The sequence below is a fragment of the Castanea sativa genome, chromosome 9 (assembly GCF_040712315.1).
Source record: "Castanea sativa cultivar Marrone di Chiusa Pesio chromosome 9, ASM4071231v1".
Taxonomy (NCBI): domain Eukaryota; kingdom Viridiplantae; phylum Streptophyta; class Magnoliopsida; order Fagales; family Fagaceae; genus Castanea; species Castanea sativa.
Window position 1 is genome coordinate 11,548,217 of NC_134021.1, and position 72,089 is coordinate 11,620,305.

Sequence of the window (72,089 nt, forward strand, 5' to 3'; positions counted from 1 at the left end):
GACTCATAAAAGTCATCCTATTGCACCCCTCATTAGTCAACTCTTTGGCAAAGAGGAAACCCATTCAATGGATAGAAAGACTATAATGGGTACTGATTATGCTAGATTAAGTCTTAAGACCCAGTCTTTGCTAAGAAGTGTTGTTGCCAACTTGCCTCCAGAAATACAGTCTTGTATTTTTGAAAGTAAGGCTATGACCAAAGATCTCAATCTTTGGCTCAAATATTTCAGAACTCTTATTTTAATCACTCCTAATCTTGTTGAACATGATGGTCCCAATAGTGCTCCACTAAAGAAGATATGGGGAAAATCTTTTGGGAGTAGTCTTAGAGTCCATGAAAAAGATCATCCCTTCCCCGAATTATTGTTCAATTATGAAGATGGTTCAGATAATGACCCTTTCTGGCTATCCCAAATGTTTGAATTTGGTTTTATCAGACCCATAAAATTGACAAGTCATGCCCAGATCAACCAATTCCCTGATATTATTCGAAAGGCTATTACAAATATTGAAAGTCCTTATGTTTCCATCCGATGTTGGAGTACTTTACCCAAATGGGAAAGGAATAATTGGATGAATGTTCAACCCTCCAAGCACCTTATTCTAGTTAATGGTTACTCTCACCAGGGACAGTGGTATGAAGGAAATACTTATGTTTCTCATAAATATCCTCATGCCCTTGCTGATTGCTGGAGAAATTATTTCAACAATCAAATTCTAGATGTCACCGAAGAACTATAGAAAGATTATCATTTCTTTGGTTGCACAGATAGAATTTCTGTTTTCATAAATAAACCATATGCTTCTGCTATCCGCCATCTGCAATGGACAAGCCATGAGGACCCAAGAATATTCCTCACGAGAGACCCTGTTTATGAACCACTGCTATACTGTGGATTTTGTAATCAATATTCAACTTACCATGAACACGAATGCAATGATGATCCTCCATGGGATCCTTGTCCCTCATTGGGTTACCCTTCTGATGCAACTTCTACCTAGAAGCATAATGATCCCCTGATTCCCATATTTGTCTAGCCTGCACAACGGCTATTGATGTTTCAATATTCACTCAAGGGTAAAAATATTTACTGTTGCTTTTCATTATGGTAATAATTCCTTTGTTGACCACTTTTGGCACTACCAGCCAAGCTACTTTCAACCCAAAAGCCGACCTGATTCCTTCTGAATATTGCGCGCCTAATGCCCCTCACGGGACCTGATATGAATAGTAAAAGTCACTATTCACTTTGTTCTATTCACTGCTTTATTTACCTATATAAGGGGGGTTGTCCCTTATTGTAAAAATCAGAATTCTTTTCTAGGTTTTCCTTTAGTACTCTCTCTGGGACTTCCCTTAGTTTTGAATATCTTATTGATTTCACAAAGCTTGTAACTAGAACCAGGACTAGTCTTCAAGCCTTGTACTACTATCCCTGTTGATCTACTATTCCCCTTGATCTTGTAATCTTGTGGCTACTACTACTACTGTAAGTGTTTTGAAGTACATTCAATAAATACTTTTGTTTTCAATACTTTGAATTTTTTTGTTATATCTGCTTGGCTAGTTCTACCGCCTTACTTTCAATTATCATTTACTTTGAATTATTCTATAGATATGTTATCTTTTGTGCTTCCCCCTTCCGCGCTGACGTCCTTCCCCCTTTATGGTATCAGAGCCATTCTTTCCTTGGGCGATAGTGTTGTTGTGTCTTTCATATTATGTCCATGTCTGCCTGACCTTGTGATACTTCGTTGTTGTGTTGATCTTACCGTCATTGGGCCACCGTAGTTGTAAAGTAAATTCCCAAGTTCGAACAGTAAGGCCTGTGAAGCTAGGAGAGCGTGAGGGCATGAGAGGAAAAGGGTTGGTTATGGTATGTGTTACGAAATGCAACGGTTGTGAGAAAAACAAGATAATTGAGTGTTATAACTAAGATAGCCATTGATAGGATGTGGAGATCTGACTGCTCTGTTAGCTCTAGGACTGGTTGTCCTCCTGATATTGTGAATGAAGAAGACCTCACTGTTGGAGAAAGTGAGTACCCAGATTTTAGAAAATGGAATATTCCTAAGATTTCTACTAAAAATGTTTATGATCTAAATTGGACTGAAAATACTATTTTTTCTGAATACAAAGCTAGAACTGTTGAACAAACCTTTTCTATTTCTAAAACTCATGAAAAATGTTGTTTATTTTCCAAGAAAAATATTAATGATTTTTTGATTAAGAAACATCTTAAATATTTACACATTGGTTTGGTCTAAGTTGCTATTAAACCTTTAAGAAGAAAAGGAATTGATGCTTCTGTGCTTATGTGTTTACGTGATGCTAGATTTAAGGAATTTAATGATAGCATTCTTGGCATGATTACTGCTTCTTTGTATGATGGCCCTGTTTATTTTGATTGTTATCCTGATCTTGCTCTTGCTTTAGATGATCCCAATATTATTAAAGCTTTGACTTTGAATATATTGACATCTGGATATGATATGGATGATAGTAGTAGACCTTTTACTCTTATTTACCGTATATTTTATAGACTGCTTGATTCCCAGCTAACTCCTCTGTCTAGAGGACGTGATCCTGCTGGAAAAACAATGTTGATTCAATGTTCCACCCCTGATGCTAAGATCCAAGTCTCTAAAATGATTCAATGGCAAGATATTTCTCTTCCCAAAGAATGGACTTTGGAACAAGTTGCACCACCTGTTAAACCTGTTTTTGATGAACTTGATGTTACTAAAATTGCAGAATATGCTCATGGAACTGTTAAACTATTTTTTGATGATACCAAATGTTTTAATCATAACAAACCTTTGAGAATCAACGAAGGAAGAAATTCCTTTGCTGGACCTGAAAGTTTTGCTAAACGTGATTATGATGTTAACAAGTTTTTGGAAAAGAATTTTGAAAAACCTGATTTGAAGCTAAAAGGAGTTGCTAGCAACAATTCCCAAGTTAGCAATACTGATTATTCAACAAAAACTGATCTTCCTTCTGGTACTAATGAGGATGAGGATGATGCAAAATCTGATACTCCTTCTGGATCTAATTTTCCACCTATTGAAACCCTTGTTCATGAAAAATATTTACGTGTTATTAATCTAATGGATATGCATTTTGAAATACCTGATTTTCAAATTGATATGGCTGCTTTAAGTAATGAATTCTTTTCTAAAGCAAACCGTGAAAAAAGAAAGTATTACCAAAGTACTTTTGCTCAGTCTGAAAAAGACAGAATCAAAAGGAAATGGAGAGAAAAAATGAATTTGTTAAAACAACATATTCTGTTTTTTGATTATCTGGAAAATTATTATGTTTCAAGAAATGAAGTTCATACTAATTACTTGAACGTAATAAAAAAAATCCAATTTTGTTAAACAAGACAAGACTATTGTTTGGTCTAGTCATCCACCCCTTGAACCTATTTTAATTACTTGCAAAAATGATAAAGGAAACACTGAGGTGAAAGCCTCCCCTTTCAAAATTGCTGATGATAAAACCCTTGTTTTTGCCATTATTGAACAAAACAATTTTGCTAATGAATCCTTGCATATTATTGGTCAACAACTTGACCGTATTGAAGAACAAATTGTTGAAAAAACTGCTGTTGAAAAAACTTGAGAAACCGTTGATTGATTTACCTAGTCAAAGAAAAAATATTGATTTTAAAACTTCACAGAGTAAGACCTTTGATTTAGTAACTTCTAAAGGATCAACTGTTGAAAAGATTGAAAAAATGCTTGCTGATTTAAAAGTTAAAACCGAGCAAACTTCTACTTCTAGAAGCGCTGCTTGTGCTATTTCACGAAATAAGAAAGAAATTGTTTCTGATGAAGATACAAATTCTAACGCATTATCTTCTGATTCTTTAAAAAATGCTTTTGATGATGGTTTAAGTTTACCCGAAATTAAAAGATTTGTTGGAAAACCCAATCTCACGTCTTTTACAAAATACTGGTATTCTAAACCTACTCCTCCTAATATGCAGTTTGAAGAGAGATCTTTTCTAAGCCTAAACGTGATTATGACGTTAACGAGTTTTTGAAAAACCTGATTTGAAGCTAAAAGGAGTTGCTAGCCACAATTCCTAAGTTAGCAATGCTTATTATTCAACAAAAATTGATCTTCCTTCTGGTACTAATAAGGATGAGGATGATGCAAAATCTGATGCTCCTTCTGGATTTGATTTTCCACCTATTGAAACCCCTGTTCATGAAAAATATTTACATGTTATTAATCTAATGGATATATATATATATATATATATATATATATATATATATATATATATATATATATAAGCAAGAGAAAATTGGCATTTGCCCCTTTCGCCAAAACTTTTCAGCAAAATGCCCCATATCTGAAACTAACTAGGAAAATTCCCCTGTTTTGAAACTCAATTTTTGGACAATCAAGTTATAGCAAACTGAAAAATTAAATAAAAAAAAAATCATAAGTCCACATTCTCTATAACTCGATGTTCCAAAAATCGAGTTTTAAAACAAGGACATTTCCCTAATTAGTTTCAGACATGGGGCATTTTATTGAAAAATTTGTGAGAAATGGGTAAAAGCCCATTTTGGCCTATATAAGTGTGTTTTTGAAATTAAGGCTCTGTTTAGTCGGAAGAATGGAAAAGTGTAGGAATGAAAAATTCTTTTGTTTGGTTGATAAAAAAAATGAAAAGACAAAATTTAGCTACAAAATTAGTTAAACTTACTTAATATCTTTTTATTGGAGGTGAATTTTGACAAATCCACCATTGGATTATATCTTCTTCTTATATCTTCCATGCTTACAAAATTTCAAGAAAATTAAAATTCAAAAGTTATATCATCAATAAATTTTTTAAACTGCAAGTTTTTATAATTTAAAATTATGCACAAAATATAAGCTTATAGATCATATAGTCAATAATATCCAAATAGTGCAAAATTTAAGATATGCATTAAGAGTGTAAAGAATATGAAATTTAACGGTTAGATTTTCAAAATATGCCGTAATATTTATTTTAGTGAGTGAGTTTATACCCTTAAGCTCTAGCCAATTTTGTAGTTAAATTTTGTCCAAAATGAAATGATGGAAAATGTAGTTTTATAAATTTACTTTCATACTCCTTTTCATACCCCTATGGCCCTATTAGATAATATAAATTAACGCATTATATTTTTATTTGAAATTTGTGTATGGATAGGCACTTTTTTTTTAAAAAATTATATAACAACAGCCCAAAAGTGACAAAGAATGCTTAAAAAAATATAACTGATGAGAGGAAAAAAACCCAAAACAAATAACAAAAAAAAAATGGAGAACACATAAAATAAATGAGAAGAGACCAAATAAGGATGAAAAAAAAAATTAATGAGAAGATTGGAAGAAAAATCAAAACAAAGAAGATGACAAAACCAAAAAAGAAAAAAGAATGTTGTCAAAGGGGGGTGTTTTTGTGCAAAACGTGAAAGGCTTATTCCCAGATTTATCTAGCCTATTTTCTCTAAATTGGAGAGATCAATTTTTGGTAAGATCCCACAAAATATTTTCCCACTTTTCTCTCCTTGCCAAGCAACATCAAATCATTTTTTCTTTCCTTACTTTTCTATCTTCCTATTTCACCTCCAACCAGACGTGACCTTAGTATTATGTTCACCAAGCCTTCCATATTTTGTTGACTTTAATTTCCTGCCTTACAAAACATCAGAAAACTCAAAAAATGTTTTTCAGAAAGTTTTTCTTCTAAACAAATACAGTCTTAAGTAATTTTTCCAAGGGTTTATTATTATTTATATTGTGAATGAAAGTTCTAATGCATGCACGTTCCACTGATGATATGGTCTAGCACCAGTCCCATAAGATCTTGGAGGAGAATGCCCTCAATTATTATTAGTTTTTTTTTTTTTAAAGAAAATTTTCTTTAACAATATATATCTTAAAAGAAAAGTTATTGATTTAAACCTAAGACTAGCATATCAAGTATTAACTATATTAACAATACTTTGTGTGCCTTACAAGGAAAGTTAAACAACCACTGTAATATACACGTCATAAGAATGAAAAATTATACAATACTTTAAAAGGAGTCCAAATCTTTTGTACCATTTTTTATGTATCACTCTATGTTCCATCAATCACTACTTGCCATGTTTTCATTTTACTTTTCTTATAAAATAATTGGAGTTTAAAATGGAAAATAATCATACACATGATAAGTAAAGATTGGTAGAACATAAAGTGATACACAAAAGGTGGTACAAAGGATTTACATTCCTTTAAAAGTGCAATACTTTTTGTTGTTTAAACAACAATACACATATTTTCACAACACTTTTTCACCCACATGTATTTTCACAACAGTTAAACAACGTTACTACAAATCTCTTACCAAACGAACCTTTAGAACTTGATAAAGTGTGGTTAAAGTAAACAGCATGAATCTTTATTGACCGAAAGTGATAAAATTACAAAACCAGAACTAAAGTGGTAAGTTATGAATCTTGTGATTATAGACCAATCATAGCATGCCACTTCAAACACTTATGAAGTCATAATTACTAATCACAAAATATCGCTTCAAACTATTAAGTCATAAGGACTCTTATTGTTATACATTCCATGCAACAGTAAACAAGAGTGGGGAAGTAGTATTCAAATTCTTAACCCATGGAGGCGCTTAAAAAATTCATCATGTTAGGATTCACCACACTATACCCTCCATCTACCAAAAGATTGAGCCCGCTTATATAATTTGCTTCGTCGCTAGACAAGTATAATGCAGCTCGTGCTACATCTTCTGCCTTGAGAATTTGTCCCTTTAGATTACTAACATGATTACTTAGCGCAAATTCTGCTTTAGACACATCAGCTTCACTCAACTCTGCAGACATACCAGTCCCCAAGACTGCAAATGGAGACACACAATTTACTCTTATACCATATTGGCCAAGCTCAGCTGCCAAGCCTTTAGCTACCCCCATAATTGCACACTTTGAGGCTGCATAAGCATGACTTGAAATTCCTGCTGTTGCTGTGGCTGCACTAGAAGTAAATAGTATGCATCCTTTGCGCTGTGGTACCATAACCCTTGCCGCATGTTTGGCTCCTAGGAAAGAGCCAACCAAATTCACGCTAATAACTCGCTCTAGATCTGACTTCTTTGTATCCAGAATTCTCCCAAGTGGGCTACCGCTGCCTGTGATGCCTGCATTGTTATACATTATATCGAGTTGTCCATGTTTGGCAACGGTGGTGTCAATAAGATTGCAGATATCATCTTCATTTGTCACATCACAATGGACGTAGCTAACATTTTCCCCAAGCTTATCTGCAATTTTTTGGCCTAGGTTATCTTCTATATCAGCAATGACGACCTTGGCACCATGTTCATGGAAGAGGAACACAGTACTTGCTCCAATGCCGTTTGCCCCACCAGTTACAATTGCGACTTTGCCATCTAGCCTGATGTGTATTGCAATTATTCATAAAAATTTATTTAAAAAAATGGACGAACTTGGTGCAATTCCCAAATGTAAAATCAAATATACCTCAAAATGTGTAAATAATATGTATGTTGTAGATTACATACACATCCCTGTTCGAAATCAAAACTTTCATGAAAAATAAGCATACCATGTCACCGGGCAAAAATGCTTTTAATTCTAACAATTAAATTTATAATGAATTAACAATTGGTAACTTTTTAAGAACAACCTACTACAGGAAAATTATTTCCTCTAACCTACTAGGGGCGAATTATAAGAATATCTATATGTATATATTATTTAAACAAGTCATGTAACTCATAAAAAGTATATGTGACTAAAACTACACATAAATAGTCTCTTCTATCATCACATAGTGGGTTGAAAAAAGAAATCTACAAATTAGTTTAAATGAAAGATGAGGTGGAGACAGAATTTGGTCCCAAAACCTCATGCCTTAATACCATAACAAAATAACCGATTACTCAAAAGTTTAAAATTACTAGAAAATGGTCAATTCAAGCATATAATCTAACATAAGTTATATTTACATGAAAAATGTATATACGTCATACATAAATAATAGTTGTGCACATTATATTAGTTTATCCTAATGAAAATAACGCAAAGGAAAACAATAGAGACTCAAAAATGGAAGAAAAATAAGAACATGCAAAAATCATTGCAAGAACTTTGTGAAGCACATAGTCACTAACCTTTTTGTCATTGCTAAATAGGGAGAAAGAGATAGAGATAGAGAGAGGATTATTTCTCAACCTTAAACAAGTCTCGTGCCACAATTAGCCTTTTGAATCTATAGACTTAAATTTATAGGACAAAGTACAAAGCCTATTATCTTGGGAAGTGGGTGTTTGTTAATCTAAACTAAAAGTCTATTGTCGCCTGAACTTTCAATGAATTTATCTTGACTTCATTGGCCAAAAGGTTTTTTTTTTTTTTTAATCCACTCCATTATTAAGCTACTCGTATCTTATTTTTAAATAAAAAAAGACATTTTTTATTGGCTTTAAGAAGTCAACTTTTTTTTACTATTTAGCTTATTTTTAGTATTATTCATTGTATTTTTTTGATACTATTCATAGGTCTTATTATACTATTTCAACTATTTTTTAGTTTTATCGACAATACTTTCAGAAAAAAATTTTCAAATTCAGCTAAATAAATTATTCCCAAACGAACTCTAAAACTTGTTGGCACCTCCACTATGTTAAAAGTTCTGTAACTCATCTAATTAACACATCTTGATATTTCTAATGAAAACATCTAAGATTCAAATCCCTTCCTCCTTCAATCATTGAAAAAAGAAAAAAGAAAAAAAAAAAAAAAAAAAAACTCCAACATCTTCCATATCATTTGGCATATGAGAAGGCACCTTTAACAATTTTTAAATAAATTACCATCGCACACCCTTGGTGCGATAGTCACTCCACAAGTATAAATATTTGTGGAGTGTGGGTGTGGGGGGTAAAGGCCGGGGTTCAAGTCTCTAGGAGGAAGTTTCACATATATATACACTTAAATTAGGTTAAATTAGAATAACAATTTTTAAATAAATTTTTTATTCTTCGTCATCACTCTCACCTTACAATAGGAGTATGAGATTTGGAGATTGGTAGCAAAAGGGGAAGGGGGGCACAGTCTTTCGGTTCTTTGCGTTTTCATGTAATTATGATTTAATGGAATTAGCATGAATAAGTTCAAGTTTTTCTTATTTATTTTATTTTTTTTGGTATCATGAAAGTTTTTATGATTTCTAGTTAATGCAACTAATAAAGTCAAGCCGTCAAAGGCCTTGTAGTTGAATTGACACCTCCCCATGTACAAAGTGCTTGGGGGTCTAGGGGGGAAAAAGTTCGAGCTGCAGGGTTAGCAGCATGTTGTAATTATTTCTCAAAAAAAAAAAAAGTCAAACCAACATCATAAGTTGAAATTCTATCATATTTATTAAATATAAAAATACTTGTAGGCATTTGTTTTAATGATTATATTAATATATTGATAAAGTGGCATAATCTTAATTTTTTTTATATATATAAATGAAGGTAAAAGTTTTAAGAATTCCATATGCTAAGGTTCCTTAATTTTTTTTTTTTTTTTGAGGAGAAGGTTCCTTAAGTATCTTAATCCCACTCCAAAAAATTATACAAAAAGATTTGTGTCATTAACTTATGGTTTATATAATGATAACATCATTATAAAAGGATATATCCTAGAGTAACATTTAATTGCTATTGACGTATTGGCGTATGACATTGAGTTTGAGTGATGAGAGACTATTATGCAATTTCTTACGGGATTGTACCTCATGTCTTATATATTATATGGTTTCTCCGGTCATGTATCACTGCATCTACACTGTTTTGTTTATCAATGTGAAGACTTTAGTAGCTTGCAGAGGGCTTGTTACGTAAAAACAGTTGTCACCTAATCAATCACGCAATTTCATAATGCAATAATAATAATCATACTTCCGATTATGGTTATTAAAAATTTCATATAATTTATTGGTGTGGGAGATTGATATCCTATTTTCTAGGATTGACCGATTTCATGTAGATTGTAGCAAATATAATATAATATAATTGATTCATTAAAAATAAATAATAATAAAAAATCCCATTTAATTTTTAATTGTAATTTTTTTTTATCTTCAATTTTTAATTGTAATTGACTTTGATTGTTGTGATTACAATATATCGACAAAAATTATTTGCATGTTGTGCACTTGTGTTCCATCACTATATGTGAGAGCATATGAAGGTATAGAGATGAGGAAAATTATTGAATACTTCGAGAGTACCATAAATGAATACCATGAATGTGTATTCTCCATTCTCACATGAAATATAAGTTCCATCATGGATTTAATTAATGGGACACACAATTATATGAGATGGAGGAATATATATTTATGGTATTTCGAGAGTATTGTATACTTACCCGGTGAGGTGATAGGAGAAGAGGGTCTAAAATGTCTCTCAGGTGAGCTTTCCCTGCCTCTATCATGTACGAATTTGTTAACAAGATTTAATCATTTAATTGTAATTGATCTTGATCATTGTAAAGGCTTGTCGGTAATTTCTGTAATTCATGAGATTTTATTTTTTGATAATTCAATATTTACAATAGGGAGAGAGGATTAGAACACTAGATGTTATGAACACACCAAACAATATAACCAAGAAAAATGAGGGACTGTCTCACATTAATATAACCAAGAAAAATCTTATAATATCCACACTTTACATAAATAAATAGTTAGTGCACTATTTCATTAAATTTTTTAACAAGATTTTATGCTAGGTATTATATTATATAAAATATTACATCTCATTAAAAGAATTTAGGAATGTAGATTGGTAATTACTGTTTTTTTAATCATAAATTATTAATTTAAATTATGCTAAAAATACTACAAATTTTACTACATATAGTTTACATACTGAGATGTTATAAATCACAACAACAAAAAGCAATTCAATAATTCATTTATTAGGTTGTTGAATAAGAGATTTTGGATTCAATTTCTGCCTACAAAAAAAAAAAAAAAAAAAACCTGATTGGTATCTTAGTCTGATAATAAAAGGCTAGAAACAAATGTCATAAGTTGAAACTCTCTAGAAAAATATTCCTTTTTATTTCTATTTTTTATTGTTTCTATTTTTATATATTATATATTTATTTATTTGAATAGAAACAATTTTTTTGTCCTCCTTTAGAGTATTACTAAAGTCGTTCTCTGGTTATACTCCTAGCAGTATAACTGGAGGGATACTTTCGTTCTTTTATGGCTGGGTTGTGGCACTTTAGAAAATCCCTTGAATAGACTTACCTTTACTTAAGAATAGGGACTATTCAATGCCCATCTACTGGCGGTATGTATTCGGACTCGGCTGACCGAAAACCTCTCATAGCTGTAGGAAAGTCATAAAAGGAAACAGAGTGTCTAGGTAGAGACACCTCATTCTAGCAGACAAGAAGCAAGATTCATGAGTCTAGCAGACAAGAAGCATGATTCATGAGTCTAGCAGACAAGAAGCAAGATTCATGAGTCTAGTAGACAAGAAGCATGATTCAATAGTCTAGCAGACAAGAAGCAAGATTCATGAGTCTAGCAGACAAGAAGCATGATTCAGTAGTGTAGCAGGCAAGAAGCAAGATTCATGAGTCTAGCAGACAAGAGGCATGATTCAATAGTCTAGCAGACAAGAAGCAAGATTCAAGAAAGAAAGGAAATCGAATAAAGAATGAGAAGATAAATATTACAGTAAAACTAGATTGTTGAAGCCTACTAGTCATATTTATTGCCACATTAATTCATAACCTCTATATAGTAAAACTTATAATATCTTTAATATTTTAATGTTAAGACTTAAGATTAAGGAAAATGATCCCATTTATTTCAAGTTCTCTCCAATTCACCCATTGTATTTGTAAGTGCACAATTGCACCTGGACCCAAAGACAATCACGGGCTCAGGCCCAATGAGCCTTAAACAATAAAATTTGTAGAGTGTGGGCTTGAAACCTAGGTTAGAAGTATTGGGAGCTTGATACCAGGCTTTTATAAACAAAAACAGGTAAATAGCGAACAATAAGTACAATGAATCTCCTCGGACTCTAGCCGAGGACTACTTCTTTATTATTTCTCTTTCTTCCTTAAAGATTACAATTTCTTAATTAATTTCTCAGTTTTCGATCCCCCCCTTTCTTTGGCCTTTTACCCCCCTTTTATACTTCCTTCCCTGATACTTTTTGAACAGTGACTAGAAGTTTCCACCTCACTGTTCAGGGGTCACCTCCCCATTAATGTGGCCAAGGAGGTAGGTGCAGAGCCTTTAATGCGGAGGTGGCAGCCTTTGCTCTTGATATTTTCTTTAATACTGGTGCATCTAGAAGATTCAGGATGTCCCCTTTTAACCACTAGTCTTTCCAGAGTTGTGCCTTGACCTTTATAATGAAATCTTGAGTTCTCTTGGATCTGTCCGAGGTGAAACTCTCCCTCGGCTGTATCCTCAGACCCTCGGTGTATGGGTCAACTCATAGAGTTTAATCCTGGAGCAGGTCGGCCCTCCATGTTACAGCCCAACGGCCCATATGCCCACTTGGGTCCTTTTACTCCCCACAATAGCCCCTCAAAACTCTATTTTTCATCATCCGAGGAGAAAAATAGGGTTTTGATCCAACGAACACTTCTTCCTCACTTTCTACAAATAACCACACGTGTGAAAGCCGTTTCGCGTTCCGGAGGGTGACACTTGGCGGTTTTATTTTCAAAAACGCACGCATTTATTACTATAAGTTAAACCTTGTCCCCCACGTTCAACGGTGAGATGGGCATCCAACGGTCCTCGTTATTTCACGAAAATTTGGGCGGGACAAATATAATTTCGAGGCCGCTTTCCGCACACCGTGACGCTTCGGGAACCTGCGCCTTCATTTATTTCTCCAGAGACTAATCCCATCAAAACATCAGCAATCACCTTTTGTCGACACAAATCCGTGGAAACTCGCACAACTTCAAGTCTGTAAGTTCTTATTCCTTTTTTCTCTTAACCCTTTCTCCTCGGACCCTGTCCTCGGCTCTCCTTATAATCATTCCCCCCTTTAGAATTTAACCTTTCGTTCATATTTGATGGGAAAGTTCAAGTGTCTAGTTGATACCGCCGCTGGAATGGAAGGCTTTAGAGCCAAATATCACATCCCCGACGATGTAGGTTTAAAATATTGCCCGGCGGAAGCCGTGGCCGGCTCTAGAAAGGAGGGAGAGGTTATCATCCCAATGGTAGCCTTTGTAGAGGGTGGGATGACCCTCCCAATGAAGCCTGTAACTAGGGAGTACCTCCGCAACCACCGGTTGTGTCCCGATCAGTGCACCTCAAACGTTTTTAGAGTTTTTGGTAGCGTCGATGCTCTAAACGAGCAAATGGGTCTAAACCTCACCTGGCACGATGTCGTCTTTCTGTACGAGTGCCATAAACTTACTAATGTAGGTTACTACATTAAATCCCGCTCCAGCGTCGTTAGGCTAATCTCATGTCTGCCCAAATCCAACAAAGGCATGAAGGATGACTTCCTAATCGTCTCTGGGAACTGGCACAACGGCCTCCATTGCCCAGTTGAGTGGGGAGATCCAGGTGCGACACCTTAGGATTAACCTCCCCACTGCACAACTTCCTCTAACACTCAAAAATGCGTATTCACATGTATTCATGTTTATTTAAGTTTATTATATGTTGTGTGAATCTGACCATGTTCGTTTGCTTTGATGTCTTTCTTTGCAGATAAGCAACACGTGCGCCCACGCTTGAGCCACTGCAACGTTGCAGATCTAAACCGAGTACTGCGCTCCGAGGTGTTTGTCAGCGAGGACCTACAACTCAGGGCTGCTCACTTGATTCTAAGGTACGATCCCGTATCCTCGGACTTCCAGGCAATAGAAAACGCCATTATTGCTGGTGACCGGCGGTGTAGGAAGATCAACGTAGCCAGACCTCACTTCCTGGACGATCACGACCTCCCTGACAGCCCCAACACCATACTGTATTTACAACCGATTGCTGCGGTCCCTCTAACTACACACTCCCAGGCAACTATTGTCCTAGAGGAGCAAGTGTCTTCTTCAAACACTTTGGACGAGGAGATAGACCAGTTTCGGCTCGAGGACTCTCCACGACCTCGCGGAAACCCATTTGTTATCCTCTCCGATGAGGAGGAAGAGGAAGCCGAGGCCTCTGGGATCGCGGGTCTAGTGATAGCGCGTCCAGACGACAGTTTAGTCGAAGAAGAAATGGACACGCTTAAGGACCTCATGACCGATAGAGGTGCCCGTGTGGCAAAGAAGGGAGCAAGAAAGTCCCAAGCTCCCCCTGCCTTGCCACCACCTCCTCCTCCTCCAGCCGACCCTAAGCCTCCAGCCGAAGACCCTAAAAAGAAAAGGAAAGCAGAGGTCGAGGGGGCTGGAGGAGAAAAACAAAAGAAGATGAAATGCCGCGCCGACCCAAGAAGAAGTTGGACAAGGGCAAAGGGCGCGCCCCGCCGCCTGGAAAGTGGGGAGATCGCAGACGTAGCCGAGGTGCGCCGAGCACCCAGCCCACTGGTCTCCTCGACTTGAGACTAGACGGTGCTCCCGTTCCCCGCCATTCCGATCGTGGCGGTCCAGCCAGGCCATGCTCACCATCTAGCCGAGGTGTCGTAGCACCCTCTTCCTCGCTTCCCAAGGACATGGAAACCTTGGAGAAGATGGGCCAGCCATGCACCGTTCCTCCTCGTTGAAGAGGGGTTTAGCTCTGTAAGTTCCATCGTACACTAACATTCTATACCGGTTTGTAAACACTTCACCGTATTTAACCTCCTATCCTTTTTGGTCCATCCAAGAGGTTTTTCGCCGCCGAGAAGTTCGTGGACGACTCTCGGAAGCGCGCCGGGATGGAGCAGAGCTAAGGCAAGAGGCGAAAGATCTCTAAGCCAGCCCCAGCGAGAATGGGAAAATCACGTCCCACCGGCCGACTTGAAGAGAGAAAGAGATGGTGATAAGGCCACTGAAGACGATGACAACCCAAGGGAGGCGGCGTAAGCTCCTTCGTCAAAAGGATGACGAGCTCGCCCAAGTCCAACGAGCACGCCCGACTTGGAAAAGGAGCTTACGCGGGCTAAGGGAGGAGGCTCGCGCCCACCAAAGACGCACCGGAAGCCGCGAAGAAGGCCATCGCAGGGGGTGACCGAACGCAAGAAGAGCCGACGCGAGGCTTTCGCGGCCCTTGTGCCAAGAGTACTGTCAGCAGGTCTGGGGAGAAGCCCTGAATGCGGTAGGGGTTCCTCAAGCTTCCGAGCTGAGGAAGCCCGAGAACATTTGGCTTCCCTTAGACATACAGGACATTGAAGACCCTCCTGTTGCTGCCTCTCCTGCCCTTCCTCCTGTAGTGGAAGAGCTCGTTCCTGCTCCTACAGAACCTGAAGGTTCCCACAAAGAGAAGGACGAGTGTGGTGGTGCCGAGAAGGAGCGGATCCAAAGTGTGGAGCCCCTCATGCCTTCAACAGACAAAGGGAAACAAGCCTTGTCCACCTTTGAGCTGGAATTGAAGAGTACTGAGGCTGGCAGCAGCTCCCTTCAAGACCCCCCTTCCCTAGTTTAGGGCCTAGTATAGGAAATTTCTGTACTCCCCTTCTTTGTATACAATTAATGAAGAAGATTTTTATTAAATTTCTGTTCACATTGTCTTGGTTTTACTTTACTCTTTTTGTGCTTGCCATGAGAGCTTTTAATAACAAACAGTTAAAGGGGAAGCAGAATAAATAAGTACAACTCCACCATGCAATTAACTATGACTTCAAAACTGCCGCATAACTTAATTTAGACATCAAATAATACCAAATTTAGACAACTCATATGACAGTTAAACCTTTGTAATATGATATATTGCTTTCAGCAGGATGTAAGGTCCGAAGACCATTCCTTGCAAAAATTTTGCTTAACACTTAAGAATGAAAAATTTGAGATCCAAATTAATAAATGATGAGATAATGATTTCCATAAAAAGGGTGATAAGAATAAGAACAGTGACAAAATATTAAAAATAGTGACAAGGTTTGGTCCCAGGATTATACTTAACCAAGTTTCTATTTGACTTTTAAGAATTGTAACTTTAAGTGTTAATTTCCCCAAAGTAGGAGGTCCGAGGACCTGGCATAACTAAGGCTCTGTTTAACAAATGAAAAGATATCAATTTCCACAAGGTTTGTGGTCCGAGGACTACACTTAACCAAGTTTCTGTTTGATTCTTAAGAGTAGTAACTTCAAATGTTAATTTTCCCAAAGTAGGAGGTCCGAGGACCCGGCATAACTAAGGTTCTGTTTAACAAATGACAAGACATCAATTTCCACAAGGTTTGTGGTTCGAGGACTGCACTTAACCAAGTTTCTGTTTGATTCTTAAGAACAGTAGCTACAAATGTTAATTTTCCCAAAGTAGGAGGTCCGAGGACCCGGCATAACTAAGGTTCTGTTTAACAATGAAAAGATATCAATTTCCACAAGGTTTGTGGTCCGAGGACTACACTTAACCAAGTTTCTGTTTGATTCTTAAGAGTAGTAACTTCAAATGTTAATTTTCCCAAAGTAAGAGGTCCGAGGACCCGGCATAACTAAGGTTTTGTTTAACAAATGAAAAGATATCAATTTCCACAAGGTTTGTGGTCCGAGGACTGCACTTAACCAAGTTTCTGTTTGATTCTTAAGAACAGTAGCTTCAAATGTTAATTTCCCCAAAGTAGAAGGTCCGAGGACCCGGCATAACTAAGGTTCTGTTTAACAAATGAAAAGATATCAATTTCCACAAGGTTTGTGGTCCGAAGACTGCACTTAACCAAGTTTCTGTTTGATTCTTAAGAGTAGTAACTGCAAGCGTCAGAGGTACTCATAACTTTGAAATGTTAACTGACAAAAGCACATTTTATTAATAATAATACCTTCTAAGATTATTTACATTCCATGGGCGTGGTACAATTTTTTCATCTAGCCGATATGACCCTATGCCCGCTACTGAAACAATGTGATAGGGGCCTTCCCAGTTGGGTCCTAGCTTACCCCAAGCTGGGTTCTTAGAAGTGCCTATAACTTTCCTTAATACAAGATCACCAAGTGCAAGTGGCCTTAGCTTCACGTGGGCATCATATCCCCGTTTTAGCTTCTGTTGATAATAAGCCATTTGGACCATGGCTGCTTCGCGTCGTTCCTCGAGTAAATCAAGACCTTTCTCCAGGAGTCTATTGTTATTCTCCGAGCTAAAAGAGCTTGTCTTTAGGGTGGGAAAACCAGATTCCAGAGGTATCACCGCCTCGGCTCCATATGTCATAGAGAATGGCGTTTCTCCCGTGGACTTGCGCGGGGTGGTCCGATACGTCCACAGAACATGAGGGAGTTCTTCTACCCATCTGCCTTTCGCATCGTCCAACCTTTTCTTAAGCCCACTGACTATGACCTTGTTAACGGCCTCGGCTTGCCCATTTCCCTGAGGATAAGCTGGGGTGGAGTATCTATTTATGATACCCATGTCGCCACAATATTTCCTAAAGGCCTTACTGTCAAATTGAACGCCATTGTCTGAGATAAGTGTGTGTGGTATACCGAATCTAGTGACAATATTTTTCCAGACAAATTTCTTGGAATCAACATCTCTGATATTTGCTAAAGGCTCGGCCTCAACCCATTTAGTGAAATAGTCTGTTCCCACAAGAAGCCATCTTTTGTTTCTTGCAACTCTCGAAAATGGCCCCACTATGTCCAATCCCCACTGTGCAAAAGGCCAAGGACTGGAGAGAGGGTTAAGAACCCCTCCAGGTTGATGAATATTTGGGGCGAATCTCTGGCATTGATCACATTTTCTGGCATAGTCCTGAGCCTCTCTCTGCATGTTGGGCCACCAATAACCCTGAGTCAGGGCCCTATGGGCCAAGGACCTTCCCCCAGTGTGACTTCCACAAATCCCTTCGTGCAGTTCCTCCAGAAGTGCTTCCGTTGATCTCGTGGTGCACACACAACAAGTACGGTCCTGAAAAGGATCGTCTGTACAGTTTATGGTCCTCGGACAACCAGAAACGTGACGCCTTTCGACGTATCTTATCTGCTTCAGATTTTTCCTTAGGAAGGATATCATTCCTAAGAAAAGATATGACCAGGTCGATCCAACTAGGTCCAGGCCTTATTAGATGGATGTGAGCCGCATTGACGGGGGTAAGAGTTGGCTTTAGTAAATCCTCTACAAGGATGATCCTGGGCAAATCCTGAGCCGAAGACGTTGCCAATGTGGCCAAAGAGTCTGCATGAGTGTTTCCACTCCTAGAGATGTGAGCTAAGGCAAAGGAGTCAAATTCAGCTTGCTGACGTTTGACCTGGGCCAAATATTCCTGCATTCTGGGGTCTCTAGCCTCCATGGTTCCCATGACTTGGCCGACCACTATCTGAGAGTCCGAGAACACATGGATTTCCCTTCCACCCATCCTTCGTACCATCTGCATGCCTACCAAGACTGCTTCATACTCGGCCTCATTGTTAGTAGCCGAGAAGGCCAATCTCAAAGATTTTTCGAAGACAATTCCCTCTGGGGACATTAGAACAAGTCCAACACCAAACCCTCTTTGATTAGCCGCCCCATCCACATACACTTTCCAAATCGGAGGCATCACAGCTGTGATCACACCAACTGATTTTTCATCCATGTGTGCTTCTTTTGGAATTTCTTCTAGCAATGGTTCGGTAAACTCTGCCACCAAGTCAGCGAGGACCTGGCCCTTCACCGAGGTGCGAGGCTTGTATTTAACATCAAAGGCTCCCAAAATGGTTCCCCATTTTGCCACCTTGCCAGAATAATCGGCACTGCGTAACACCGCCTTGAGAGGCAATTGGGTCAGGACCACCACAGTATGAGACTGAAAATAATGAGGAAGTTTGCGCGTGGCGTGGACTACGGCCAGAAGCGCTTTTTCCAAGGGCAGATAGCGCACCTCGGTCTCATTCAAAGACTTACTAACGTAGTAGACCGGTCTTTGCACCCCGCTTTCATTCCTTATAAGGACTAGGCTCACCGCGTGGACAGCCACTACCAAATAAGCGAACAAAACCTTGTCCACCTCAGGGCGAGACAAAATGGGTGGCCGAGAAAGATATTGCTTAAGCTGTTGGAAAGCTAACTCGCAGTCCTCGGTCCATTGAAACCCTTTCCATTTGTTCAACAACTGAAAGAAGGGACGACATCGGTCAGCTGACCGAGATATAAATCTGTTCAAGGCAGCAATCATTCCGGTTAATTTTTGGATTTCTTTTGGGTTCCGAGGAGGTTGCAAGCCCTGAATAGCCTTAACTTGTGCTGGGTTTACCTCTATACCTCTATGAGTGATCATGTACCCCAAAAACTTTCCAGACCCAACGCCGAAAGAGCATTTTGAGGCATTAAGGCGCAGCTTGTACTTTCTTAACACCTGAAAGGTGTCAGTCAGGTCTCTCACGTGTGAGGGTATTGTCTTACTCTTCACTACCATATCATCCACGTATACTTCAATGGTCTTCCCCAGCTGCTGTTCGAACATTCGGGTCATCATTCTTTGGTAAGTAGCCCTAGCATTCTTCAAACCAAATGGCATGACCTTATAATGATAATTCCCCGTCGGTGTAATGAAGGCAGTCTTCTCCTGATCCTCCAATGCCAAGGGAATTTGGTGGTAACCCTGGAAGGCGTCCAAAAAACTCATCTGAGGATGTCCGACAGTGGCATCCACCAGTTGATCAATACGCGGCATTGGGAACGAATCTTTGGGACAGGCCTTGTTCAAATCAGTAAAGTCCACACATACCCTCCACATTCCATTCTTCTTTTTAACAACAACTGTATGAGCCAACCATTCGGGGTAGAAAACTTCTTTGATAGCCCCAGCCCTTTTGAGTTTAAGCACCTCTTCCTTCACAGCCTCGGAATGTTCCCTGGAAGAGCGCCGAGGTGGCTGCCTTCTCAGAACAATAGCTGGGTTGACATTTAAATGATGACAAATGAAGTTCGGATCGACGCCCGGAGCTTCGTATGGATCCCACGCAAAAACATCAATATTGTCCTTTAGAAATTCTAACAATTTGATCTTCTCTTGGTGTGGCAAAAGTATGCCGACCTGGAAGAACCTCTCTGAGTCATCAGCTACTGGAAATTTCTCTAACTCCTCACAATGTGTCTCCTCTCCTGTCACCATTCCAGATGAATCAGGAGCTGTTAACTGCTATAAGTCTTTGGTGATTAAAGCCGAAGACTCGGCTTCTGTCTGATGCAATACTGCAGCAGATATGCACTGCCTGGCCACCGATTGGCTGCCGAGGATTTCCTCAACACATTCTCCCGAGGGGAATTTAACTTTAACATGCAAGGTAGAGGAGACAGCTCCAAGCGCGTGCAGCCAAGGCTTGGCGAGGATGGCTGTATATGGAGAGTATGCGTCAACCACAATGAAATCCACCTCAACCGTTTCTGAGCCGGATTGAACGGGCAAACGGATCTGTCCCTTCGGCACAACGGCTCTCCCTTCAAAACTTATAAGCGGCGAGTCATAAGGAGTAAGATTTTCCAACTTCAACCTTAACCCCTTAAATAGATCAGGGTACATGATATCTGCACCGCTGCCCTGATCTATCATCACCCTCCTCACATCATAATTCCCTATCCTAAGCGTAACTACAAGGGCATCGTCATGGGGCTGGATAGTCCCTACCTTTTCCTCCTCGGAAAACCCTAAAACGGGCAGATTTAGCTTCAACCTCTTCGGTCTGCAGCCCGACTCCTCGGCCTGAGGATGGGAAACTGCCATCACCCTGGTAGGAGCCGAACCGGTCCTGCCGCTGTGTGCAGCAAAATAACATTAATTGTTCCTAAAGCCGCCGAGATGAATTATTCCCTCGATTGTTCGAGCCGATTGACCGCCCGGCCCGCTAGGTTGGCACAAATGTTGCTTCGCTTTTCCTTCGCCGACAAGTCGCTCCAAGTGACTCCAAAGAGTCCGACAATTCTCAGAGTGTGGCCCACATCCCCGATGATACCGAGCGTAAGGAGGTTCGATTCCTCTTCGCAGGGGTCCCCCGACATCTTACCTGTGCCATTTGAAGAAGGGCTCCTTACGAACTTTCTCCAACAACCGATGCACCGGTTCTCGAACACGCGTTCACGGCTCGAGGTGCCGCCGAACCGGATCGCCCAACGTAATCTCTCCTCGGCCTCGTTATTGTGGTATCTCGTCCGACCCGAAATCCCTTCTCTCTTGCGGGATAACCTTCTCCTTACCCTTTCCTTGCCGTTGGTCTTCCTCCACTCTCGTACTCGTCAATACGGTCCATGAGGCGACGTACACTCGCGGACGGGCTTTTAGTCGAGACTTTCTCAGTCGTGATCGCAGGAAGACCTACCTTAAAGGTATTAAGCGCCACCTCATCAAAGTCACCATCTATTTCATTAAACATCTCCCAGTAACGGTCGGAGTATGCTTTCAACGTCTCCCCTTCCCTCATGGTCATGGATAACAGCGAGTCCAATGGCCGAGGTACTCTGCTACACGTAATGAACCGCGAAGCGAATGCTCTAGTAAGCTCCCCAAACGAACCTATAGACCCCGATTTAAGGCCGTTGAACCACCTCATAGCAACAGGTCCCAAGCTAGAGGGGAAAAATTTACACATCAGGGTCTCGTTGTGAGAGTGCACCGCCATCCTCTGGTTAAAGTGGCTCACGTGCTCCACCGGATCAATCCGGCCATTATAGATGGTAAAAGTGGGCTGGGTAAACCTCCTGGGAAGCCTCCCCTTCTCAATCCTCCGTGAAAATGGAGATTTGGAGAGTTGGTGCAGCGCCCGACTCATAGCATCGTTCCCCAAGCCCCTGGAAGGAGTCTTCTTACGTCTACGAGCTGACTGGTCATCCTCCTCTCTAGAGGACATTGTACTGGGGGTGAGCAAGATCTTAAGCTGTAGCTACCTCCCCGTTCCTCCTCTGAGGAAGGATTAGATGAGGATGGTGAAGACCTGCGTCTCGCGCGGCGTAACTTTCTCTTCAAGCGATTAATCTCCTTCTGCATGACTTTAGCTCCATCCTCATGGGTAGTGTTACCCCCACCATGAGTGCGGCTAGCCCCTGGGTATTCTGTATGGACGCTTCCCTCACGATCCCTTCGACGCTCAAGACGCTCGAAAAGATCCTCCGGCTGTGATCCCTGTGACTCTTCATGGTGAGAACCCAAGCCTGCCATAGTATTCCCACTCGTTCTAGACCAGATTTCCCACAGACGGCGCCAATTGTAAGTGCACAATTGCACCTGGACCCAAAGACAATCACGGGCTCAGGCCCAATGAGCCTTAAACAATAAAATTTGTAGAGTGTGGGCTTGGAACCTAGGTTAGAAGTATTGGGAGCTTGATACCAGGCTTTTATAAACAAAAACAGGTAAATAACAAACAATAAGTACAATGAATCTCCTCGGACTCTAGCCGAGGACTACTTCTTTATTATTTCTCTTTCTTCCTTAAAGATTACAATTTCTTAATTAATTTCTCAGTTTTCGATCCCCCCTTTCTTTGGCCTTTTACCCCCTTTTATACTTCCTTCTCTGATACTTTTTGAACAGTGACTAGAAGTTTCCACCTCACTGTTCAGGGGTCACCTCCCCATTAATGCGGCCAGGGAGGTAGGTGCAGAGCCTTTAATGCGGAGGTGGCAGCCTTTGCTCTTGATATTTTCTTTAATACTGGTGCATCTAGAAGATTCAGGATGTCCCCTTTTAACCACTAGTCTTTCCAGAGTTGTGCCTTGACCTTTATAATGAAATCTTGAGTTCTCTTGGATCTGTCCGAGGTGAAACTCTCCCTCGGCTGTATCCTCGGACCCTCGGTGTATGGGCCAACTCATAGAGTTTAATCCTAGAGCAGGTCGACCCTCCATGTTACAGCCCAAAGGCCCATATGCCCACTTGGGTCCTTTTACTCCCCACAGTATTTAAATTGTCACATCATTTAGAATAGAATATGAAAAATAAAATGGATTTGTTTCAAATAGCGAAAGATCGTTTTCTATAGATTTTTTTTTTTTTATAAAGAATATAAACATATGGGTAATTCTACCATACCCCCTTTTGGGGGAGGGGGTATGGTAGGCACTAGTAGTCAACTTGCTATACCTGATTACCAAATCCTCACATTTGACGATTTCATTCTTATATTATGCAGTTTTAACATCACATATTCTTTTGTCACATTTGATGGTTTCTTTTTTTTTTCCTCACATTTGATGGTTTCATCCTCACATTGTGCGGTACCAACATCACATATGACTGTACTTTTGTCACATTCGGTGGTTCCTTTATTTTTTTTTCTCACATTTGATGGTTCCATTCTCACATTGTGTAGTGCCAATATCACATGTGACTATTCTTTTGTCACATTTGACAGTTCCCTTATATTGTTTCTCACATTTGATAGTTCCATTGTCACATTCGGCAGTACTAGCATAACATTTGACAGTACTTTTGTCACATTTAGTGGTTCCCTTTTTTTTCGTCACATTTGATGGTTTCATCCTCACATTATGTAGTACCAACATCACACTTGACTGTAATTTTTCAGTGGTTCCTTTATTTTTTCTCACATTTGATGGCTCCATTGTTACATTTAGCAGTACCAACATAACATTTGACAATACTTTTGTCACATTTGGTGGTTCCTTTTTTTTCTCACATTTGATGGTTTCATCTCCACTTTGTGCAGTACCAACATCATATGTGATTGTACTCTTGTCACATTTAGTGCTTCCTTTATTTTTTGTCACATTTGATGATTCGATTGTGACATTAGGATGCACCAACATCATATCTGACTATACTTTTGTCACATTCAAAGGTACCTTATTTTTTCTCACATTTAATAGTTCCATTGTTACATTGGACAGTACCGACATCACATGTGTCCGCACTTTCTCACATTCAATGGTTCTCTTTTTTTTTTTTTACTCACATTTGACAGTTTCATCGTCATATTAAGCCGTACCAACATTACATATGGCTGTAGCCAACACAACCCAACCCCCACCGAATTACCAAATAATTTACGAATGTATATAACAAAAATACTTCTAAAATCTCTAAAATTTTCGAAATACCCTTAAATATACAAAAATTACTAAAACACATCCTAACACTTGAAAATTACCAAAATAACCACAAAACTCTCAAAAATTATTGGGATATCCTTAAAACCTAGAAAATGACCGAAATGAACCTAAAACCTAAAAAAAGACTAAATTACCCTCTAAACTTAAAAAATAATTGAAATACCCTTAGATACTAAAAAAATGACCTAAATGACCATGAAACCTAAAAAATGATTGAAATGACCTTGTAACTCAAAAAGTGACAGTAATGCCCTTAGAACTTAAAAAACGACCTTAATGCACCTTAAACCTAAAAAATGACCAAAATGACCCTAAAACCTTAAAAAATTTCAAAATACCATTGAAACCTATAAAATGACCAAAATACCTCATAAATCTTGAAAATGACCAAAATACCCTCAAAACCCTCAACAATTACTGGAATACCCTTAGAACCTTAAAAATGATAAAAATATCCTTAGAACTTAAAAAATGACTGAATGACCCTAAAACCTAAAAAATGACCAAAATTACCCTAAAACATAAAAAATGATCGAAATAACCAAGAAACCCAAAACAATGACCAAAATACCTTTGAAACCCTTCAAAATTACTAGAAGACCCTTAGAACCTAAAAAATAATTGAATGACACTGAAACCTCAAAAATGACTGAAATGAGCCCATAACCTAAAAAATTACTTTAATACGCTTAGAACCTAAAAAAATGACCGTAATGCCCCCAAAACCTAGAAACTTACTGAAATACCTTTAAAACCCCAAAGACTCTGCACATACCACAATAACAGTGCAAAACACCAGCCAAAGTAGGCAAAAACTCAACCCTCCTAGGCATGACTATCACCCTAAGGGGAACAAAAACATTAGAGAATGTTTAATCATGCATGAAAAAGAGTTTCAAATTGTCAATATTTTTGAATGCTTAATATAATTTCAGTGCTTGGATTTTTGTCCCCAAATCATCACTAGAAACTAGCAAACATATAACCAAAAATACCCAAACCAAATCAAGCTGAAATACCCAAACAAATTAACCCAAAATCAGAAAATAAAAAAAGAAATAAAAAACCCAATTCTTACACAAGTCCTAGCTCCTCAATTCTAAAATACCTAGATCAGACTAAACTTAAAAAAAAAAAAATAAATAAAAAATCTAAATCACATAAATAAATAAACAGCTTCTCAAACACTAAAAAAATTATTACCGGTGACAGTGGTAGATGATCTGAAGGTTGTGGATGGCAAGTGGTTGTAGTGGCACATTGCTTTTGCCCTCTTTCATTCTCAATTTTTTTACCAAATCATTCGTACTCTGTATCTTTCTTTTCTTTTTGTTTTTTGTTTTTTTTTTTTTTTTATCTGCTACCCATTATGCCAGTATTAGGTTTACCACTAAGCTTAAAAACACTCAAGATTGAAACAATAAAAATATACGGCTAGGATTTGGGTGGGTATGGTACCCACTTAAAAAATAGGTAGGTATTGTAAAATCACCTGATGCAAGAGTACTGATTTGTGATTCAAGATACTCGTGTTTTAGCCAAAAAGGCGAACATCACAATTGCTAACAAAACATTTAGAAACGGCATATCATCGAAGAGAAAGAGAAAGAATGGCCCTTTTAGTGGACTTGACGCTCACATATAAACATCTGCATTGCTCCTTATACAAGGATATATATAAAATAAAAAACAAAAGCAAAAGAGTAAGATTTTATATCAATAATATCTTTATACTACATGTAAACCATATGTGAATATGTTTGTCTAGGTCAAAACCAAAAAGCCCAAAGATAGCAACTTCAGTCGCACGATTAAGAGATTTCCTTGTACCGGTCAAGTCTCATTATTAGCTCCATCTAATTAAGCTTCTAGACGATAAAGAATGAAATTCCCTTAGCAACATATCATCCCTTGAAACACCAATCAAGATATACATCAGCATAGGTTGTAAAGTGTTCATTATAGGTTCACTACAAGTTTTTGAAGCTATTACCTCACTGAGGAAAGCCAAAGGAACCTTGGAATTCTCATCAGCCAAAGAAATCCGTAGAAGATCAATGTTCTAAGTTACCATCTAATTGACATACGCTAGATTTTATTTCAAGCAAATATTAATTTTTAATTTTTTTTTTACTGAGTTCGAACATTTAACAACAATATGGAAATAAAATTCAAGACTTGGTATTTACCTCAATTTTTGCTAATATTTTAAATATCTGAATTCAACATTGAGTACAAAATATGATAACGTGATACTAACAATTGTTGAACAACCACAATTAAATAACAAGACATGAAAAAGGTAAAGCTATCAATGTTTTGAATAACTAATTGGCAGTACTCAAGATCCTTAGACCACACTGTCTTTTCTCTTAACAGAATTCCTTAAACACAAAGATAACTTGATTCTCTCTTCCCCTTATTCTACTGTTGTCAGACTTTTGCTCCATTGCACTATTTGCATCACCCTAGTAAGGGGGAAAAAAGGAACTAAGTAAAAACAGCCAAATCTATCAAATAAAAACATAAACAAAATATGTTAGACCAGAGAATCAAATGAGGGCATAAGCGCAACACAAATAGCAGTAGTATCTCCAAAATTTAGACATTACATGATACTAAACACAAAAATAAAATATTTTTGCTATTGTCCTCAGTCAATAATATAACTGAATATCAATAATCAAGTCATATTTTGACAACTCTGAACTTTAATGTTGGAACTCAACGATCTTGGTGTTGCTCCTAAAGTTTACAGACTCATAGACTAATCAATAAAAATAATCAAATCATTCAAACCCTCAACAACTACACCAAGTCAACATTTTTACATTCAAATAGATATTCCTAGAAGTGCTTCAATGTCAAGGTTTTATATAGGAGATGGAGTAAAGTTAATTAAGTTAGAAAGCATGCCAAAAAAAAAAAAAGTTCTCCATAACATTTATGTCCAATTGTGACAAGCACTTGCAGAACCCTTCCACCACTATAAAATGCACAGGTGAACATTCTAATTCACATTATGTACCAAATTGCCAATACCAACTTTTCTAAACAATTGAAAATAAAAATAATTGAAGACCCAATTGAATTTAGCAGCTAAAATGATGCCCACGACATTATCAACCATAACATAAAAGTCAAAAGTAATGAACATAAGTTATCACAACTGATTTCTGTAAGTGTAATCCAAGAAGCAAATTTCCAATTCTCTTTTGCACTGAATGTGCCCTTAGGAATTGTAAGCACTTCCAACAAAACCAGTAAAGCAATGGCAAACACCTAAAGCCTAGTTTATCATCATACACATAAGACCATCTACACTTTCACCAAATTCACAAAGTTTTGAATTTAGAGTACCTCTTAACAAATACAGTCCCTAAAGCATTCAAAGTAAACTTCACAAATTAGAGAGAAAAAAAAAACATTAATAAGAGAACCTAGATGGAAACCAACTATCCAAAACCCACACAAGTGGCTAGAACAAGAAACTCATCATCATCGCAAAGCTCAACCTATTTCAAGGAGAACCAAAGATATCAAAATAGAGCTTGAGAAGAAGAATCCCTTAAGAACATATCCCAATAATTTTATAAACGGCCATACCCAATACCCATTTTCGACGATCTCAAAATCAAATAGAGAGAGGAGTGATATGTACCCAAACTGATCATTTGGAAATTAGCGTTTAGTTTTGATCCTTACCTTTACCAGTTAGTAAATCCACGGAATGCGGGAAGGAGATTGATGGACACAAAGCTTGGTTCGCCCCTAGAATTGAGTGAACGCGAGAGAGAAACAGATCTATTTTGGTTTTTTTTAGGTTTTGCTTTTGCTTTTATATGGAAACTTGCTCTACCGGTAATTGGTATTCACTAAAATTAATACATGGTCAGGATTTAAATTATTACAATTGAGGGTCAAGATTTGGGTGGGTACAGTACCCTAAAAAAAAGAGGGTACCATGGAACAACCCTAAAACATATTGTTTGAATTCACAAATATTTATTAATTTGTTTAAATTATGCGTACAACTCTTTTTTATAGCTTTACTTGAATGTCTTATATATAAAATTAGCTATTTTTTTTCATTTATATTTTAATTGCTGTGAAAAAAAAATGTGACGAAGGATGATATCTTCCATTATCAAATTTTTCCCCCTTTGGCAATAAAGGTAATTATAAACAACACTGGGTACAATATATGTGTGTTCCTTGTTCTTCTAACATAATTTTAAGTTTTATTACTAGCATGATTTTTTGAAATGATAGTCATTCTATAAGTACAAGTTCTTGTAGGGTGAGGGGGTAAGGGCCGAGTTCAAGTATTTAGGAGGAAGTTTCACACATATATACACGATTATGTTAGAGTAAGATTTCACATACATATACACTTAGGTAAATTTTTGTGGAGGATTCTAAACTTTTAGTTGGCTTAACTAGTAAAGTTTTTTATTGTCAAATAAAAATTCTAAGATTTGATCCCCACCAACAATAAAAAACCAATTGATGTCATAGTCTGATGATAAAAAGTGATCGTCAGGAGCAATCGCCATAAGTTGAAACTATCTTAAGGCCCCACTCTATCCAAAACACAAAAGCATTTTTTGAAAGATTAAAATTAAAAATTAAAAAAAAAAGAAAAAAAAAAGATCCCAAATCACAAAAGGTGAAAAGACAAAATTAATATCAAACAATTGAGCCACAAGGCTTTTGACAATTTTCTTAAAAGTTTATGTCATTAGAAAATGGTGAATTTAATTATTTAACTATAATTTTAACACTCTCTTGCATGTGGGTTCAAACTCCCCTTTAATAAGTGTGACCTAATACGTGAGATTTTAATATTTTAAATGGGTGGTAGAGTAAACACAATGATCAAACTTGATACCTTCTACTTTGTACCATGTTAAATTACTAAGTATTCCAAAAGTTTAAGTGGTTAAGAAATTGTGGGGATAAAAGGTCTAAGATGCATTTTTGGGCCATGGGCTGTGTCCGAGGATATTTACCTGTCCGAGGATGTTTACCTGTCCGAGGACGGGTTGATGGTATTAGGGATGTTAAACTTAGGGGCCCACGAGCAAGCTGTTGCGAAAGAGGTTATTGGAAGTAATACGAGGAGGGGTACCTCCTTGGATAAGTGAGATAAGGGTCAGGTGGTGCGTCATGTTAATTAGAATGATCTTTCAGGAGGTCTTGTGGGTGAAGATATGTTTCACGGGGGCATAAAGAGCAAGAACAGTTGGGAAATATCTCAAAGAAAGCTGCTACCACCATATTGAATGCTCTGTACCTAAGTCTCTGGCCACATTTATGAGGAAGTGATACTTGAATAGTGATTTTCAGCCTTACAGCTATTACCTAAGGACTTCAAAAAGAGGCTGATGAGACAAGTATTAGGGGGAGCAGTCTAAATCTACACGTGGAGAGCAAGAATGGAGGGGAGGAGGAACTATAAGAAGGAGGAAGGTCCTGTAGAAAGGGGGATCGAGAGAGAGAAAAAAAGAACATTGTAGACTGGATATTTGTAATTAGTCTTTAAGGGAAGAGAAATATAAGCATTTGGTCCTCGACTTGAGTCCGAGGATAAGTTTCTTCATATCAACTTGTTCATCCTTGTTGTTTTGTAATCTTGAGCCATTGTTGTTACCATTTAAGCTTATTAGAAACAAGATTTCTGACTCACACTCAATAAATTTATTATTTTAGGCTCTTTGGGCCTATACCCTCCTTCTTGTTGGGCCTAGACACGATTTGCGACCTTATAATTGGCACTATCTATGGGAAATCTGGGGTTTTTAGTGAGTCTGAAGTCTAGTTATGGCAAATTCAGGTCCACACCAGGTAGAGTCTAGGGGGTCCCAGCGTCAAGATGACTTCCACAATCTTGAATAAGGGGGGGATCGAGAGAGAAAAAGAAGAACACTGTAGACTGGATATTTGTAATTAATCTTTAAGGGAGGAGAAATATAAGCATTTGGTCCTCGGCTTGAGTTCAAGAATAAGTTTCTTCATATCAACTCGTTCATCCTTGTTGTTTTGTAATCTTGAGCCATTGTTGTTACCATTTAAGCTCATTAGAAACAAGATTTCTGACACACACTCTATAAATTTATTGTTTTGGGCTCTTTGGGCCTATACCTTCCTTCTTGTTGGGCCTAGGCACAAATTGCGACCTTGCAGAAATGATAAATTTAATCATTTAATATATCAACGTTACCTTTTCTCATGGATTGCACGAATGATGCAATCCAACGATGCCCCTAACTTGACACATGTTGCCACCAAACAAACCTCTGCCCACAACATCCAAATTTTCAAAGCCCCCACCCAAATCTATATAATAAACACTCAATCAAAAATTTGTACAACTCGTGGCAAAATTTGTGCCACTTATTGTGGCGCTAGACTCTCCAAACTCATATCCCAATAGAATTATTACATCTACCAATTCTCGAGACAAACTTCTGTAAATAGGGTATCTATTAGTATTACAAACTTTTTAAAAAATATTTTTTTGGGGTGAAAATATGGATTTATTTATACATAATTAAGAGCTAGTATATATGTCATGGAGCTATAACGGATATATGACTAGTTACAAACTGGCCACAATAGCATTTTCTAGGAGTACTTAGTTTGAAAAAAAGATCTCATACATAGTTGGTGTTGATGCCCACCTTTGACAAAAGGACCTAATGGTAGAAGAAACCCAACAATACGAAAAAAATGGGGAAAGAAAATAGTAAAATAAAGGTCATTGGCCCAGAATGGGAAGAATAATGATCAATAAGCCCACAAAAATAATAAGTCGCTAGGGAGAAAGCAAATGGGTCAAGGAAGCCCAAGGAATAGAGTAGTAAGCCCATGGGAATTGTAAGAGAAGGAGAGAAAGTAAAAATGGGCCGGGGAAGCCTAAGAAAGGAATTAGCAAATTCATAGGGCTTGGCACAAAGGCCAATAAGCCCAAAAGGTAAGGATATGATAACTGGGCTAAGAAAGCCTAAATGATTTAGCAAAAACCCATGGGAGTGAAAGAGGTAAGGAAAAATGAAATGGGCCGAGGAAGCCCAAGGAATAAAGTGAGCCAAGGAAGCCCAAATGATGGAATGGGTTGGCCCAATAGGAATGCTAGACAGTAAAGTCCAAAAGAAGGGATAATGCAAGAAATTAACATGGCAGGTGCTTCACCTCGTAAGCCCAGAGGTAACAACAAGGTAAAAGCACAAGTAATATCATAGCAGGAGTAGTGTAGTGGCATGACAGGAGCACCAGCCAGGCCACGAACGCAGGATAAAAGGGGACATGAGCCGAGTAAAAGGAAGAGAGCTCATACCCAAGCAATGCCTAGTCCAAAGAGGAGATAGGACGCAGAGAATGAAGCCCAAAGGTCCATGTGCCTTTCATGCCGCAAGAGTTAAATAGATATCAGAGCGTACATCCAAATCAGACAAACATGGAGGCAATGACAAACACATGAAAACCAGAAAAGTAATGGACTCAAACGAAAGTGGAGCATGCACGCAAGGCTCAGGCACCACCTACCTGTACCCAGCCAATATATAGGAGGTGGGTCACGAGTCAGAAGTATGAGAGGGTGTGGTCTGGTGGTGGGGAGAAGGGGGAGCCTATTTTAGGGTTCCCGCTCAAGGTCTTTTGGGAGAAATGTCTTGCTGGGATGACATCTCACCCAAAAGGAGTAAACATGAGCTGAAATCACTAGATGCATACTATAGAAGTTGGTAAGGGAGATGTATAACCCTTATCCGGATGAGAGTATTAAGGGAGATAAGAGGCAAAAACAAAACCACTTTTGTCTAGGAATGAGATGTGGCACAGTCAACACAGTGTAGTGGTGGTGGTGGCTAGACAGTTGGCATACCAGTGGGCGGCCTTGTAAAGACATCCATAACAAGCCAAAAGTGGTTAAGGGATAAAAATGGTTAAGAGAAAAAAATGTAAATCCTATCATGTTAGGTAATATAAAATGCCATAGACGTGCATAGTGAAAATGGGGGAGAAATGGTAAACAGAAAAAATAGAAGGATAGAAAGAAAGAAAAGAAAATAGAGAAAACAAAGAAAGAAAGGAAGAAAGAACACAACAAACCAAAAGAAATGGAAAAACATGAGTGATAGGAGTAAAAACATGCATCAATGGGCTACCCACTTCTCCCCCTCTCGATAGCCCACTCTCTAATGAATTTAGAATCCGAGATTAAGCCATCTAGGTCCTTTTTCCAAAGTGTGTAACTTTTACGGCAAGAGCCCCTTTCTAAGGTTACCTACATTGGAGATTGGTTCTCTTTTTGGACTTGTATATGCTAAAGAGCCAAGCTCATTCCTTAGCAGAAGAATCCCTTTTTTCTTGTTTTGGTTGATCAATGACTAACTTGTTATCTTACTGTTAATTTCACTTTGTTGTGGCCTTGTCACTCATAATCATATTGTGATATCCTCCTTCGTGGAGTTATTTATGTATTATTTTTATTAGTAGAAAATATTTTAGTTAAAATGTTTTAGTTATCCTACCACATTGTGTTTCCTGCTATAACATTTGCAACAGTCTTTCCTACCATGAGCACGCAATACATTATAGGTTCCTGCTAGGACGCGTTAGCACAAGAAGGGCCTAACTTGCACACAAGTTGGCCTAAGGTGTGTTTCAGTTAGGCCAATCCTGACTCTCCTACCCTAGAATTACGGGCCGTGGTACAGCAGGAACGATCCAGCCTAAAACACAAAAAGGCCCACCATAGTTGGATTATACAAAACTTTGGAAAGCAGTTCTTGTAGTGTGCTACTTCCTTTTGACGAGAACTAGCATTTGGGGTTGTATAAAAGTTACTTTTTTATGACCAAAATAGTTACTTTATCTATTATACTAACCCACTTTACAATACACGCAACATTCCAATTTTTATTTTTTCATACAACACAATAAAATAATATAACTACACCATAAAATATTATAAAATAATGCCTTACTAGCAACCTAGAGAGAGAGAGAGAGATGAGTGAATAAAATAATGTCTTTTATGTTTACATCCAAGTGAACAATAGGTTGTAAATTAAGCAACTTACTATAGCTGGGTTCTATATTTTTTTAGATTTACAACCTCAAATGTGGCATGTTTTACACCCCCCAATGCTAGTGCGTAGCCAGGCTGTTAGCCACTCCATTAGCCTCACAGAAAATAGATGTAGCCCAATGGTCCATTCTTACTCAATTAGAATCTTAGAGCAACCATATCAGGCCTTAGGAAATAGAAAAAAAAAATGTTAGTTTTACACATTTTACCTAAAAAATCACACACATCAGTGCTTGCAAACCTTTGCAAATATCCAAATTTACTACAATAACTGTGTAAATATACACAATTACTGTAGTTTTGTATAATAATACTTTATTATTTTTTTATCTCTCATCTATCAAACTACTTCTCTTTATCTACGTCTACAACAACCTAGCAGTAGAACATTTTCCCCAACGCCTACAACAACCTAGTAGCAAAATAAGAAGAAGGAAGAAGAAAATAACCACCAACCTAGCACCACCACCAAACACCGCAACCTAGCACCACCCAACCAACACCAACACAAACACAAATTATTTGAACAGTTGATAATCAACCACAAAGTTGACCCAAAATGAACGAAAAATTAAACCAAAATCAACACAAGCAATTAGAAAACCTAACTCAAAATCAAGACAAACACACTAAAACCCCTCTCAAACCAAACTCAACGTAAAACCCACGTGAAAAACCCAATGGAGCCGAATCTGCTACCGCCCGATCTACTGCCACTAGATCTTCCACTGTTGCTGCCACCGGATCTACCGCTGTGTGTGAGTGTATGGGTTTGAGATATGAGAGAGGAAGTGAATTGAGGGAGGACTGAGAGACTTGGAATTGATATTTGAGAGACAGAGAGAGACGGTTTAGACTTTAGATGAGAGAAAGAAAAATGTATAAATGAAGTAGATTGGTATAAATAATAATAATAATAATAATAATAATAATAATAAAAGAATAAATAATATTATTTAAGTAGAATAGATTGTAAAATAGATAAATTGATATGAGTGTTTAGAAAAAGTAGTAATGAAAAATAGAAAAAGTAGATTTTTATTGTAAAATAGACAAGAAAAATTAGCCGAATTAATACGAATGCTCTTACAATCAAGAATAAAAGGTATCAGAGATGGGGCCACTACACCAAAAGAAGTTAGCTAAGATAAAACAAGAGATTAATCAATATTTAAAAAGTAATGCTAAGATCACTGAAATTAGCATAATTTTGTGCCATAACTTACTACGTGACAAGTTTTGATTGGTGAAAGTGTAATCCCACTATCACACTTTTACCAATCCCAAGCTAGACATAGACCCTTCCTCATTGCCCATAGTTTTGCTGCATTATTGGTGGAATAAGATCACATTAACAATCAATTGTTTTACATACCCATTTCTTAGACTTAACTCTTATATAAGGACTTTCTCTCCAAAAAAAAAAAAAAAAAAATTATATATTAGGACTTCGAGATTTTGTTGGGTGTCATAATTGACGTGAGATCGAGGTTATATATCTAGTATTTATAGTCATTTTGGTGGGTTTTTTCCTCATGTTAAAGCTGGCCAATGTTTTGGGAAATTGATTTTGGCTCCCTTTTTAGTAGTCGTGGCTCGTGCGTACACTGCCTACATGACAAATTGATATTGTACTTTAGGTAGTTGGGAGTAATAATTATGTCTCCCTAGCCCTGCTTATATACTGTATACGTGCCACATTTTACATGTCTCCTTCGTTCTTAGACAAAATGTACGGCTTCAGAAATCTCTTTCAAAATGATCATTATTAAACTTAAAATATATCCAAAATTCAATTAAGAAAAAACTTTATTTATTGACCAAAGAAAAGCAAATATGTACAGTTTTATAATTTTTTTATGGGCTTTTTAAAAAAAATGTTTTTTGAAATTTATGTATGATAGACTCATTATTAATGTTAAAAACTACACCTCTTCCAAAATTTTAGTTCAATAAAATTTTTCTTGAGTTTTCCTTTTTGTTTGTAATTGGGTTTTCCTTTTTATTTGTAAGGGCATAATTAGTGGTGGCTTCAGAATTTTTTTCTAGAGGGTCAATAATGACGGAGTTAGGAATTTATTGGTTGGGGGTAAACGTGAGTAAAAAATGAGATGGTTAATTCTTGGTTTTTATTTTTATTTTTTTGTATATACAACTTCCACGTTATATACAATACAACTATATTGTACAATAGTCTAAAAAATTATTAACAGTTTAAAGATCGTTAAGACAACAATCATTGAATGCATAAACAAATAGAATTAAATAACTAATCATACATAATTATCCAATTAATGGTAACTTATTATATTTATATATAAGTTATATTAATTGAATGAAAAAAATATAGAATAAATAAGAATAGTAACACACTTAGGGAGTAGGATTCTGAGTAAGTGTGAAACTAAGAATAAAGAATACTCAAGTAATAAATTTTTGTTTTTGAAGTGTATGGTTTTTTAAATATACACACAATTACTCTCTTGCAATTGGACTAAGAAGTAAAAGATTTTTTAAACTTGGAAATTTATAGAGCACTTATCAAAATACTTGATTGGACATAGAGAAAAACTAAGAAAACATAAATACAAATAAGACATGGAGAAAAACTAAAAAAACATAAAAACTAAGGATCATGTTGAAGCTTATTTCAATTGGGCTTGATAAAAAATTTAAAGTCAAGTTGTTGAAATTTTCGTTGCAGGAGTTAAAACATTTTTATATAATAAAAATTATATATAATTTTCCTTTTTGGTCAGGACCAAAGTTTAAGGATAACGTTTAGATGCAAACTTAGTTGTAACCTAAAACTACAATTCTCACTAAACAAATTAACAAAATTACATATTTTGAAAATCTAATCGTTGAATTATATATTCTTTATTTTCTTAAAAAATATGTCAAATTCCATGTGAATCAAATGTTATTTACTATTCAATCTATAAAATTATATTTGTAAGTATAATTTTAGACTACAAAAACTCAAAATTTGAACATTTAACTATTGATCTTATTGAATGGAAGATAGAAGAAGGAGAAAATGTAATACAATGGTAGATTTGTTAAAATTCACATCCAATAAAAAAATTAAATCGAGTTGTAGCCTTAGTCAACAACCAAGTTTGTTGTCAAATATTGTCCAAAGTTTAATTATGTTAGGTGTCCATTTGAGAATAGCTTATTTAGTTGAAACTGAAAACTTTTTGTTGAAAATACTGTAAATAAAGGTAAAAATTAGCTGAATAGTGCAGTGAGACCCATGTATAGTACCAAAAAGTGTAGTGAGACCCATGCATAGTAACAAAAATAATAATAAAAAGATTTTTTTTCCATGTGCAAGAGTCAAATCTAAACTCTCTATGATCCATTTGGATTGAGAGAGAATAGAGTAAAGTTTGTCAAAAATTAGTTTATTTTCGACGAACTCTACTCTACTCTCCTCTACGATTCCCTCAATCCAAACATACCCTAGTAAAATATGCAAAAGTCACCTTTCATGATTTATTCCTCCAATTCCATAAGCATGGTTATTGGGTAGTAATAAAATCACATTTATTTTGGTTTTGATAAGATACAATCACATATTTATTTAGGATAATAACAGAAAAAATAGTTCCCCACAAAAAGAGGAAAAAAGAAAAACCCATCATCACGAAATCAGCACTCAAAAGGATAAATTTAGCTCCAAAATAATATCTTTATGGAACAATTTTAAAAGCCTTCAACATGGTTGGATTGACCACACTGAACCCACCATCCACCACAAGGTTGAGCCCACTCACAAAATCAGACTCATCACTAGCCAAGTAGAGAGTAGCCCGTGCAATACCCTCTGGCTTAAGAACTTGCCCCTGCAGATTACCCATCTTGGTTGCTCTAACTTCTGCTGCTGCAACAACATCTTCATGCAGACCCTTTGAATTCATGCCTGTCAGCACAGCATAAGGTGAAACACAATTCACTCTTATACCATACTGCCCAAGCTCCGATGCCAAGTTCTTGGCTAGACCCAATATTGCATATTTTGAAGCAGCATAAGAGTGAGTTGAAAGTCCTGCAATTGATGTACAAGCACTAGCAGTAAATAGTATGACACCCTTGCATTGGGGTACCATGACTCTTGCTGCATGTTTGGCTCCTAGGAAAGCACCACCCAAGTTAACCCCGATGCATCAGTCAAGGTCTGCCTTTGTGGTATCCAAAATGCTCCCAAAGGGACGGTCTAAGACGCCTGCATTGTTGTACATGATGTCGAGCTTTCCATGTTTGGCAATGGTTGTGTCTACAAGATTGATAACATCGTCTTCGTTCGATACATCACAGTGGATGTAGCAAACATCTTCACCTAGCTTATTGGCAATGGCTTGGCCTAGTTCATCTTGGATATCGGCTATCACAACTTTGGCACCTTGTTCACGAAATATGCGCACGGCACTTGCTCCAATCCCACTTGCACCCCCGGTGATAATGGCCACCTTGCCCTCCAACCTGAAATTCAAGGCCCATCAATTGAATATTCAAATAAATTATAGGTGTAGACGACTAAATTCTTAGTTCGAAATAAATCAAACAAGTAAAATAGTTTCACAAATGCGAATTTGTATTGATGAATATGTGGTACAATTCTCTGTGATTACAAAAGAGTGATTCTCTGATTCGATCTCCTTGAAAGATTTGTTTATTGGAATTGTGGTAATGTGATTTTGATTTGAACACAAGATATCCTTCAATTTGGCTGAGGAATGGATCGAAGATCTTTGAAACGGAATTACAACGAATCTCTGGCTATGAGCTTGTTAGAAATTCTTTGTTCTTCGTGTTCTTCATGTGTTCTTCGTGTTTGAAAGTTTGTGGTGGAAGTTCTTCGGTGCTTTAGAGGCTTGATTCCATAGAGCTTCGTTGATTTATGGTGTGTTGAGGTTCCTGGAGGCTTTTGAGCTTGATTCCAGTGAACTTGGAGATTTAGGAATATGATTTGGATGATTCCTCTTCGATTATTCTTCGTATTTGAAGGTTTGTGGTGGAAGTTCTTCGGGGCTCTGGAGGCTTGAATCCATAGAGCTTCACCAATTTGTGGTTTGTTGAAGTTTCTAGAGGCTTTTGAGCTTGATTCCAGTGACCTTTGAGATCTAGACAAGTAGTTTGGATGACTTTGCTTCGAATGTTGTCTGTATTTGAGGTTGAAGTTCTTGAAATTCCTAGAGGCTTCAGGGTTTGATTCCGGCAGAGCTTCTGGATTTCTGAACTTAAGATATCTTTCTCCGTCTGTCCGTCTGTCCTGTGTGTCCCCCTAAATGTCTTAGGAATGCTTCTATTTATAGGAGTTTAGGGGTGGGCGAGCGACACGTGGCGGAGTCTGATTGGTGACACATGTCATAACCTGATTGGTCCGCTTATGTCATCGCTTACACGTGCAGGGCTGCTTGTGTCATCGCTTACGCATACTGATGCAGTTTCATGCCTTTATTTCAATGACACTTGGCAAATTTCTATTGGTTTCTGAATAGTGATGGCAAAACCTAGCAGTAGTACGTGGCGCTTTGTAATTGGTTGTATTTTGTGGACTTGGTAGTATGATGTGTTAGCTTGTGATAGGTCGGGAATTTTCCCTTTCTACAAATGCCCCCTCGAGACTCGTTCATGCACACAGTTTTGGAGTGTGGTGAGTGCATGAGTCTTGAAAGAAAATGGATTTTTTTTATACTTGACTCTTCTAGTGAAATGTTGAAGGTGGTGGAGTTTTTAACAGGATGAAGTAATTGTAGAAGAGTAGACCCACCCATATGAAAGGCTTTGATGAGATCGAGAAGGGCTCTGCGAGTTTTTGAATGTACTCGTGTGACCGAGCTTTCTCAGTAGAGGTTAAGCTGAGGTAATTTCAGAAGAGTATTTTGGATCATTGGTGGCAATCACAAGGTGTTGAAGATGGAGAAGAGGTGAGAATGTTGGCTGGATACAGCATGCAGAGCTCTGGAGCTAGCCTCTTATTTTTAAGAACTTCTGGTGAAGTTATATCTGAAGGGTATACTTCGGATCACAGAGAGAACATGTGGGAGTGTGGTTGAATGTGCATGTGTTATTACATCACTCAGGTTAATTTGAGGTAATTTCAGAAGGGATTCTGGGTTTGTTGATGTTGATGGTGAAGAAGATGGTGATGAAGCAAAGTGAATGGGTGAAACATATGACACCATGGCCCTGACCCTGCATGTTGGGGACTCTCTGGCGTAGATGTCTCCGGGAAGTACACCTTCGGATGTGGGACTGGCTGCATGCTGAATGAGGTCCGACGGCAAGTCGTTGAATACGCATGTGTAACTGGACCATACTGACGGACATTAAATTGAAGTAATTTCAAAGTATATTTTCTGAAATTCTTCAAGCTGATCTTAAGTTGGAGTAATTCCAGAAAGTGTGTTTTGTGGTACCAGCAATGATGACCTTTGGGCTCCGCGTTGGTGGAAACACGGAATGAGGCTTTGGCGACCATTTGCCGACACCAAAGGATAATTTCTGATGAGCTGGTACCTTGGAGGTTATCGTAAGTGTTGGATGGGAGACAATTTGTAGGATACCCCAACACTTTTTACCACCTTCACCTAATGCAACTTTGTTGGGAAAGCACAACAAATGAAAGGTGGAGCTAACTTGTGATTATGGTTTTAGAAACCAGCCAAGCTGCTGTTTGTTCCAAACCACTGCTTCTAATGGGAGACCAAATAGTTGGAGAGAGACTATGGAAGCCCTGATTTTAGGAATAGGTGTCTCTGCTGGACTTGGATTTCCTAGCCAACCAAGTCCAAGGAAGCATGGAAGGTTGATGCAGACCTTGTTATGAATAACTTTATGAACAAATGTGGTCGTTAAGTAGGGAAACAAAATTTGTTTGAATCCTAAAATAGCGATGATGTTGTGAGAAGGGTTTCTACTGAACCATGAGAGGGTTGATTTCAAACTGATTATGAAGCGATTTTGGTTGCTAGGTGTTGAGAATGATGAGGCCACAGTGAGAAATGGCCGTGAGAAGGAGGATTTGAAAATTTGAAAGAAGCAAATCTTCATTTCATGATTCAGTGTATGTGTGTGTGTTTTTTTTTTTTTGATGGGCTTTAGTGAATCCGGCCCTTCTATTTATAGCGAAGAGACAAAGAACGATAGTTGAGAACAGCGGACGAGACCTTTTGGTGAGAATGGTGGACGAGAACGGTAGGCACCGAATGAGAATGTTAGGTTGGAGACTGGTAGGCACCGACGGAAATGGTAGGCTGAAGTAGTGACTCAATGTAATTTCAATTTTGAGACATACTTGTGAGAGTTCTTCTGTTCTTTAAAAGGAGAGCCTTGACCAAGTCTGGAGGATAATTTTGAGGGAATCCAGACCAAATGGATGGATCTCAAATTATGATCTTGAAAGCTTAAATTTTGGACACCGCTAGTACTTTGGAGAAGTGGGTCAGATTAGTAGTTTCTAAGTCCAAAACAAATACCTAGATTTCAAAATCAAAATCTTTGTGAAAACCTGATAGGACAAGCTTTGCTCGAACATCTTGATTTTCGATCAAAGTTTACATCAAAGCCAATAGTTGTAGAATCACAATATTTGAGCAATTTTGGATTCTCAAATGAATAAATAGACCCCAAAATTGGAAAGTACGCGAAAAATTAAGCAAGACAGGTCAATCTTAAAAATTTTGACTTTTGGTCAAAATTTGTGCAAAAGTCAATTTTTTAGAAATTGGACTGTTGTGCAATTTTCGAGTTTCGGTTGAAGAAACAGACCCCAAAATTGGAAAGTACGCGAAAAATTGAGTGGGACAGGCCCGTTTTGAAAATTTTGACTTTTTGGTCAAAGTCAAAGTTAAAGTCCTAATTTGTCAAAGCATTTTTTTTTCAGGCGGTCCGGATCCGGGTCGGTTTTTCGGGTCAAACCGGTTGGTGGACGATGACGTCATCAGTGACTTCATACGCCCCACCTGGCACGTGTGACGCGTGTGACACGCGTGGGAGAGATAGCCGGCGCGTGTAAGCGCGTGGAGGGTGAGGATGGCGCGTGGAAGCGCGTGTCAATTGAGGAAACTTTCGTCGGAGCTTTTGGCGGCGCGTGTCTGTGATTTTGGGCCTGAAATTTTCAGGTTTTGTAGTTATAAGCCCGTAGAAGACCCCTATATGGTCGGTTTTGTGAAATTGTGCACAGATTTGCACAATTTTGATGGACTAAACCGGTGGTCATCGCGAGCTTGTGGTAGCGCGTGGTGGCGCATGGTTGATTGTTTGGACCTAAAAATTTCAGGTTTTGTAGATCGAAGGCCGATAGCTCTAATGGTGGCATCGGTTTTGTAAAATTGTTCTCAGATTTGCACAGATTTGAATGAGAAACCCGCGGGTCACTGAGAATTTGTGGCCATGTGTGGCAGCGCGTGGCCGGGTATCTGGGCCTGAAATTTTCAGGTTTGGTGGATCGAAGGCTGTAGAAGACTCATGTGGGTTGATTTTTGTGTCATCTTGTCAAAGGATTCAGAAATTTGGAAGAGAAGCCAGCATGCATTTATGGACTTCGTTGCTATCTTCTTGTTTATTAGAAGTCCTCAGAGGATTTTTTTGGCATCTTGTCAGAGGATTTAGAAATTCAGAAGAGGAGACGGCGCACTTTGTTGGACTGGTTGCCATCTTAGTCTTCTTTGTGGTTCTGACATAGTTGAAATCTCAGACTTTCAAGTCAGTAGCACAGTCAGTTTGAACCATGAATAATGCTAGAGATACAAATAATTTTACAAACTGCTAATGTGGTGAGTAGTTTGTTGGTATGAAAAAGTGATATTAATGGTATGCTTAGATACAAACCAACAAGAGGTTGACCACATCAAAAAATGTTGTAAAATAATTTGTGGTGGTAGCATTACTTTTGAACAATATGCGGACTAGAACTTTATCCCAAGTCTAATGCAATCAATTCTTTCTGACAACGTGATCTTCTTTTGGGTACTAAGTGCAGTATTTTCTTGACTTTGAATGCCTTTGAGTTGCAAAATTTGACTTCAAATAATATCCGTTTGGTGGCAACATTTTCATGGCTTGCCAACTTTCTTCATTTTTCTTGTCTATTATCTCAGAAGTTTTCTATATAAAGGCATGCTATTGCCTTCATCACTGAGGCACATGCTCAACCTTCAGCTTTCTTCTCTTCCTTTCAATTTTTTTATTATTTTATTATTTTGTATATATATATATATATTTTAAGTGCTATGAGATCTTTTTCCCTGACAAATTTTTTTGTTGCTTGTTTTTGTTATGCAGCAATATCAATAATCTTTGCAAAGTAGCCACATCACGAGTCTTGGCCATTGAAGTCGCACCAGCATTTGTCCTTGTACTGAAGCTGCACTGACGCTCTTCTTTTGCCATAAAGCTGCCTCGACACTTTATTTGCATGGCCATGCCGATATTTACTGTTGCCATGAAGCCATATCAACACTTTATTCACAGCAAAGCCGTGCCAACATTCATCTTTACCATGAAACCACGTTAACAGTTCATCTGCACCAAAGCCGTGCTGACATCCATCTTTACCATGAAGCAATGTCAACACTTTATTTGCATCGAAGCCGTGCCGATATTTATCGTTGCCATGAAACCACGTCAACAGTTCATTTGCACCAAAGCCATGCCGACATCCATCTTTACCATGAAGCAACGTCAACACTTCCTTTGCATCAAAGCCATGCCGATATTTATTGTTGCCATGAAGCCATATCAACACTTCATTCACAGCAAAGTCATGCCAACATTCATCTTTACCATGAAGCCACGTCAACAGTTCATCTGCACCGAAGCCGTGCCGACATCCATCTTTGCCATGAAGCCATATCAACACTTCATTCACAGCAAAGCCATGCCAACATTCATCTTTGCCATGAAGCCATGTCAACAATTCATCTGCACCAAAGCCATGCGGACATCTGTCTATACTATGAAGCAACGTCAACATTCCACATTTGGCACTTGCATTCGCATTGAAGTTGCACTAATATTGGCCTTCATAATAAAGCTTGAAGTTTCAAGAAGCTCCCATCAAGACTTTGAGGATGCAAAGAGATTCCAACAAGATGTTGAAGTTTCAAGAAGCTCCCATCAAGACCTTGAGGATGCAAAGAGACGCCAACAAAACCTTGGAGTTGTGAGAAGAATGCCACCATGATTTTGACATTGCACAAACATGCCCTTAGAGGAGAGATGATGCAGCACCAACTTCAGATGTTTGGAGGAAGGTGACGTTGTCTAGATTTCAGAGACATGATGTGAAACAACACCACTCAGATTGGAGATGATGTGGTTCAAATTTCAGAGCTATGAAGTAGCACAACCTAGAAGAGAGATGATGTAGCTTAGACTTACAAGGTACAAGAAGATGCCCCCAGGAGATAAGTGATGCAAAGCATACTTCATAAACATGGGAGAATGTCTATAGAAGATGGGGAATGCCATGCAGACTTCATTTCTTGCAAAAGAAGTTGAAGACTTTATTTTACTCCACAACCAAGAAGCAACTTATATTTATCATCATTTCAAGGAAAGCTAAGCAACGTTAGCTCCTTACAGTCTTCATTTTCTACCATAACGACTTTTGAAAAACTCCTCAAGTTAGACTGACAATCCTTCTTCTTTTCATGTGACTGAACTTAGTAAAAAGTACTAAGCTGCCTACGTACCCCGGAGAGGGATCAAGTCATTACATAGTTCAACAAATTTTTTTTTTTTTTTTGATGATTTTTTTTATGGTTTTGATGATTTTTTTTTTCATGGTTTTGATTTTTTTTTTGTTTTTTTTTTTTTTACAAAAAGGGAGGGCTCACGTGCGTAATCCTCGCCCTACACCCCACGGCATTTCATGGGTACCAATTGCGCAATAGTGGGTATCACCTCTAATCGAACTTGAGACCTTGGCCTCAAAGGCGACATGGGCATCCAGCCACTACGCCACACTCGCAAATGGTGACATAGAGTGGGATTAATTTCTCCTTATTTGTACACTTTCAAAGGTAATGGGAAGACATCATGTACCCTTGTAGTGCTACAGTAGGTAGTTTAAACTCTTATCGAGGAGCCGTTCTTGATTTTCAAGCATAAAAGCATTTGAGGAACTTCCCATTGATGGGGCCGATCCTTACACCCTCCTGATCAATCAATTTGTCAGCCTTATTGGTGTTTGCCCCCTACTTGAGAGTTGGTAGTACATCACAAGCAACGGTCACATGGTTTGACCCGACAACTTCATCAAGGTCTAGATCAATCTTGTTTTCTTTGGCAAGTTTCATGATTTGTTCTTTGAAGACGAAGCATTTTTGAATTGGGTGGCCAATGATGCGATGATATTTGCAGTAGTTAGGGTCATCAACTTTCCCTATGTCTTCTGGTCGCTTGCATTCTGGTAATTCAACCAGCTTCAATTGCAATAGTTGTTCTAAGATGTTTGGCACATCTTCATCGGGGAACGGATACGCTTTTTGCTCACGTTCCTTAAAGGTCAGACGACGCATTTTGTTCTTTTGCCATCCTTCAAGTTGTTTTTCATTTGCCTTTGCTTCTCTCCTTGGAACCTTAACTATGGCAGTGTTAACAGTTATTGGGTCTTTAAGATTGCCTTTTGCATTCCTGTCATTCATCTTTACTTCCTTTCTGCTTTCCTCAGGTATGGGAGGTTTTGTATTTCCGTGGCTAGAGATACTCAATTCCATGTCATGTGCACGAGTTGCTAATTCTTCGAATGTTCGGGGCTTTATCCCTTGCAGGATGTACAGAAGTCCCCAGTGCATGCCTTGGATGCACATTTCTACAGCAGATATTTCAGAAAGTCTATCCTTACAGTCTAGACTCAAAGAACGTCATCGATTGATATAGTCAACAACGGGCTCGTCTTTCCACTGCTTAGTATTGGTAAGCTCCACCATGCTTACCGTACGGCGTGTGCTGTAGAACCGGTTGAGAAACTCCCTTTCAAGTTGTTCCCAACTATCGATTGACTCGGGTTCTAAGTCTGTATACCAATCAAAGGCATTCCCTTTTAGTGAATGAACGAATTGCTTTACAAAGAGGCCTCCTTGAGTCCCTGCGTTCTCGCAAGTTTCTACAAAGTGAACAACGTGTTGCTTAGGGTTTCCCTTTCCATCAAATTGCAAGAACTTAGGGGGTTGATACCCATTTGGCATTCTCATATTATTAATGCGCTTCGTATAGGGTTTCGAATATATGAGAGAATTTGTAGAAGAACCTCCATATTGTGCTCGTATGGTATTCGTTATCATGTCCTGCAGTTGTTGGACAGATATTGAGGCCATTGAGGTGGATTGTTCTTGTTGGGGAGTGTTTTCAATTTCTTTCCCTTCATCATCCTTCGTAGATGTGAATTTATGACCATGGCTTGATTCACCAAGATCTTGTGCTTCGAGTTTGTTCATTAAAGTTGCAATTTGGAGGTCCTTATCTTCAAGTGCTTTTGTGAGAAGGACGGCCCTTTGTTCCATTTCAGCCATCTTTTCTTCCATGGTAGAGGTGTTAGTTATCATGACTGACACAACTTCCACAGATGATGGAGAAGGAAGTGAATTGAAGTAAGCACGTGAAATCTCATCTTTTGGGTTCCCTTTGATGAAAGAGAAATCGTGCGACCAATTTCTTGTGAAGGAAGAAGGGGATTTGCCCCCATACTTGAGGTGTTCCAAGGTGGAGATGTCCTTGTTGATGACCTTGTTTCTTATAAGAAGGTCTAAGGAGATGATTGTCTAGACCTTGGCTTCCTTGGTTGATTGAGATTGAAGTTGATTGTGAGCTTTAGGTTGGCTACAATTGATTGCTCCAATGCAACTGCTGGTGGTAGTCGTACCAAGTTTAATTGAAGCAGCTATTGTTGGAGCTTAAATGTTCTTGCTAGAGGCCATTGAAGTTGGTAGCAAGATGATGAAAATTTCTTTCTTTGAAGGAGAATGAGATGAGAGGCAGAGAGGTCCCACCGGGCGTGCCAGAATTTGTAGATGACTAAATTCTTAGTTCGAAATAAATCAAACAAGTAAAATAGTTTCACAAATACGAATTTGTATTGATGAATATGTGGTACAATTCTCTGTGATTACAAAAGAGTGATCCTCTGATTCGATCTCCTTGAAAGATTTGTTGATTGGAATTGTGGTAATGTGATTTTGATTTGAACACAAGATATCCTTCAATTTGGCTGAGGAATGGATCGAAGATCTTTGAAACAGAATTACAACGAATCTCTGGCTATGAGCTTGTTAGAAATTCTTTGTTCTTCGTGTTCTTCGTGTTTGAAGGTTTGTGGTGGAAGTTCTTCGGTGCTTTAGAGGCTTGATTTCGTAGAGCTTCGTTGATTTATGGTATGCTGAGGTTCCTGGAGGCTTTTGAGCTTGATTCCAGTGAACTTTGAGATTTAGGAATATGATTTGGATGATTCCTCTTCGATTATTCTTCGTATTTGAAGGTTTGTGGTGGAAGTTCTTCGGGGCTTTGGAGGCTTGAATCCGTAGAGCTTCACCAATTTGTGATTTGTTGAGGTTTCTAGAGGCTTTTGAGCTTGATTCCAGTGACCTTTGAGATCTAGACAAGTAGTTTGGATGACTTTGTTTCGAATGTTGTCTGTATTTGAGGTTGAAGTTCTTGAAATTCCTGGAGGCTTCGGGGTTTGATTCCGGCAGAGCTTCTGGATTTCTAAACTCAAGATATCTTTCTCCGTCTGTCCGTCTGTCCTGTGTGTCCCCCTAAATGTCTTAGGAAGGCTTCTATTTATAGGAGTTTAGGGGTGGGTGAGCGACACGTGGCGGAGTCTGATTGGTGACACATGTCATAACTTGATTGGTCCGCTTATGTCATCGCTTACACGTGCAGGGCTGCCTGTGTCATCGCTTACACGTGCAAGGCTGCTTGTGTCATCGCTTACACCTGCTGATGCAGTTTCATGCCTTTATTTCAATGACACTTAGCAAATTTCTATTGGTTTCTGAATAGTGATGGCAAAACCTAGTAGCAGTACGTGGCGTTTTGTAATTTGTTGTATTTTGTGGACTTGGTAGTATGATGTGTCAGCTTGTGATAGGTCGGGAATTTCCCCTCTCTACAATAAGATTTAAGGGTTGGTTACTAATAGTTTGAAAAAATTAGCTGATTCAAGTTGAGGGATTGAAAAAGGTAGAGGAAAACCAAAAATCATTTTAGTAGTGACGTGTCAATTAAGGAACTAACAAAAAGTAAAATTTTAGATACAAAAATAGAAAAAAATAGAGCAAAATAATATACATGGCCAATCCTAACTAATCCGTTGAGGATTTATAGCCGACTTCAAAATTTTGGACTAAGACTTTGTTGTTATTGTGAAAAATTATTTATTATACTTTTAAATTCCACCAATCTCATTCATTAATTGTCAAGATAAGTTTGTAGACTTTATGTAGTTAAATTTGTACTAATAGTTTTAGCATCGTTCTCCTCTCACACGATGCTTATAAACAGAGGCTAGCATCAATTTTGCCTATTACAGAAGCAGTCCTGCGTGATTGAAACCTCTATGTGTTGTAATTAAAGAACGGCATAAGCATATTACCTTTTGTAAGTACCGTTCATCTTCACCACAAGCTGTGTCCAGAAGGAAATGGAGTAAAATGATTAATTAGGACTTTGAAGTGGTTCTGATGTTCCTTTATGTTTAGGCATTTATAGGGTGGAGATCACAATATATCCAATAAAAATAATCGCTTACATATGTTAGTCAGAATATGAAACATAAAAAAATTAATATGTAAGGTGAATGCCTGAATGGTTCATGGTCAAGGATAAAATTATAAACTAACTGAATTTTAGGGCGTAGCAAGTATAATATATATTATTATTATTCTACGGAAAAAAAAGTAAGAAAAACTACTACGTCAAAGACAACATATAAAAAAATATATTTGATATGATTCGTTCAAAAAGTTTGAAAACAATTACTTCTTCTTCTTTTCTTTTTTTTTTTTTTTTTTTTTGAGGAGAAGGTTATTCTTTAAGTATCTTAATCCAACTCCAACAAATTATACGAAAAGATTTGTGTCCTTAACTTATGGTTTATATAATGATAAACATCATTATAAAGGGATATATCCTAGAGTACCATTTAATTGCTATCGACGTATTGGCGTATGTCATTGAGTTTGAGTGATGAGAGATTATTATGCAATTTCTTACGGGATTGTTTTGTACCTCATGTCTTATATATTATATGGTTTCTCCGGTCACGTATCACTGCATCCACACTGTCTTGTTTATCAATGTGAAGACTTTAGTAGCTTGCAAAGGGTTTGTTGCGTAAATACAGTTTTCTTTTGCTTAAAAACAGTTGTCACCTAATCAATCACACAATTTCATAATGCAATAATAATCATACTTCCGATTATGGCTATTAAAAATTTCATATGATTTATTGGTGTGGGAGATTGATATCCTATTTTCTAGGATTGACCGAATTCATGTAGATTGTAGCAAATATAATTTAATTTAATTGATTCATTAAAAATATATAATAATAAAATCCCATTTAATTTTTAATTGTAATTGACTTTGATTGTTGTGATTACTATATATCAACAAAAATTACTTGCATGTTGTGCACTTGTGTTCCATCACCATCTGTGAGAGCACATGAAAGGATAGAGGCAAGGAAAATTATTGAATACTTTGAGAGTACCATAAATGAGTACCATAAATGTGTATTTTCCATTCTCACATAAAATGTAGGTTTCACCATGGATTTAATTAGTGAGACACATGATTATGTGAGAGAGGAGAATATACATTTATGGTATTTCGAGAGTATTGTATAATTACCCGGTGAGGTGATCATAGGAGAAGAGGGTCTAAAACTTCTCTTAGGTGAGCTTTCCCTGCCTCTATCAAGTACGGATTTGTTAACAAGATTTAATCATTTAATTGTAATTGATCTTAATCATTATAAATGCTAGTCAGTAATTTCTATAATTCATGAGATTTTATTTTTATTTTTTATTTTTTGATAATTCAATATTTACAACAGGGAGAGAGGATATGAACACTAGATATCATAAACACACCAAACAATATAACCAAGAAAAATGAGGGATTGTCTCACATTAATAAAACCAAGAAAAATCTTATAACATCCACACTTTACATAAATAAATAGTTAGTGCACTATTTCATTAAATTTTTTAACAAGATTTTTTGCTAGGTATTATATTATATAAAATATTACATCTCATTAAAAGAATTTAGGAATATAGATTGTTAATTACTGTTTTTTTTAAATCATAAATTATTAATTTCTGCGATGCTAAAAGTATACAGATTTTACTACATATAGTTTACATACTAAGATGTTATAAAACACAACAACAAAAAAAAGCAATTCAATAATTCATTTATTAGGTTGTTGAATAAGAGATTTATGATTCAATTTTTGCCTACCAAAAAAAAAAAAAAAAAATGAACCGATTGGTATCTTGGTCTGATAATAAAAGGTTATCAATAGAAGCAAATGTCATAAGTTGAAACTCTCTAAAAAAAATATTATTAGATTGTTGAAGCCTACTAGTCATATTTATTGCCACATTAATTCATAACCTCTATATAGTAAAACTTATAATACCTTTAACATTTTAATATTAAGACTTAAGATTAAGGAAAAGGATCCCATTTATTTCAAGTTGTCTCCAATTCACCCATTGTATTTAAATTGTCACATCATTTAGAATTTAATATGAACAATAAAATGGATATGTTTCAAATAGTGAAAGATTGTTTTATATATATATATATATATATATATATATATATATATATATATATATATATATATATATTATAAAGAATATAAACATATGGGTAATTCTACCATACCCCCTCTTTGGGGGAGGGGGTATGGTAGGCACTAGTAGTCAACTTGTTGTACTTGATTACCAAATCTTCACATTTGACGATTCTATCCTTACATTATACAGTTCTAACATCACTTGTTCTTTTGTCATATTTGATGGTTTTTTTTTTTTTCACATTTGACGGTTCCATCCTCATATTGTGTAGTTTCAACATCACATGTGATAGTTCTTTTGTCACATTTGGTGGTTCTTTTATTTTTTCTTACATTTGACTGTTTCATCCTCGCATTTTGCAGTTCCAACATCACATTTGACAGGACTTTAATCACATTTAATGGTTCCCTTAATTTTTTCCTCACATTTGACATTTTCATCCTCACATTGTGCAGTACTAACATCACATGTGACTATACTTTTGTCACATTCGGTGGTTCCTTTATTTTTTTCCTCACATTTGATGGATCCATTCTCACATTGTGTAGTGCCAATGTCACATGTGACCATTTTTTGTCACATTTGGCAGTTCCTTTATTTTGTTTTCTCACATTTAATGGTTCTATTGTCACATTCGACAGTACCAGCATAACATTTGACAGTACTTTTGTCACATTTAGTAGTTCCATTTTTTTTCCTCACATTTTATGATTCCATCCTCACATTATGTAGTACCAAAATCACATTTGACTGTATTCTTGTCACATTCGGTGGTTCCTTTATTTTTTCTCACATTTGATGGTTCCATTGTTACATTCAGCAGTACCAACATAACATTTGATAATACTTTTGTCACATTTGGTGGTTCCTTTTTTTTTTTCCTCACATTTGACGGTTCCATCTTTACTTGATGCAGTACTAACATCACATGTGACTATACTCTTGTCTCATTTAGTGATTCCTTTATTTTTTGTCACATTTAATGGTTCAATTGTCACATTAGGCAGTACCAACATCATATCTGACTATACTTTTGTCACATTCAGTGGTACCTTATTTTTTCTCACATTTGACAGTTTCATTGTTACATTGGACAGTATCGACATCACATGTGACCGTATTTTCATCACATTCAATGGTTCTTTTTTTTTTTTACTCACATTTGACAGTTTCATCGTCACATTAAGCCGTACCAACATTACATATGGGCGTAGCTAACCCAACCCAACCCCATCGAATTACCAAATAATCGATGAATATATATAACAAAAATACTTCTAAAATCTCAAAAGTTTTCGAAATACCCTTAAATATACAAAAAATACCAAAACACATCCTAACACTTGAAAATTACCAAAATAACCACAAAACTCTCAAAAATTATTGGGATATCCTTAAAACCTAGAAAATGACCGAAATGACCCTAAAACCTGAAAAATGACTGAATTACCTCTAAACTTAAAAAATAATTGAAATACCCTTAGATACTAAAAAAATGACCTAAATCACCATGAAACCTAAAAAATGATTGAAATAACCTTGTAACTTAAAAAGTGACAATAATTCCCTTAGAACCTAAAAAACGACCGTAATGCACCTTAAACAAAAACTGACTGAAATACCCATAGAACCTTAGAAATGACCGAAATGACCTTGAAACCTTAAAAAATTTTGAAATACCCTTGAAACCTATAAAATGACCAAAATACCTCATAAATCTTGAAAATAACCAAAATACCCCCAAAACTCTCAAAAATTACCGGAATACCCTTAGAACCTTAAAACTGATCAAAATATCCTTAGAACTTAAAAAATAACCGAATGACCCTAAAACCTAAAAAATGACTGAAATTACCATAAAACATAAAAAACGATCGAAATAACCATGAAACCTAAAACAATGACCAAAAATACCCCATAACCCTTGAAAATGACCAAAATACCTTCGGAACCCTTCAAAGTTACCAGAAGACCCTTAGAACCTAAAAAATAACTGAATGACACTAAAAACCTAAAAAATGACTGACATGACCCCATAACCTAACTTAAATACACTTAGAACCTAAAAAACAGCCGTATTGCCCCCAAATCGTAGAAACTTACTGAAATACCTTTAAAACCCAAAGACTCTACATTACATACCACAATAATAGTGCAGACACACCAGCCAAAGTAGGCAAAAACTCAACCCTCCTAGGCATGATTATCAGCCTAAGGGGAACAAAAACATTATAGAATGCTTAATCATGCATGAAAAAAAGTTTCAAATTGTCAATATTTTTGAATGCTTAATATAATTTTAGTGCTTGGACTTTTGTCCCCAAATCATCACTGGAAACTAGCAAACATATAACTGAAAATACCCAAATCAAATCACGCTAAAATACCCAAACAAATTAACCCAAAATCAGAAAAGAAAAAAAGAAATATTCTTACACAAGTCCTAGCTCCTCAATTCTAAAATACCTAGATAAGATCTAACCTTAAACAAAATAAAAATAAAAACTAAATCACATAAATAAATAAATAGCTTCTCAAACACTAAAAATAATTATTACCAGTGACAGTGGTAGATGATCTGAAGGTTATGGATGGTGAGTGGTGGTAGTGGCACATTGTTTTTGCCCTCTTTCATTCTCAATTTTTTTACCATATCATTCGTACTTTATCTCTTTCTTTTCTTTTTGGTTTTGTTTTGTTTTTTATATGCTACCCATTATGCTAGTATTAGGTCTACCACTAAACTTAAAAGCGGTCAAGATTGAAACAATAAAAATATACAGCTACGATTTGGGCGGGTACGGTACCCACTTAAAAAATAGGTAGGTACTATAGAATGACTTAATGTAAGAGTACCGATTTGTGATTCAGGATATTCATGTTTTAGCCAAAAAGGCGAACATTGTAATTGCTAACAAAACATTCAAAAACTACATACAATCGAAGAGAGAGAAAAAATGACCCTTTTAGTGGACTTGACGCTCACATATAAACATTTGCATTGCTCCTTATACAAGGATATATATAAGAAAAAAAATTAAGATTTTATATCAATAATATCTTTATACTACATGTAAACCATACGTGAATATGTTTGTCTAGGTCAAAACTAGAAAGCCCAAAGATAGCAACTTCAGTCTCACGACTAAGAGATTTCCTTGTACCCGTCAAGTCTCATTATTAGCTCCACCTAATTAAGCTTCTACATGATAAAGAATGAAATTCCGTTAGCAACATATCATTCCTTGAAACACCAATAAAGATATATGTCAGCATAGGTTGTAAAGTGTTCATTATAGGTTCACTACAAGTTTTTGAAGCTATTACCTCACTGAGGAAAGCCAAAGGAACCTCGGAATTCTCATCAGCCAAAGAAATCCATAGAAGATCAATGTTCTACTTTACCATCTAATTGACATACGTTAGATTTTATTTCAAGCAAATTTTAATTTTTAATTTTTTTTATTGTGTTCTAACGTTTAACAACAATAAGGAAATAAAATTCAAGACTTGGTATTTACCTCAATTTTTGCTAATATTTTAAATATCTGAGTTCAACATTGAGTGCAAAATATCATAACTTGATATTAACAATTGTTGAACAACCACAATTAAATAACAAGGCATGAAAAAGCTAAAGCTGTGAGCTATCCATGTTTTGAAAACAGATTGGCAGTACTCAACATCCTTAGACCACACTATCTTTTCTCTTAACAGAATTCCTTAAACACAAAGATAACTTGATTTTCTCTTCCCTTTAATCTATTGTTGTCAGACTTTTTCTCCAGTGCACTATCTGCATCTCCCTAGTACGGGGAAAAAAGGAATTAAGTAAAAACAGCCAAATCTATGAAATAAAAACATAATCAAAATATGTTAGACCAGAGAATCAAATGAGGGCATAAGCCCAACACACATAGCAGTAGTGTATCCAAAATTTAGACATTACATAATACTACACACAAAAATGAAATATTTTTGCTATTGTCCTCAGCCAGTAGTATAACTGAATATCAATAATCAAGTCATATTTTGACAACTCTGAACTTTAATGTTGGAACTCAATGATCTTGGTGTTGCTTCTAAAGTTTACAGACTCATAGACTAATCAATAAAAATAAACAGATCATTCAAACCCTCACCAAGTGAACATTTTTATATTCAAATAGATATTCCTAGAAGTCCTTCAATGTCAAGGTTTTATATAGGAGATGGAGTAAAGTTAATTAAGTTAGAAAGCATGCCAAAAAAAAAAAAAAAAGTTCTCCATAACATTTATGTCCAATTGTGACAAACACTTGCAGAACCCTTCCACCACTATAAAATGCACAGGTGAACATTCTAATTCACATTATGTACCAAATTGCCAATACCAACTTTTTTAAACAATTGAAAATAAAAATAATTGAAGACCCAATTGAATTTAGTAGCTAAAATGATACCCAACATTATCAACCATAACATAAAAGTCAAAAGTAATGAACATAAGTTATCACAACTGATTTCTGCAGTAATCCAAGAAGCAAATTTCCAATTCTCTTTTGCACTGAATGTGCCCTCAGGAATTGTAAGCACTTCCAACAAAACCAGTAAAGCAATGGCAAACACCTAAAGCCTAGTTTATCATCATACACATAAGACCATCTACACTTTCACCAAATTCACAAAGTTTTGAATTCAGAGTACAACTTAACAAATACAGTCCCTAAAGCATTCAGAGTAAATTTCACAAATTAGAGAGAGGAAAAAAAAACATTAATAAGAGAACCTAGATGGAAACCAACTATCCAAATCCCACACAAGTGGTTAGAACAAGAAACTCATCATCATCGCAAAGCTCAACCTATTTCAAGGAGAACCAAAGATATCAAAAAAGAGCTTAAGAAGAAGAATCCCTAAAGAACATATCCCAATAATTTTATAAACGGTCATACCGATTACCCATATTTGACGATCTCAAAATCAAATAGAGAGAGGAGTGATATGTAGCCAAACTGATCATTTGGAAATTAGCGTTTAGTTTTGATCCTTACCTTTACCAGCTAGTAAATCCACGGTATGCGAGAAGGAGATTGATGGACACAAAGCTTGGTTCGCCCCTAGAATTAGGCCAAAATTGAAAATTAACATTAATTTCTAAACAATATAATTAGTAGACACTGTTACAAAACTATATTTTTTACTAACATCTTGAGTCTAAAAGAGTCGATTTTGGGCCTAAAAATCGAGTCTTTGAGGGTCGATTTTCATGTTCTGATCAGGTCTGAGTTGACACTTTTTCCACGTGGCATCTACCTGGAAATCGAGTCTTAGAGACTCAATTTATATCTAGATAGTAAAAACTTGATTTATCCTACAAGCCAGAAGCCACAAACAGAGGATACGAAAAAAAAAAAACCAGTTGAGTTCTTGTTCTTCACTGTCACACACACAAACTCAAACACCTTCTCTCTCTCTCTCTCTCTCACTAAATGGGCGAAGATGAAGATCACGGGCAAGCCGCAACTGCCGGTGACATTCGCGATGAGTTTCCCTTCTCTGGACTCAGATCATCAATTCCACAAGCCTAGTACCAGCACTCGTAGGTCCACTCCGCACCGAGCGACCTGGAACCCGATCTAGCCAGACCACACCACCACCGCACCACCACGCCAGACCCACGCAGCGCATTGTGTTTGAAAATGCGCCAAACAGTTGTCTAGGAATTTTCGAGCTTTTCCTCACCACTGTTGCTGCTAGTTCCTCACTGAAGGCTTCGATCGGGTGCTACGGACGCTAGCTTTGGTGCTCCACAGCCATGGAGGAGAGTTTTCTTAGTAATAAGGGAACGAGACCCATGACCTTTGCAACTACCACAAGTAACTAATCACACCAGAAACACCACCAATCGTTCTCCTTCTCCTTCAGGTGTTGGTTGGTTTAGAGATTGGGTTTTTTTTTTAGGTGACAAAGATTTGGTGATTTTTTATTTTTGATTTGGATTTGAAAGCTGGGGTTTGGGTCATCTGTGGGTATTTTTTTTATTTATTTGGATTTTGTCTGAAAATTGGTCTAATATAGTGTTTTTGTTGGAGTATGAATGATATAAATTTTTTTGGCTTATAAATCAAGTCTTAGAAACTCGATTTCCAGGTAGACGCTACGTGAAAAAAATGCCACATCAGACGAGATTAGACCATAAAAATTGACCCTCAAAAACTCGATTTTTAGGCCCAAAATCAAGTCTAAAAGACTCGAGATGTTAGTAAAAAAATATAGTTTTGTAACAGTGCCTACTAATTATATTGTTTGAAAATTAATGTTAATTTCCAATTTTGGCCCTAGAATTGAGTATACGCGAGAGAGAAACAGATTTATTTTGGTTTTTTTTAGGTTTTGCTTTTGCTATTATATGGAAACTTGCTCTACCGGTAATTGGTATTCACTAAAATTAATACATGGTCAGGATTAAAACTATTACAATTGAGGGTCAAGATTTGGGTGGGTACGGTACCCCTAAAAAATTGAGGGTACCATAGAACAACCCTAAAACATATTGTTTGAATTCACAAATATTTATTAATTTGTTTAAATTATGCATACAACTCTTTTTTATAGCTTTACTTGAATGTCTTATGTATAAAATTTGCTATTTTTTTTTTCATTTATATTTTAATTGCAGTGAAAACAAAAAAAGTGACGAAGGATGATATCTTCCGTTATCAATTTTTTCCCCTTTGGCAATAAAGGTAATTATAAACAACACTGGGTACAATATATGTGTGCTCCTTCCTCTTCTAACATAATTTTAAGTTTTATTACTAGCATGCATTTTTGACATGATGGTCATTTTATAAGCATAAGTTCTTGTAGGGTGAGGGGGTAAGGGTCGGGTTTAAGTATTTAGGAGGAAGTTTCACACATATATGCACGATTATGTTAGAGTAGGATTTCACATACATATACACTTAGGTAAATTTTTGTGGAGGATTCTAGACTTTCAGTTGGCTCAGCTAGTAAAGTTTTTTATTGTCGAATAAAAAATCTAGGATTTGATCCCCACCTACAAAAAAAAAAAAACTAATTGATGTCATAGTCTGATGATAAAAAGTGATCATCGTAAGCAATCGCCATAAGTTGAAACTATCTTAAGGCCCCACTCTATCCAAAACACAAAAGCATTTTTTTAAAGATTAAAATTAAAATTTTTTTTTTAAAAAAAAGATCCTAAAACACAAAAGGTGAAAAGACAAAATTAATATCAAACAATTGAGCCACAATACTTTTGACAGTTGTCTTAAAAGTTTATGTCATTAGAAAATGGTGAATTTAATTATTTAACCATAATTTTAACACTCTCTTACATGTGGGTTCAAACTCCCCTTTAATAAGTGTGACCTAATATGTGAGATTTTAATATTTTAAATGGGTGGTAGAGTAAACACAATGATCGAACTCAATACCTTCTACTTTGTACCATATCAAATTACTAATTGTTCCAAAAGTTTAAGTGGTTAAGAAATGATGAATTTCATCATTTAATTTATCAACGTTACCGTTTCTCATGGATTGTACGAATGATGCAATCCAACGATGCCCCTAACCTGACACATGTTGCCACCAAACAAAGCTCTGCCCACAACATCCAAATTTTCAAAGCCCCCCCCCCCTACCCAAATCTATATAATAAACACTCAATCAAAATTTGTACGACTCGTTGCAAAATTTGTGCCACTTGTTGTGGCGCTAGACTCTTTGGACTCATATCCCAATAGATATTATTGCATCTACCAATTCTCGAGACAAACTTTTGGAAATAGGGTATCTATTAGTATTACTGACTTTTTTAAGGAAAAATGAAATGGGCCGAGGAAGCCCAAGGAATAAAGTGGGCCAAGGAAGCCCAAAGGATGGAATGGGTTGGCCTAACAAGAATGCTAGGCAGTAAAGTCCAAAAGAAGGGATAATGCAAGAAATTAACATGGCAGGTGCTTCACCCTGTAAGCCTAGAGATAACAATAAGGTAAAAGCACAAGTGATATCATAGCAGGAGTAGTGCAGTGGCATGGCAGGAGCACCAGCTAGGCCATGAACACAAGATAAAAGGGGACATAAGTCGAGTAAAAGGAAGAGAGCCCATACCCAAGCAATACCTAGTCCAAAAAGGAGATAGGACGTAGAGAATGAAGCCTAAAGGTCTATGTGCCTTTCGCGCTGTAAGAGTTAAATAGACATCAGAATGTATAGCCGAATCAGATAAACCTGGAGGCAATGACAAACGCGTGAAAGCCAGAAAAACAATGGACTCAAACGGAAGTGGAGCATGCATGCAAGGCTTAGGCACCACCTACTTGTACCCAGTCAATATATTGGAGGTGGGTCACGAGTGTGTAGGATGAGAGGGTGTGGTCAAGCGGTGGGGAGAAGAGGGAGCCTATTTTAGGGTTCCCGCTCAAGGTATTTTGGGAGAAATGTCTTGCTGGGATGGCATCTCAGCCAAAAGGAGTAAACATGAGCTGGAATCACTAAATGCATACTATAGAGGTTGGTAAGGGAGATGTATAACCCTTATCCGAATGAGAGTATTAAGGGAGATAAGAGGCAAAAACAAAACCATTTTTGTCTAGGAATGAGGTGTGGCATAGTCAACACAGTGTAGTGGTGGTGGCTAGGCAACCGGCATACTAGTGGGCAGTCCTATAAAGATATCCATAACAAGCCAAAAGTGGTTAAGGGATAAAAATGGTAAATCCTGTCACGTTAGGTAATATAAAATTCCATAGATGTGCATAGTGATATTGGGGGAGAAACGGTAAACAGAAAAAAATAGAAGGATAGAAAGAAAGAAAACAAAATAGAGAAAACAAAAAATGAAAGAAAGAAAGAACACAAAAAACCAAAAGAAATGGAAAAACATGACTGATAGGAGTAAAAACATGCATCAATAGGCTACCCACTTCTCTCCCTCTCAATAGCCCACTCTCTAATGAATTAAGAATCTAAGATTAAGCCATTTAGGTCATTTTTCCAAAGTGTATAACTTTTACGACAGGAGCCCCCTTCTAAGGTTACCCACATTGAACATTGGTTCCCTTTTTGGACTTGTATCTGCTAAAGAGCCAAGCTCATTCCTTTAGCAGAAGAATCCCCTTTTTTCTTGTTTTTGTTGATCAATGACTAACTTGTTATCTTACTATTAATTTCTCTTTGTCATGGCCTTGTCACTCGTAATGTGATATCCTCCTTCGTGGAGTTATTTATGTATTATTGTTATTAGTAGAAAATATTTTAGTTATCATGCCATATTGTGTTTCCTGCTATAACATTTGCAATAGTCTTTCCTACTGTGAGCACGCAATACGTTATAGCTTCCTGCTAGGACGCATCAGCATAAGGAGGGCCCAACTTGCGCACAAGCTGGCCTAAGGTGTTTTTCTGTTAGGCTAGTTCTGACTCTCCTACCCTAGAATCACAGGCCATAGTACAGCAGGAATGATCCAGCCCAAAACACAAAAAGGCCCACCATAGTTGGATTATACAAAACTTTGGATAGCAGTTCTTATAGTGTGCTCCTTCCTCTTGACGAGCACTAGCATTTGGGGTTGTATAAAAGTTACTATTTTATGACCCAAATAGTTACTTTATTTATTATACTATCCCACTTTACAATACACGCAACATTCCAATTTTTATTTTTTCATACAACACAATAAAATAATATAACTACACCATAAAATATTATAAAATAATGCCTTACTAGCAACCTCTAGAGAGAGAGAGAGAGAGATGAGTGAATAAAATAATGTCTTTTATGTTTACATCCAAGTGAACAGTAGGTTGTAAATTAAGCAACTTATTGTAGTTGGGTTGTATATTTTTTTGGATTTACAACCCTGAATGTGGCATGTTTTGGGGCACAAAGGATGTAAAATAGCCACTTCGGGGGTTTTACACCCCCCAATGCTAGTGCCCAGCCAGGTTGTTAGCCACTCCATTAGCCTCACAGAAAATATGATGTAGCCCAATGGTCCATTCTTACTCCATTAGAATCTTAGAGCAACCGTATCAGGCCTTAGGAAATAGGAAAAAAAGGTTAGTTTTACACATTTTACCTAAAAAAACACCTACATCAGTGCTTGCAAACCTTTACAAATATCCAAATTTACTACAAAAACTATGTAAATATACACAGTTATTGTAGTCTTGTATGATAATACTTTATTATTTTTTTATCTCTCCTCTATCAAACTACTTCTCTTCCTCTACGTCTACAACAACCTAGCAGCAGAACATCTTCCCCAACGCCTACAAAAACCTAGTAGCAGAATAAGAAGAAGGAAGAAGAAAATAACCACCCAATCACCAACCTAGCACCAGCACCAAACACCGACCTAGCACCAGCACCAAACACCGTTACCTAGCACCACCCAACCAACACCAACTCAAATTATTTGAACAGTTGATAATCGACCACAAAGTTGACCCAAAATCAACAGAAAATTAAACCAAAATCAACACAAGCAATTAGAAAACCCAACTCAAAATCAACAGAAACACACTAAAATCCATCCCAAACCAAACTCAACGGAAAACCCACGTGAAAAGCCCAACAGAGCCGGATCTGCTACTACCTAATCTACTGCCACCAGATCTTCCACTATTGCTGCCATCGGATCTACCACTGTGTGAGTGTATGAGTTTGGGATATGAGAGAGGAAGTGAATTGAGGGAGGACTAAGAGACTTGGAATTGATATTTGAAAGAGAGAGAGAGAGAGAGACAGTTCAGACTTCAGATGAGAGAGAGAAAAATGTATAAATGAAGTAGATAGGTATTAATAATAATAATAATAATAATAATAATAATAATAATAATAATAATAATTATTATTATTATTATTATTATAAAAGAATTATTTAAGTAGAATAGATTCTAAAATAGATAAATTGATGTGGGTGTTTTGAAAAAGTAGTAGTGTAAAATAGAAAAAGTAGGTTCTTAATGTAAAATAGACAGAAAAAATTAGCCGAACTGATGCGAATGCTCTTACAATCAAGAATAAAAGGTGTTAGAGGTGGGGCCACTACGTCAAAAGAAGTTAGCCAAGATAAATCAAGAGATTAATCAATATTTAAAGAGTAATGCTTAGATCACTGAAATTGGCACAATTTTGTGCCATAACTTACTACGTGACAAGTTGTGATTAGTGAAAGTGTAACCCCACTATCACATTCACACCTTTACCAATCCCCAAGCTAGACGTAGACCCTCCCTTATTGCCCATAGTTTTGCTGCATTATTGGTGGAATAAGATCACATTAACAATCAATTGTTTTACATACCCATTTCTTAGACTTAACTCTTATATAGGGACTTTTTCTCAAATAAAAAAAAAAAAAAAAATATATATATATATATATATATATATATATATATATATATATATATATATATATATATTAGGACTCTTCGAGATTTTGTTGGATGTCATAATTGAGGTGAGATTGAGGTTATATATCTAGCATTTATAATGATTTTGGTGGCTTTTTTCCTCATGTTATGATTTTGGAGGAATCTTAAAGTTCCCAATACCCTTTTAACTTCCTTCAACCTTTATTTGTTTGGCTGGTTAGAAAGAAACTGTTTATGTGATCCACAGATTATGGCTCATGGACAACCGTGGAGAACCTTGTTCAACTTTGCAGTATGGTGCCTATGGAAACATAGGAATGGTGTGGTGTTCGAAAATACCACCCTAAATTCTAACCTCCACACTAACTACATTAAACAATCTATGGAATATTTCTACTGTGTTGAGAAGTCCTTTAGTTTTAAGTGTCAGTTCAAGTGAGATGGAAGAAGCCTAGAGAAGGATGGTACAAGCTTAATACTAATGGGGCTGCTTTAGGAAACCCAGATAGAGCAGGGGGAGGCGGGGTAATCAGAGACCACCATGGAAAGTGGTTAAAAGGCTTTGCTCGTAACATAGGTCTCGCTACAAGCATTATAGCTGAATTTTGGGCCTTGAGGGATGGGCTTTTGACGGCCTTACAGATGGGAATAAGTTGTCTTGAAGTAGAACTTGATGCCAAGATTGTTGTTGACCTTGTGAATGCTGCCTTAAATGCTTTAGGAGCTTACTCCTCCCTCTTGAATGATTGCAGGTGCCTCCTAAGCAGGTTTCGTCAAGTCAAGGTGGATCACATTTTTAGGGAAGCAAATCGATGTGCAAATGGGCTTGCGAAGAGGGGCTGCACTCAACAAATAGATTTTGTTAACTTCTTTGAACCCCCTTCCCTTGAATTTGTTTGTTTTGTTAACTCGGATATTAATGGTTTGTACTTAAGGCGGGTTGCCAATACCCTACCTCCTGTAACTTGATTGTTGTTTAATGCAAGTCCTGTTAACCGAAGGAAAAAAAAAAAAAAAGAAGCTGGCCAATGTTTTAGGAAATTGATTTTGGCTCTCTTTTTAGTAGTCGTGACTCGTGCGCACACTGCCTACATGACAAATTGATATTGTACTTTGCGGTAGTTGGGAGTAATAATTACGTCTCCTTAGCCATGCTTATATACTGTATACGTGCCACATTTTACATGTCTCCTTCGTTCTTAGACAAAATGTACGGCTTCAGAAATCTCTTTCAAAATGATCGTTATTCAACTTAAAATATATCCAAAATTCAATTAAAAAAAAGAACTTTATTTATTGACCAAAAAAAAAAAGCAGAAAATGTAGAGTTTTACAATTTCTTTTTATGAGCTTTTTTTTTTTTAATGTTTTTTGAAATTTATGTACGATAGACTCATTATTAATGTTGAAAACTACAGTTCTTTCAAAATTATAGTTCAATAAAATTTTTCTTGAGTTTTCCTTTTTGTTTGTTAGGGCATAATCAGTGGTGGCTTTAGAATTTTTTTCTAGAGGGTCAATAATGACGGAGTTAGGAATTTATTGGTTGGGGGTAGGTACGAGTATAAAATAAGATGGTTAATTCTTGTTTTTTATTTTTTATTTTTTTGTACATACAACTTCCACGTTATATACAATGCAACTATATTGTACAATAGTCTAAAAAATTATTAACAGTTTAAAGATCGTTAAGACAACAATCATTGAATGCATAAACAAATAGAATTAAATAACTAATCATACATTTTTATCAAATTAATGGTAACTTATTATATTTATATATAAGTTATATCAATTGAATAAAAAAATATAGAATAAATAAGAATAGTAACACACTTAGGGAGTAGGGTTCGGAGTAAGTGTGAAACTAAGAAAAAAGAATACTCAAGTAATAAATTTTTGTTTTTGAAGTGTATAGTTTTTTAAATATACACACAATTACTCTCTTGGAATTGGACTGAGTAGTAAAATATTTTTTAAACTTGGAAATTTGTAGAGTATTTATCAAAATACTTGATTGGACATAGAGAAAAACTAAGAAAACATAAATACAAATAAGACATGGAGAAAAACTAAAAAAACATAAAAACTAAGGATCATGTTGAAACTTATTTCAATTAGGCTTAATAAAAAATTTAAAGTCAAGTTGATGAAATTTTTGTTGCAAGAGTTAAAACATTTTTATTTGATAAAAATTATATATAATTTTCTTTTTTGGTCCAGGACCAAATTTTAAGGATAACATTTAGATGCAAACTTAGTCGTAGCCTAAAACTACAATTCTCACTAAACAAATTATAAAATTACATATTTTGAAAATCTAACCATTGAATTGCATGTTCTTTATTTTCTTAAAACATATGTCAAATTCCATATCAATCAAATGTTATTTACTACTTAATCTATAAAATTATTATTTTTAAGTATAATTTTAGACTACAAAAACTCAAAATTTGAACATTTGACTATTGATCTTATTGAATGGAAGATAGAAGAAGAAGTAGAAAATGTAATCTAATGGTGGATTTGTTAAAATTCACATCCAGTAAAAAAAATTAAATGGAGTAGTAGCCTTAGTCAACAGCCAAGTTTGTTGTCAAATTTTGTCCAAAGTTTAATTATGTTGGGGGTCCATTTGAGAATAACTTGTTTAGTTGAAACTAAAATTTTTTTGTTAAAAATACTGTAAATAAAATAAAAGTTAGTTGAATAGTACTGTGAGACCCATGCATAGTACCAAAAAGTGTAGTAGGACCCGTAAATGTAGCAAAAGTAATAATAAAAAGATTCTTTTTTCCATGTGCGAAAATCAAATCTAAACTCTCTATGATCCATTTGGAATGAGAGAGAATAGAGTAAAGTTTGTCAAAAATTAGTCTATTTTCGATGAACTCTATGCTACTCTTCTCTACTATTCCCTCAATCCAAACATACCCTAGTAAAATATGTAAAATTCACCTTTCATGATTTATTCCTCCAATTCCAGAAGCATGGTTATTGGGTAGTTATAAAATCACATTTATTTTGGTTTTGATAAGATACAATCACATATTTATTTAGGATAATAGCAGAAAAAACAGTTCCCCAAAAAAAGAGGAAAAAGAAAAACCCATCACCACGAAATCAGCACTCAAAAGGATAAATTTAGCTCCAAAATAATATCTTTATGGAACAATTTTAAGAGCCTTCAACATGGTTGGATTGACCACACTGAACCCACCATCCACCACAAGGTTGAGCCCACTCACAAAATCAGACTCATCACTAGCCAAGTAGAGAGCAGCCCGTGCAATACCCTCTGGCTTAAGAACTTGCCCCTGCAGATTACCCATCTTGGTTGCTCTAACTTCTGCTGCTGAAACAACATCTTCATGCAGACCCTTTGAATTCATGCCTGTCAGCACAGCATAAGGTGAAACACAATTCACTCTTATACCATACTGCCCAAGCTCCGATGCCAAGTTCTTGGCTAGACCCAATATTGCATATTTTGAAGCAGCATAAGAGTGAGTTGAAAGTCCTGCAATTGATGTACAAGCACTAGCAGTAAATAGTATGACACCCTTGCATTGGGGTACCATGACTCTTGCTGCATGTTTGGCTCCTAGGAAAGCACCACCCAAGTTAACCCCGATGCATCGGTCAAGGTCTGCCTTTGTGGTATCCAAAATGCTCCCAAAGGGACGGTCTAAGACGCCTGCATTGTTGTACATGATGTCGAGCTTTCCATGTTTGGCAATGGTTGTGTCTACAAGATTAATAACATCGTCTTCGTTCGATACATCACAGTGGATGTAGCAAACATCTTCACCTAGCTTATTGGCAATGGCTTGGCCAAGTTCATCTTGGATATCGGCTATCACAACTTTAGCACCTTGTTCACGAAATATGCGCACGGCACTTGCTCCAATCCCACTTGCACCCCCGGTGATAATGGCCACCTTGCCCTCCAACCTGAAATTCAAGGCCCATCAATTGAATATTCAAATAAATTATAGGATTTAAGGGTTGGTTACTAATAGTTTGAAAAAATGAGCTGATTCAAGTTGAGGGATTGAAAAAGGTAGAGGAAAACTAAAAATCATTTTAGTAGTGACGTATCAATTAAGGTACTAACAAAAAGTAAAATTTTAGATACAAAAATAGAATAAAATAGAGCAAAATTATATACATGGCCAATTCTAACTAATCCATTGAGGATTTATAGCCGACTTCAAAATTTTGGACTAAGACTTTGTTGTTATTGTGAAAAATTATTTATTATACTTTTAAATTCCACCAATCTCATTCATTAATTGTCAAGATAGTCAGTAGACTTTATGTAGTTAAATTTGTACTAATAGTTTTAGCATCGTTCTCTTCTCACACGATGCTTATAAACAGAGGCTAGACACCTAAAAAATGCAAAATATAATCAAAATATAGTATCCGTTTGGATACAGATTAAATTTGCTGCGTCTAGCATTTTCACGTTTTCTTCCTTTTTTTTTTTTTTCCTTCTCTGCTGCTACACGCGTCAGGGATAGATGTTACTGTTCATGCTAGTGTAGCATGAACAGTAGCCGCATATGTTGACTTTTCAACCCTTTTCAGCTCCTTTTCACCTTTTTTTTTTTTTTTTTTTTTTTCAGGATTTTCAGCTTTTAACCGACAAATGGCACTGTATATTACTATTCAATACTGTTCATGTACTGTTTATGGGACTCACAAACACTTTATTCAGAAAAAAAAATATATTAAAAATGAGACTCACAATACTATTCACACATTAAAAAATTATTTTGCTACAGCGTTTTTAGTTTTCAGCAATAAGTTTTATCCAAACGGACTCATAATGTTACTATTCTAAATTTTTATTTGCCACAAAAAAAATTAACATTTGTACTAAAAGCTTATGAAAGTGAATACAATTCCCCCCCGAACATCAAGGATGGGCATCAATTTTGCTTATTACAGAAGCAGTCCTGCGTGATTGAAACCTCTATGTGTTGTAATTAAAGAGCGGCATAATTAGCATATTACCTTTTGTAAGTACCGTTCATCTTCACCACAAGCTGTGTCCAGAAGGAAATGGAGTAAAATGATTAATTAGGACTTTGAAGTGGTTCTGATGTTCCTTTATGTTTAGGCATTTATAGGGTGGAGATCACAATATATCCAATAAAAATAATCGCTTACATATGTTAGTCAGAATATGAAACATAAACAAATTAATATGTAATGTGAATGCCTGAATGGTTCATGGTCAAGGATATATTATAAACTAACTGAATTTTAGGGCGTAGCAAGTACTATTATTATTATTCTAGGAAAAAGAAAAGTAAGAAAAACTACTACGTCAAAGACAACATATAAAAAAATATATTTGATATGATTCGTTCAAAAAGTTTGAACACAATTACTTCTTCTTCTTCTTCTTCTTATATTCAACGCCCAGCTTTACCAGGAGATAGAATTAACATTTTTTTTTATAATTTAACTAATGAGCAAAACTTTGAAATGTTCTTAGACATTCCTCTACCTTATCTGGTTACGAACCAAAAGTTTCAGCTATTGACTTTTTTGCTATTTGGAAATTATATTCTCCGGTTTATACTTGTAGATTTTTCTATAAGAATAAAAGTCTAACCCTATATGTTTAGCTAAGAACAGATGGAAAGAGAGGAAAGAAGAAGTGAAGGATAAGGTTAGAGAAGAGGAGGAGAAGGGAATGGTAGGATAGAAAAAAAAAAAATTATCTATTATTCTCCTCCTCTCCCTCCTTTCCAAGCAAACCTTTAAAATAGAAAGGATTTAGTAACTCAATTGGTTTGCACTTTCTAGTATTTCCAATATATTGGTCTATTTCCAAAAGTTTATAATATGCATCAAGTCCATGCCAATAAATGTAAATATAAGTAGCATATATGAAGACGTATAGAAATATATAAAGCGAGTAAGCTACTGAGGTATTACTGTATTATAAACTTATCATATTTGTAATCAACTCGTACTTCTTTCTTGGCTTAAACAAATCATGAGGCATGTACAATAAGTCAAGCCCCATGATTTTACACTAGCAAATGTGAGATGCCAAAACTATAAAGCTTGCAAATATAGCTCCCACAGTTTGAGGGAAATGGATGTTAGCTTTAGGAAATAAGGGAAAGATAGAGTAATGAGTTGAAGGAAAAAGGGACACCCCTATTTATGTATTTAAGAACTCATATTTATGTTTTGTACACTTGCTTAATGTAGCTTTAGGGTCCGTTTGATTGGAGTTAAAATAGAGAGGATGGAAAACAAGAGAGAGAAAATAGGAGATGTTTTGGGTGGGAGGGCTATTTGGTTGGGGTGATTTTGGAGGAGAGAGAATGGTGGGCCAAATTGTTTTCTTCTCGGGCCCAAGACGATTCAACCCCCCACCAAAAAAAATGGAGAGAAAATGGGAAATTCACTCCCCCTTCTCCTCCCCAAAACTAAAATCAACGTTGCCTCTTTTTTTTTTTTTGTCTTTTCTTTTATGGGTTCTTTATCCAACGTTTAGCTTGCTTATTTTCTTCCAAAACAATACCTTTTTTTTCCTTCATATAATATTTAAGTAAAATAAAAATTATGTAATAGGGGCATGAGAGTAAACTTATACAAATTCAATTTTCTATTTCTCCATTTTTCCACCCTTCAACCAAACACAAATGAAGGAAACTAAAATTTCTTCAATCTTCTTACTTTTCCATCCCCCAAACAAACGGACCCTACAGTGTCAATGCCAAGCTTTACCAGGAGATAGAATTAACATTTTTTTTTATATAATTTAACTAATGAGCAAAACTTTGAAATGTTCTTAGACATTCCTCTACCTTATCTGGTTACTAACCAAAAGTTTCAGCTATTGACTTTTTTGCTATTTGGAAATTATATTCTCCGGTTTATACTTGTAGATTTTTCTATAAGAATAAAAGTCTAACCCTATATGTTTAGCTAAGAACAGATGGAAAGAGAGGAAAGAAGAAGTGAAGGATAAGGTTAGAGAAGAGGAGGAGAAGTAAATGGTAGGATAGAAAAAAAAAATTATCTATTATTCTCCTCCTCTCCCTCCTTTCCAAGCAAACCTTTAAAATAGAAAGGATTTAGTAACTCAATTGGTTTGCACTTTCTAGTATGTCCAATATATTGGTCTATTTCCAAAAGTTTATAATATGCATCAAGTCCATGCCAATAAATGTAAATATAAGTAGCATATATGAAGACGTATAGAAATATATAAAGCGAGTAAGCTACTGAGGTATTACTGTATTATAAACTTATCATATTTGTAATCAACTCGTACTTCTTTCTTGGCTTAAACAAATCATGAGGCATGTACAATAAGTCAAGCCCCATGATTTTACACTAGCAAATGTGAGATGCCAAAACTATAAAGCTTGCAAATATAGCTCCCACAGTTTGAGGGAAATGGATGTTAGCTTTAGGAAATAAGGGAAAGAGGGAGTAATGAGTTGAAGGAAAAAGGGACACCCCTATTTATGTATTTAAGAACTCATATTTATGTTTTGTACACTTGCTTAATGTAGCTTTAGGGTCCGTTTGATTGGAGTTAAAATAGAGAGGATGGAAAACAAGAGAGAGAAAATAGGAGATGTTTTGGGTGGGAGGGCTATTTGGTTGGGGTGATTTTGGAGGAGAGAGAATGGTGGGCCAAATTGTTTTCTTCTCGGGCCCAAGACGATTCAACCCCCCACCAAAAAAAATGGAGAGAAAATGGGAAATTCACTCCCCCTTCTCCTCCCCAAAACTAAAATCAACGTTGCCTCTTTTTTTTTTTTTTTGTCTTTTCTTTTATGGGTTCTTTATCCAACGTTTAGCTTGCTTATTTTCTTCCAAAACAATACCTTTTTTTTCCTTCATATAATATTTAAGTAAAATAAAAATTATGTAATAGGGGCATGAGAGTAAACTTATACAAATTCAATTTTCTATTTCTCCATTTTTCCACCCTTCAACCAAACACAAATGAAGGAAACTAAAATTTCTTCAATCTTCTTACTTTTCCATCCCCCAAACAAACGGACCCTACAGTGTCAATGCCAAGCTTTACCAGGAGATAGAATTAACATTTTTTTTTATATAATTTAACTAATGAGCAAAACTTTGAAATGTTCTTAGACATTCCTCTACCTTATCTGGTTACTAACCAAAAGTTTCAGCTATTGACTTTTTTGCTATTTGGAAATTATATTCTCCGGTTTATACTTGTAGATTTTTCTATAAGAATAAAAGTCTAACCCTATATGTTTAGCTAAGAACAGATGGAAAGAGAGGAAAGAAGAAGTGAAGGATAAGGTTAGAGAAGAGGAGAAGTAAATGGTAGGATAGAAAAAAAAAATTATCTATTATTCTCCTCCTCTCCCTCCTTTCCAAGCAAACCTTTAAAATAGAAAGGATTTAGTAACTCAATTGGTTTGCACTTTCTAGTATTTCCAATATATTGGTCTATTTCCAAAAGTTTATAATATGCATCAAGTCCATGCCAATAAATGTAAATATAAGTAGCATATATGAAGACGTATAGAAATATATAAAGCGAGTAAGCTATTGAGGTATTACTGTATTATAAACTTATCATATTTGTAATCAACTCGTACTTCTTTCTTGGCTTAAACAAATCATGAGGCATGTACAATAAGTCAAGCCCCATGATTTTACACTAGCAAATGTGAGATGCCAAAACTATAAAGCTTGCAAATATAGCTCCCACAGTTTGAGGGAAATGGATGTTAGCTTTAGGAAATAAGGGAAAGAGGGAGTAATGAGTTGAAGGAAAAAGGGACACCCCTATTTATGTATTTAAGAACTCATATTTATGTTTTGTACACTTGCTTAATGTAGCTTTAGGGTCCGTTTGATTGGAGTTAAAATAGAGAGGATGGAAAACAAGAGAGAGAAAATAGGAGATGTTTTGGGTGGGAGGGCTATTTGGTTGGGGTGATTTTGGAGGAGAGAGAATGGTGGGCCAAATTGTTTTCTTCTCGGGCCCAAGACGATTCGACCCCCCACCAAAAAAAATGGAGAGAAAATGGGAAATTCACTCCCCCTTCTCCTCCCCAAAACTAAAATCAACGTTGCCTCTTTTTTTTTTTTTTGTCTTTTCTTTTATGGGTTCTTTATCCAACGTTTAGCTTGCTTATTTTCTTCCAAAACAATACCTTTTTTTTCCTTCATATAATATTTAAGTAAAATAAAAATTATGTAATAGGGGCATGAGAGTAAACTTATACAAATTCAATTTTCTATTTCTCCATTTTTCCACCCTTCAACCAAACACAAATGAAGGAAACTAAAATTTCTTCAATCTTCTTACTTTTCCATCCCCCAAACAAACGGACCCTACAGTGTCAATGCCAAGCTTTACCAGGAGATAGAATTAACATTTTTTTTTTTATAATTTAACTAATGAGCAAAACTTTGAAATGTTCTTAGACATTCCTCTACCTTATCTGGTTACTAACCAAAAGTTTCAGCTATTGACTTTTTTGCTATTTGGAAATTATATTCTCCGGTTTATACTTGTAGATTTTTCTATAAGAATAAAAGTCTAACCCTATATGTTTAGCTAAGAACAGATGGAAAGAGAGGAAAGAAGAAGTGAAGGATAAGGTTAGAGAAGAGGAGAAGTAAATGGTAGGATAGAAAAAAAAAAATATCTATTATTCTCCTCCTCTCCCTCCTTTCCAAGCAAACCTTTAAAATAGAAAGGATTTAGTAACTCAATTGGTTTGCACTTTCTAGTATTTCCAATATATTGGTCTATTTCCAAAAGTTTATAATATGCATCAAGTCCATGCCAATAAATGTAAATATAAGTAGCATATATGAAGACGTATAGAAATATATAAAGCGAGTAAGCTACTGAGGTATTACTGTATTATAAACTTATCATATTTGTAATCAACTCGTACTTCTTTCTTGGCTTAAACAAATCATGAGGCATGTACAATAAGTCAAGCCCCATGATTTTACACTAGCAAATGTGAGATGCCAAAACTATAAAGCTTGCAAATATAGCTCCCACCGTTTGAGGGAAATGGATGTTAGCTTTAGGAAATAAGGGAAAGAGGGAGTAATGAGTTGAAGGAAAAAGGGACACCCCTATTTATGTATTTAAGAACTCATATTTATGTTTTGTACACTTGCTTAATGTAGCTTTAGGGTCCGTTTGATTGGAGTTAAAATAGAGAGGATGGAAAACAAGAGAGAGAAAATAGGAGATGTTTTGGGTGGGAGGGCTATTTGGTTGGGGTGATTTTGGAGGAGAGAGAATGGTGGGCCAAATTGTTTTCTTCTCGGGCCCAAGACGATTCGACCCCCCACCAAAAAAAATGGAGAGAAAATGGGAAATTCACTCCCCCTTCTCCTCCCCAAAACTAAAATCAACGTTGCCTCTTTTTTTTTTTTTTTGTCTTTTCTCTTATGGGTTCTTTATCCAACGTTTAGCTTGCTTATTTTCTTCCAAAACAATACCTTTTTTTTCCTTCATATAATATTTAAGTAAAATAAAAATTATGTAATAGGGGCATGAGAGTAAACTTATACAAATTCAATTTTCTATTTCTC

At 36.5% G+C, this 72,089-nt stretch overlaps 4 protein-coding genes and 1 long non-coding RNA gene across 6 annotated transcripts; all 5 read right to left on the reverse strand.

Moving 5' to 3' along the window:
• Positions 1-6,440: 6,440 nt before the first annotated feature.
• On the reverse strand, positions 6,441-8,249 carry LOC142611429 ((21S)-21-acetoxyl-apo-melianone synthase SDR-like). The gene is made up of 2 exons (XM_075783546.1): positions 8,200-8,249; positions 6,441-7,460 (listed from the first exon to the last, which is right to left on the reverse strand). The coding sequence occupies exons 1-2, from the start codon at positions 8,208-8,210 to the stop codon at positions 6,659-6,661; spliced, it is 813 nt and encodes a 270-aa protein (XP_075639661.1). The 5' UTR covers positions 8,211-8,249; the 3' UTR covers positions 6,441-6,658.
• A 17,476-nt stretch (positions 8,250-25,725) lies between these two features.
• LOC142611080 (uncharacterized) lies at positions 25,726-27,981 on the reverse strand. 2 transcript variants are annotated; one of them, XR_012839947.1, is made up of 4 exons: positions 27,894-27,981; positions 26,378-26,656; positions 26,182-26,250; positions 25,726-26,098 (listed from the first exon to the last, which is right to left on the reverse strand). It is a non-coding gene; the product is annotated as an uncharacterized LOC142611080 (long non-coding RNA). The 2 variants fall into 2 exon arrangements; XR_012839946.1 differs by having other exon boundaries at positions 26,378-27,967.
• An 8,971-nt stretch (positions 27,982-36,952) lies between these two features.
• On the reverse strand, positions 36,953-48,043 carry LOC142610944 ((21S)-21-acetoxyl-apo-melianone synthase SDR-like). The gene is made up of 2 exons (XM_075782932.1): positions 47,888-48,043; positions 36,953-37,770 (listed from the first exon to the last, which is right to left on the reverse strand). The coding sequence occupies exons 1-2, from the start codon at positions 47,905-47,907 to the stop codon at positions 37,455-37,457; spliced, it is 336 nt and encodes a 111-aa protein (XP_075639047.1). The 5' UTR covers positions 47,908-48,043; the 3' UTR covers positions 36,953-37,454.
• On the reverse strand, positions 36,981-37,397 carry LOC142608748 ((21S)-21-acetoxyl-apo-melianone synthase SDR-like). Its single transcript, XM_075780432.1, has one exon. It carries the CDS (start codon positions 37,395-37,397, stop codon positions 36,981-36,983), a length of 417 nt encoding a protein of 138 aa, XP_075636547.1.
• A 16,458-nt stretch (positions 48,044-64,501) lies between the features above and the next one.
• On the reverse strand, positions 64,502-66,654 carry LOC142610780 ((21S)-21-acetoxyl-apo-melianone synthase SDR-like). Its single transcript, XM_075782717.1, has 2 exons — positions 66,519-66,654; positions 64,502-65,450 (listed from the first exon to the last, which is right to left on the reverse strand). The coding sequence occupies exons 1-2, from the start codon at positions 66,536-66,538 to the stop codon at positions 64,661-64,663; spliced, it is 810 nt and encodes a 269-aa protein (XP_075638832.1). The 5' UTR covers positions 66,539-66,654; the 3' UTR covers positions 64,502-64,660.
• Between the last annotated feature and the right edge of the window lie 5,435 nt (positions 66,655-72,089).

Bases quoted from the DNA above. Each gene is read 5' to 3' on its own strand.
- LOC142610780 (XM_075782717.1), bottom strand. From the start codon at position 66,538: ATGAACGGTACTTACAAAAG. The intron at 65,451-66,518 runs GTAATATGCTAA...CTTGAATTTCAG, and splicing joins ATGAACGGTACTTACAAAAG to GTTGGAGGGCAAGGTGGCCA.
- LOC142608748 (XM_075780432.1), bottom strand. From the start codon at position 37,397: ATGGTACCCCAATGCAAGGGTGTCATACTATTTACTGCTAGTGCTTGT.
- LOC142610944 (XM_075782932.1), bottom strand. From the start codon at position 47,907: ATGAACGGTACTTACAAAAG. The intron at 37,771-47,887 runs GTAATATGCTTA...CTTGAATTTCAG, and splicing joins ATGAACGGTACTTACAAAAG to GTTGGAGGGCAAGGTGGCCA.